Raw genomic sequence first — 72,089 nt, 5'->3', positions numbered from 1 at the left:
CCTCTCCTTTGATGAAAGGACTTCTTCCGGTTGATTAATCTACGGAATTTTCTTACAAGAAGAGCCTCATCATCATCTCCCTCATTGTCTTCCTCTTCACTGCTACTGCTGCAAGATAAATCTTTGTTAGTAGAAACAGATTTTAGTGCTATTACCTTTTTCTTGTGAGAGGACTCTTCTTCATTGTGTTGTCTCATTGTTAGCTCATGCGTCATGAGGGATCCAAGTAGCTCCTCGAGAGGCAGCTTGTTTAAGTCCTTGGTGATGGGGACATCAGCTAGATCCCCATTTTATTTGCATATTTGCTTATTGTTATTTCTGGGTTTATTTGTGTTTAGGAATTTATTTGTGGGCTTATTTGCATTTTAGGGCTTATTTGTGGGGAATTATTTTATGTAAGGGGTTTATTTTAATTGTTCTTATGGGGCCCTATTTAAAGGGAACTTGTAAGCTGATTAGGGTTTTAATGCAGAATTAAAGAACTCTTTTCCCCACGTCTCCTCTTCTTCTCTTCTCCTCCCTTCTCCTTCTTCTCTTCTTCTTCCTCCTTCTCTTCCCCTCTTCTCCTGCCTCCGTTTAAAAGTTAGTCCGGCATCAACTTGGTATCAGAGCAAGAGGCTTTGCCCCTGCTGCCAAAGCCCGATCCAGATCGTCCGAGTCTTCCTGTGAAATAGAGAAGACTGTGTTGGGCACTTCCATCTCCCGGCTACTCTTCCAAACCGAGAGCCAAAAAAAAAAAAAAAATCTCTCGCTCTCTCGGGTCTCACAAGAAGAGACAGAGGGGAACAACCCCTGGTTCACCGGGCTTCTCTCGGTACCTTCTTCTTTCCCTCTGTCAGTGTTCAAAAAAAAAAAAGGGAAGCTTCCCCGTGGCCGAGCAGTCCACTGTGCCCCTCCCTGCCGCAACCACCTCTTTCCATCAGATCCTCCGTAGCCCTCCCTGCAGCGCCGCCTCTGGCCCTCCACCGGAGCCAGCAACCGACGCCACCACCACCTCTGCCGCGTCTTCACCGTCGTGCCACCACCGGTGTATGGCCGAGCGTCCCCGGATTTCTGGATTTCTGTGGCCGCACGAGTATTACGCCGTACGTCGACCACGGACACCGGAGCGCGTTGAAGGACCGCGTGTGACTCCCGCTGCCGGAAAGAGGAAGAGCGTCGCCGATCTGTTTGCCACCTTGTCCCTCGGCACTGTCGACGCAACCGCCGACCACCGCGCGCAAGATTCCGGCCGCCACCACGACCAGCCGCCGCCTGTCGCCGCCGACAACGGAGCCACCGTCACCTTGCCGTTCGGCCGTTCCGCAACCACCGCCGAAGCGGCCGGAGCGCCCTCCCGAATCGTTCGGGAGGTTGAAGACGGAGACGGGTGGTAACGGGTAAGTTCTAAACCCGTTACCCCAACCCGTTAACCCGGGTCTTCAAAAAAAAAAAAAAAAAATCACGTGATCTGCACGTGCTTTTTTTTAAGTTATCGGAGCGGGTTTCATTCGAAACCCGAAACCGATAACCCGAACCCGTTAAGGTTCAAAAAAAAAAAAAAAAATCTCGTAGGATCACGTGACCTGCACGTGTTTCTAAAAAAAAAAAAAAAAAAACTAACCTCTGTTTCAGTCGAACGGAAACCCTAGGGTTTCCGCCGCCGACGCCGTTGCCGCCGCCCCTGCCGTGCCATCTCTGCCGCCGACGCCTTCTCCTCCGTCCACCGAGCCGCGCCGCCTCGCCGTCGCCGTCCCCGCCGCTCCCGCGACCGCCCGATTGCCACCACCCATCCTCGGCTGCCTCCTTCTCGCGGGGACCACAGCGCCATCGCCCGAGACCTCCGCCGCCTCCTTCTCCTCCGTCAACCGAGCCGCGCCGCCTCGCCGTCGCCGTTCTCGCCGCTCCCGCGACCGCCCGATTGCCACCGCTACATCCTCGGCCGCCTCCTTCTCGCAGTCGACCACAGTGCCATCGCCCAAGACCTCCGCCACCTTTCGCCGCCTTCTGTTTCATCTCGCCACCGCCGCCAGAGCTCCACCACCCGCGCCCCTCCGTCATTCACCACCGACTCCTCTCACGAGCTCAATTCAGCAGTCCGGCCGCCCCTGCAGAGCCCCTTTCAACGGGTCTATTTTTTTCCAAGAAGCCACAGCACCCCTCCGCTTTTCCTCTCTCCTAGCCGAGCCGGTGCCATCAGACCCCACTCGAGCTCGGCCAGCCTGACCCCCAGTTCGTGTTCAGCAGGCCGCAAGCCCAGTTCCATCACCCGGCCCGCGCACCAAACTCTCTTGAGTGTGGCCCAGGTCCAGGCGGTCTCAAAACAAGCTTGGCCTGTAGTGCGGCCCAAGGCCACTTGGCCGTAGGCCCTGTTTCAGGCCCGATCCAGAGTCTTCTTCAGTCCATTTCAGAAGCCCAGGAGCCCTTGTGCTGTAGAGCTAGGTCCACAGCTCTAGCTAGCTCTGTCCGGCGCCAACTTCGTGTTCGAGACTCCACGAGTAGACGATTCTGGTCAACTGCATTCACCTCAGGTAATAGGTTCTTTCTCCTTTGGGCTTGCTTATCTAAATATGTTCTAGTTCTCTTGCATGACAGCCCTATTTTGAAACTTATTTTCTTGTCAAACTGCAAAACCTAGACATTTTCCACCACACCCATCCTACCTACCAATTAAATCTAAATATTAAATTAGTACACCTTAGTGTCAGGACACCATCAACATCCATAGATCAGATTACTTTCAGACTTTGAATGACTGTAAAACGTGTTTGCAACCTAACTTCTTATAGTGACTAATTTTCTACTTTAATTCTGAAATAACCAAAGTACAAATTAGTAACATTTAATTTTAAGTTATTTTTGTGAAAAGTTGCTGATTTCCGAATTCATAGTAGGTTGCATTAGTGGGTTGCATCAGTAGGTTGTCCTGCATTACCTTTGGACAATTAGGGTTCATTAGTAGTATTGCATATCATATCACCAATTAGAGTAGCTCCTGTATGCCCACCCGTAGTGGTAGAGAGTACCTCCTCACTGACTCTCAGACCCCTTCATCCACCATGGACCCCAGAGTCATACAAGATATTCTGAAACAATTAGCTGCAATACGAGCTGATAACGACGAATTCAAACGTGAGATCCGTGCTCAAATACAACACCTTAGGACTCCGGAACCATCATCCCCAATCGCAGCTTACCCCGAGTTTGGTTTGACCACACCGCCTGCAGCTTTTCCCCATCCCCCTAGGAACCAACATCATCCTGATCACCAGCGCGATCTTGACGAGAGACTACTTCGTACCGTGCGAGTAGAAGCTCCCACATTTGCTGGTCAATTAGAGCCGAGCGTGTACCTTGATTGGAGAGCAGCCATGGATAATTATTTTGAGTGGTACGATATGACTGAAGATAGAAAAGTACGGTTTGCCAAAATGAAGCTTATTGGGCAAGCTCACTAGTACTGGCATAACGTTGAACATCGGCGTGAGACCCAGAGGCTTCCACGCATCACCACTTGGGAGGATATGAAAGAGAAACTAAATGAGAAGTATCTGCCATTCTCTTACCGACAACGCCTCATGGATAGGTGGCAGAAACTAACTCAAGGAACTTCAACTGTTGCCGATTACATTGCACAATTTGAGGAGTTTCACATGAGGTGTGGTGTAATCGAAGAGGAGACTGTTACTCTTTCTAGGTTTCGAGCAGGACTCCGTGAGGAGATCCAGAAAGAATTGATCATCCGAGAGATTACTACCCTTGGCCAGGCATACCAATTGGCTCAAGACGTGGATAGTTTTTTACGAGTCCCTGTGGTGAGACGTACCGATTCTCGATTTTTGCCCCCAGGAGCCCGACCTAATCAAAGCCATCTCCCACAACCCAGACCACTCTCCAACCATCCTTTCCAGCCCGGTTCTAGCCAAACACCGACTAGGACATTCCCGGTGCCTGCTCAAAGTACATCAACTGATAAAGGAAAAGGCATATTAGGGTCCAACCCGCCCTTAAGAAACCAAACCCAGTGTTTCAGGTGCCAAAAGTTTGGCCATATTGCGTCCCAATGTAATGCCAAGACTTATTTAATGACTGAACTGGAAGCAGAAACCCAGGATACTGAATGTGTCGAAGAAGTCTATGAACCAAACATCGAGGATTTTGTAGATGACTTTGGAGACGAAAAGACCGGGTTAGAATTTGTTCAGACTGAATACCAAAACGAGCCCACTGATAGAAATGACCAAAACCATAGGCTCCATGTGGTTAGGTGCACACTAGCCCAAACAAAGACCGAACAAGACTGGCGAAGAACCTCCCTATTTTATACACTTATTAAGATCAATGGTAAAACATGCAAAATCTTATTTGATAGTGGGAGTTGCATCAATGCCATTGCGTCTGGAGTTGTTTCTCGCCTTGGCCTGAAATCTACCCCTCATCCTAATCCATATAAAGTAGCCTGGGTAGATAAGACGTCCATTTCGGTTTCAGAAAGATGCCTTGTCCCGATTCAATTCCTATCTTATAAAGACGAGATTTGGTGCGACTGCCTTCCGATGGACGTAGGTCAAGTCATTCTAGGAAGACCTTGGTTATACGATAGGGACGTCACACTTCATGGTCGATCAAATTCGTGTAGTTTTATGTTCCAGGGTCGGAAAATTATACTGAATTCATTACCTCCTAGAGAACCCGGCCCTGAGAAGAAAGGTGCTACACCACAAAAAGATGAGTCACTTCACATCATTACTTCGAAAGAGGTAATGAAAGATATCGAAAGCCATTCACCTGTATTCGCTCTTGTGGCTAGAGTTATCAATGTGGAGTCAAATGCCGAACATCCGGCCGCCGTAGTTCCTCTGTTGGAGGAGTTTCACTCTGTCTTCCCCACTGATCTTCCAGAGGCACTCCCTCCAATGCGTGATATCCAGCACGTAATTGATCTCATTCCTGGAGCGTCACTGCCAAATCTTCCCCACCATAGACTCAATCCAAACGAGCATACTGAACTGAAACGCCAAGTTGACGAACTCGTCACTCGAGGGTATATTCGTGAGAGTTTGAGTCCCTGTGCTGTACCTGCACTCCTCACTCCCAAGAAAGATGGCTCTTGGAGGATGTGCGTCGATAGCCGTGCTATCAATAAAATCACGGTAAAGTATCGTTTTCCCATTCCTAGGCTGGACGACCTTTTAGACTATATGTCTGGTGCTACAGTTTTTTCCAAGATCGACCTAAAGAGTGGGTACCACCAGATTCGGATTCGTCCTGGGGATGAATGGAAAACAGCATTCAAAACCAAAGATGGACTCTACGAATGGTTAGTAATGCCTTTTGGATTAACAAATGCTCCAAGTACTTTTATGAGGGTGATGACACAGATCTTTCGACCTTTCTTGAACAAATTTGTCGTTGTATACTTTGATGACATCCTCATTTATAGTCAAACTCAAGAGCTCCATCTCTCACACCTAAGGCAGGTTTGTGAAGTCCTGCGGAGAGAAAGCTTCTTTGCAAACCCTAAGAAGTGTGCCTTCCTAACTGATCACGTCACTTTCTTAGGATTCATAGTATCTTCCAAGGGTGTCTCCGCTGATCCAGAAAAAGTAAGCGCGATAGTCGACTGGCCTGAGCCCAAGACCTTAGCCGAAGTACGCAGTTTTCATGGTCTGGCTACTTTCTATCGTCGCTTCATTAGGAATTTTAGTTCAATAATGTCTCCCATCACAGATTGCATGAAGAAAGGAGACTTTATCTGGACTAAGTCGGCATCCCAAGCATTTAAAGATATTAAGCATAGGATGACCGAAGCACCTGTCTTGCGCCTCCCTGATTTCACTAAGGTATTCGAGGTCGCATGTGATGCCTCTAGCGTTGGCATAGGTGGTGTGTTAAGCCAAGAAGGTCACCCTGTCGCGTTCTTTAGCGAAAAGTTAAGTGACGGCAGGTTGCGTTATTCCACCTATGATAAGGAATTCTATGCGGTAGTGCAAACTTTGCGACATTGGCGACACTATTTGCTACCGCAAGAATTTGTCCTGTATTCAGACCATGAGGCTTTAAAGTATCTCAATTCTCAAAAGAAATTAAACCTTCGACATGGCCGATGGATTGAGTTTCTACAAGCCTATACTTTTGTGCTGAAACATAAAGCTGGAGTTGAGAATAAGGCTGCTGATGCGCTCAGTCGACGGATCTTCCTCCTATCCATGATGAGCACTGAAGTAATTGGGTTTGAAAGGATCAGGGAACAATATACCACCTGTCCCGATTTTAGTAATGTATACCTGACCCTACGAGATGGAGTAGAGAGAGAGCACGATGATTTCTTTTTACACGATGATTATCTCTTTCGCTCCGACCGTTTGTGTATTCCTCGAACTTCTTTGAGAGATTTTCTAGTATGGGAAGTACACGCTGGAGGACTGTCTGGGCATTTCGGGAGAGACAAAACCATTGAGATGGTGGAAAGACGTTTCTTCTGGCCGAGTCTCAAGAGAGACGTGGCCAAGATCGTCGCTCAGTGCCGCACATGTCAATTAGCCAAACAACGTAAACAGAACACTGGGCTTTACACTCCACTACCTGTTCCTGATTGTCCGTGGCAAGATGTTAGCATGGATTTTGTGTTAGGGCTTCCACGTACCTCGACCAAACACGATTCCGTTTTTGTAGTAGTGGACCGATTCTCTAAAATGGCTCATTTTCTCCCATGTTCTAAGACTTCTGATGCTTCTAGGATTGCGAAACTCTATTTTGACGAAGTCGTTAGACTCCATGGTCTTCCTAAATCTATTGTGTCCGATAGAGATGTTAAATTTATGAGCTATTTTTGGAAAACTCTTTGGCACATGATGGGTACCAAATTAAAATTTTCCTCTGCCTATCACCCCCAAACTGATGGCCAGACCGAAGTTGTCAACCGAAGTCTAGGGAGTCTTCTCAGATGTCTGGTAGGTGAGCATACTAGGACTTGGGATCTCGTGTTACCAACTGCCAAGTTTGCATATAATAGTTCGGTCAATAGGACCATAGGCATGAGTCCTTTTGAAGTGGTTAATGGCTATAAACCTAGGCAACCCATAGACTTGATTCCCATGTCTCATCAACATAGAGTCTCTGAGTCTGCACAATCATTTGCTTCACACCTGCATTCATTGCATCAGGAGATCAGCAAACTTATTCACTCTAATAACTTAAAATATAAATCCTTTGCTGATTTGCACCGACGTTATAAAGAATTAAATGTAGGTGATTCAGTCATGGTAAGAATTAGACCTGAACGACTTCCTTCGGGGACGTTCAAAAAGCTGCAATCTCGTAGTGCGGGACCGTTCAAAGTCCTAAAGAAAATCAGTTCGAATGCGTATGTTGTAGATCTTCCTGAAGACTATGGGATTAGTGCGACATTTAATACTGAAGATTTAGTCCCATACAAGAAATCAACATTCATTCCTTCTGACCCTTTTGTTGATACATCCACTGTTGTTGATCACCCTGCTCTAGCACCTGCTAGTGAGCCTCCACCTCCACAGTTTCATGCACGCAGAGAACACATAGAACATATATTAGATGAGCAGGTTATATCTACCAGGAGAGGAAGCTACCAACGTTACCTTGTTCGGTGGAAAGGTCGACCCGAATCAGATGTGTCGTGGATTTCGCGAGCTGAGTTGCAGCGCCTTGATCCGGATCTTCTGGAGCAGTACGACAGCCGACCCGATTTACACTCGACGGGGTCGAGTTTTTCTCACCCGGGAGGAGTTGATGGGGACATCAGCTAGGTCCCCATTTTATTTGCATATTTGCTTATTGTTATTTCTGGGTTTATTTGTGTTTAGGGATTTATTTGTGGGCTTATTTGCATTTTAGGGCTTATTTGTGGGGAATTATTTTATGTAAGGGGTTTATTTTAATTGTTCTTATGGGGCCCTATTTAAAGGGAACTTGTAAGCTGATTAGGGTTTTAATGTAGAATTAAAGAACTCTTTTCCCCACGTCTCCTCTTCTTCTCTTCTCCTCCCTTCTCCTTCTTCTCTTCTTCTTCCTCCTTCTCTTCCCCTCTTCTCCTGCCTCCGTTTAAAAGTTAGTCCGGCATCACTTGGCTTCTTGGATTGCCGTTACCTTGGCTTCCCATGACCTTGGTAGACAACGAAGAATCTTCCTGACAAGTTCGCTGTTAGTATAATTTTTGCCAAGGCTTTTTAGGCCATTGACAATGTCACTAAATCTAGTAAACATGCAAGTGATTGTTTCATTAGAATCCATCTTAAATAATTCATACTTATGAACTAATATATTTATTTTAGATTCTTTTACTTGATTTGTGCCCTCGTGGGTCACTTCAAGTCTATCCCAAATCTCTTTTGCAGAACTGCAAGTAGAGACTCTATTGAATTCATTTCTATCTAAAGCACAATAAAGCACATTCATTGCTTTGGCATTTAGTTGTGCCTTCCTTATGTCATTGTCATCCTAATCCTTTTCAAGTTTGGGTACAGTGACACCCTCTACATAAATGGATGGGATATATGGTCCATTTAGTATGGTGGTCCACATCTCATAGTCTTGGGCTTGGATAAATATTCTCATCCTAGCCTTCCAATATGAGTAGTCGGATCCATTAAAGAATGGAGGTCTATGGGTGGACTGGTCCTCAATATGAGAAGATCCAAATGGGGTTGTCATTTTGATCTTTTTCTCTTTGGGTAAAAGAGTTCCGGCTCTGATACCACTTGTTGCCCAGATAGACAACCCAAGAGGGGGGGTGAATTGGGTTTTAAAATAATTATTGCAATTAAAAGGTTCGTGAATAACTAATTAATACTTTTTGCAAGTGGATTAATTAGATGCTATGTGCAGTGAATGAAATGAAAGTAAGAGACTACAAGGCAATCACAAACACAAGGAAATTTATAGTGGTTCGGAGCTAACCCTTGCTCCTACGTCCACTCCCCAAGCCTCACTTGGGAATTCACTATAACTCCTCGGATTATAGCCGGTTGTTTTACAAGCTCACAACCTAACTTGTTGTTTTACGAGATCACAACGAACTCGGTCGGTTTTTCCAGGCTCACCGACTAGAACCACTCGATTGTTTTTCCGGGATCACAATCAAACCCTTACACCGTTGGTTTCAACCTAGGCTCACCAACAAACCTTTACACCCTTGATTCAATCCCCTGATTGAATCAAGTAAGGAACAAATGGTTTGAACAAAGACACACAGAAAAATAAAGCTTCTAAACAAGCAGATATTCAGCGATATAAATAACAGAGAAGTTAAGAGCCCTCAAACGAATTTATGAAGATGTAGAGGAGGGCTTCTCGAACTCGGGGTCTCCTCTTGAATGTCTTGAAGACTTGAAGACTGAAGGAGACTTCTTTAATGCTGGGAAGAGTTGGTTGAATGGAGTTAATGGCTCTCTTCCTTCTTTTTCTTTGAAATCCTTTTGTAGATGAAGATTTCTTGTTTTCTTTGAATGGAATGTCGCTTCTCTACCTTGCTACAGTTCTCTGTGGCTATTTAAGCCATTCCCCACGGAAACTAGCCGTTAGACACAATCTTCTAGCCGTTCTGCACATTCTGCACATCCTGACAATATTTCCGTTGGGATCGGAGTCGACTCGCGCGATCTGGAGTCGACTCGGCTGCAGCAGGAGTCGACTCATGCTTTTCTGGAGTCGGCTCGGCAACTGTTCCGGATTTGAATTAAAGTGCTCTTCTCGACTGGGAGTCGACTCGACTTAACCCGGAGTCGACTCCCCAAAGTCTGGAGCTAACCTGGCACTTCTGGAGTTGACTCATTCCAAGGAGTCCATAGATGTATTCTTCAACTTTGCTCACTCGAGTCGACTCGGAAATTCTGGGAGTCGACTCGGCGCTCAGAGTCCGAACTCCCGATCTTCTGTCTTTTGACTCGTGCCGTCTTGGAGTCGACTCAAACTGTTTCGGAGTCGACTCGGCTCTCAGTATCCGAAAAACAGTCTTCTGTCTTTTTGGGGTAGCGCTGCCTTGGAGTCGACTCGAACTGTCTTGGAGTCGACTCGCCTCTCAGAGACGAAAATACTGTCTTCTGTCTTTTTGGAGTCGCGCTGTCTTGGAGTCGACTCGGACTTTGCGGGAGTCGACTCGGCTCTCAGTGTCCGAAAGTTGCTCTCTGACTTTTGCCTTGTATTACACTGGGAGTCGACTCTCGCTTCCTTTGGAGTCGACCTGCCAGCCATCGGAGTCGACTCGAGTTCTTCAGGAGTCGACTCGGCTCTCAGAGTCCAAAATAACTTCTCTGTCTTTCTGTCTGTAACTCCCTGGAGTCGACTCGTACTATCCTGGAGTCGACTCGGCAGTATCGGAGTCGACTCGCGCTCTTCAGGAGTCGACTCGTTGACAGGTTCTGAGATGGATCTTTCTGTCTGTCTGTCTGTTCTCAGTCGGAGTCGACTCGTAATGTACAGGAGTCGACTCGAGCCTGTGCCAGTGCTTCTGATACGCTTGGAGTCGACTCGTAATCTCCCGGAGTCGACTCGAGTCTCAGACTTTGGTTCAAATTGACTTCTTAACTTATCCAAAATGTCTTGAACCAAATCTAGAGACACTTAACCATAAATTTACAAGAATTTCACTGAAACACTAGATTGAATTCATTAGTAAACATAAGATATACTCAAATGCTTTGAGCTCATCAAAATCAAATAGGGTTATAATCAATCACTCCACAGAACTTAATCCCAAAATCAGAACTTAAGAATAATAACAAATGTGAGATATGTGTAGAGGCCAAATTACCTAAAAGACCATTCCACTCTATAAGTAGAGATTCTAATCTCCTTAAATTCATATATAGTGATGTATGTGACCCAGAGAGAACCTCAAAGGATAGAAACAAATATTTTGTAACTTTCATAAATGACCTTTCTAGATACTATCAACTTTATCTTATCAAAGCTAAAAATGAGATCTTAAATAAATTCAAGTATATAAAGTAGAAGCTGAAAACCAACTAGATAAAAAGATTAAAATCTTAAGGTCTCATAGAGAAGGTGAATATACCTCATTTGAGCTGACCCAGTTCTGTGAAGAACATGGGATAATTCATGAAGTGATAGCTTCTTATTCACCCTAATCTAATGGAGTAGCTGAAAGAAAGAATAGAACCTTGATGGATATGGTTAACTCTATGTTAATTAGTTCAGGTGCACCAAAAAATCTTTGGAGGGAAGCACTAATAACTGCATCTTATATCTTGAATAGAATTTCATTCAAACATAATGATAAAACCCCATATGAAATCTGGAAACATAAAAAATCTAACTTAAAATACTTAAAAGTGTGGGGGTGCTTAGCTAAAGTAAAAATTTTAAAAAATAAAAAAAAGAAAATTGGACCCAAAATAGTAGATACAATATTTATAGGATATGCAATTGAGAGTAATGCTAATAGATTTTTAGTGTTTAACTCTCACATAAATAAAATTAATAATAACACCATAATAGAAGCCAGAGATGCAATCTACTTTGAAAGCATATTTTTCTTTAAAACAAGGATAAATGATCAAATAAATACTAATAATAATTTAGGGACTAGTTCAAATAGAACCAGATTTAGAGAGGAACAAAAAGAAGAAACTGAACCTAGAAGAAGTAAAAGAACTAGAGTTGAAAAGAACTTTGGAGAAGACTACTACACATTCCTAATAGAAGACACTCCTACTTCTTTAGAGGATGCCTTGAAATCTTTAGATGCCTTCTTCTGAAAAGAAGCAATAAATAATGAAATGCAATCCATAGTTCAAAACCACACTTAGGGATTGGTAGACCTACCCATAGAAAGTAAACCCATAGGGTATAAATGGATCTTTAAGAAGAAACTTAAGCCAAATAGAACTGTAGACAAATACAAGGTTAGACTAGTAGCCAAAGGTTTTACTCAAAAATCTGGGATTGACTTCTTTGATGTTTATGCCCCTGTAGCTAGAATCACTACCATTAGGATCCTTGTTGCCTTGGTTTCTATTTATAAGCTAGTTATACATTAAATGGATGTTAAAACTGCTTTCTTGAATGGAGACCTAGATGAAGAGATCTACATGGACCAACTCGAAGGTTTCATTGTTCCAAGTCAAAAGAAAAAGGTATGTAGGTTGATTAGATCTTTTTATGGTCTAAAACAAGCTCCCAAACAATGACACCTTAAATTTGACGAAATAATCCTAACTAATGGATTTAAAATTAATAACACAGATGAATGTGTATATTATAAAAAGAAGAATAACAAAATTATAATTTTATGTCTATATGTAGATGATATCCTAATTTTTGGAACAGACTTAGAAATTATTAATGAAGTAAAACAATTTTTATCTCTAAAATTTGACATGAAAGATTTAGGAGAAGCAGACCTAACCCTAAATATTAAAATCGTAAGGAATGAAGATGGAATAACTTTGTTCCAAAGCCGCTATGTGGAGAAGATTCTTAAAAAGTTTCACTACTCTGATTGTCATTCTGTATCTACTCCTCATAATCCATTTCTTCATCTAAAGAAGAACTTAGGTGATTCAGTCAATCAAAGCTTGTATCCCCAGATCATTGGTTCTCTAAGATTTCTTGCAAATTACCAGACCTGATATTACATACTCTGTGAACCGACTGAGTAGATATACTCACAATCCTAATAATGATCATTGAACTACTCTAGAAAGAATTCTTCAGTACCTTAAAGGTATCATATCTTTGGGATTATACTATTGTGGTTATCCTGCTGTTCTGTAAGGTTATAGTGATGCCAACTGGATCAATGATACAGTTGACACGAAATCCATCACTGGTTTTATCTTTTTTTAGGAGGTGCAGCTGTATCATGAAAGTCTACCAAACAAACTGTAGTGGCTAGGAGCATCATGGAATCTGAAATGATTGCCCTAGATACCACTAGAATTAAGGCCGAGTAGCTTAGAGATCTACTGGTAGATTTATCTCCATGACTTCATCATTACCTTCCATATCTATTCATTATGACTGTAAATCTGCTATAGATAAATGCAATCGAGAAAATACAAATGTGAAAATGAATAGGCACTTAAAAGTACGTCATAAATTATTGAGATACAAATTAAAGAATAACTTGATTACACTAAATTTTGTAAGATCCGAAAAAAATCTAGCTGATCAGCTTACTAAAGGATTGTCTAGAATAGTGGTTCTAGAGTTGTCGAGGGGGATGGGGCTAAGCCCATAAGTAAAGTCACCATGGTGGTAACCCAACCTGAAAAGGTTCAATGGGTAGAAACAAGCTAGATAGGTAACTAATGAGGAGTACTATTTATTTTTCCCATCCCTAGGGCAACAGTGCTCATAAAAAGCAAGGGTTAGGTTGAGTTTTTACTCTTAATGAATCGGAGACCCATGAGGCAGGATTCCTACTTGCTTGTACTCTTTTGAGGATTCACCGATATGCATGTAGTCGTGAGGCCATGACTGTGGAAAGTGGGTTGTTTCCTAATAACACACATGAAGAGATACCTGCACATGGCCGTAAAGCGCAAACCCACCTCGAGTATTGTTCACGCTATATTATATGTGCTGTTAATGAAATCTAAGCCATGGACCAAGGTTCAAGGCATAGTCTACCTTGGCTTCACAGAGGTAATCAATTGTCAGTAAGTGAAGGTTCAAACCGAAAGGTACCTGCACCTATTACATAATATAAGATACTCAGCACTTTATTTTGATTTTTAAATTTATTTTGATTTTAATTTTTTTAAATATTTAATTTATGTGGGGGATTGTTGAATTAAATCAAATATTTTAAAATTTGAAAACCAAACATTTGACTTGGTCAACGGCCAAGTGGCAAGGATCCGCTGATAGTCAATTTTAAAGACCACGCAATAGCACGTATCTTGTAGGATAGTAATTGCAGATATCGATCCACAGGAATTGGAGTACAGTTGTTTTCTTAAAAATATTTGAAAATGAGAGTTTGTGAAGAAAATTAAACTAAACAATTTAACAAGAAATGCAATTGAAAATGATATAAGTAGAAGAACTTAGGATAAGAAATTCACCACTAACATAGCAATAAGGGTTATTTGTAATTTATTTCATTCTTGGATTATTATGCAAATTGGCTACAAGCTTAACAAGCATTCGAATAAAACTTTACAAAAGTAATTTAGGCATAGTCCTGTTAGATGTATGCCCTAGAAGCCAATCTAGCTGACACATTATTAATTCTAGGACTTAATTTTGTACTTGATTATTTATTATTGAATAAATAAAAGGCATCTTTTTCATTCATATTGTTTATGTGTCTATGAATCGTCCAAGAATTAATAAGATGATGATACATATTCTTAAGAGTTAAGAATTTGAGCCATGCATCATTGGTGATTAATTTCTGAATGTTCCTGATCAATGGATCATCACAAGGACGGTGATCGATCCGATCAGTGCACACATTGCTTTCCTTATGGATGGACGAGACTCGAGTCTGCGGTGTGGCGACACTGAAGTAATAGTGCAGGTGCTTGTTAAGAACAAGGGTACTGAGCATGACCAAGATAAGAAGTCACTTGGATATCTATCCACTCGTCAGTGACTTGCTTGATGTTGCAGTAGTGTGACTAGTCCTTTGACCTGCGGTGCTTCGGCTACTCACAGTGAGGTTATTGTAGTTTGACTGCACGTATACATGGTCTCTAGACATACGGGTCCATGCAGTGTAGATTGGCTATAATAGGTTCACTGTAGGAGTAGGATATGCACCTATATGGAATCTATCAACCTTGGTAGATAAGGAGAGATCCTATGTGATTTATAAGACTGAGTTCGTAAGACCTCGGCCGGGGCAGTATGCATAGTGGAGAAAGAGTTTTCCACTCTCGAACTTAAGTCGAATAAATATTGACATTTGACAGACGATGGGGTTTGACGAGTTGTCCATGACCTCCGTCCTGTAGGGATCCACGATAGTAGGACTGTATCACACGATAACTACACCTAGAGGTTCATCATTCTATTCTGCTGGGTAGCCACTACATACTGCTAGGTGTCACTGGTGGATGGTGGGACTCACAAGGATTATCTTGATGATCGATAAACCCTAATGAGTAGAGTTGGAATCGTTCCGACCCATTGAAAGGAGTTTTTCAATGATATTGTGATAGAGATCATAATATATCTCACTACCAGTCAGAATAGAACCTATGGGGTCACACACACTAGAGGCATTGACCAATCCGATGGTTGAATCGTGATTAGGAATCACAAGTAATCAATTCGATTGATAATCAGTTGAAGAAGGAACAATGGAATTAATTAATTGGACTTAAACACAAATCCTACTTTGAGTAGGATTTCTAGAGTCCTAATTGGATTAGGACTGGGAATCCTATTTGAAGTAGGATTGGGATTCCTACTTGGAGTAGGATTCCTACAATCCTAATTAAATTAGGAGTTTTGAATTAAAATTGGATTCCTACTTGGAGTAGGATTTCCAGAGTCCTAATCGGATTAGGACTTCGGATTCAAATTAGAGTCCTAAATGGATTAGGACTAAAATTAAATAAGTCCTAATTGGATTAGGGTTTCTTAAGTCCTAGTTAATTATTAATCTAATGAATTATGATGACTCCTAATTTGATTAGGATTGAAGGATTCAATTGAGTCATGGTTCAATCAAATCCTAATTAGATTAGGATTTGAAGGGAAAGCAAATAGGTGCACCTAATCCTTTTTGGAAGAGGACTAGACCACCTTACATTAGACCCCACGCCCTAGTTGATTGGATCAACTAGGGCATGCGTGATGAGGAGAACCCCCTCCCTTGGCCGAAATCAAAGAGAAGAGAAGAGGGGCGTGCGCCCCTTTTCATGGCTCCAAAAGGAAAAACATGAAGCTCCTAAAATGTAGGAGCTCCATGTGTCTTTATAAGGAGGTAAAGGGCCAACCCCTAGGGTATTCTTTTTCCTCCTCTTCCAACCGTGAGCCACCTCTTTCTCTTGGGTTTTTCAGCCGCTATCAGCAAAGGGAAAAGAAGAGGAGGCGTGCACCTCTTCTTGGCCTCCTTCCTTGGTTCCAACGTAGGGAAGAAAAAGAAGGCTGCAGGGGCTTCGTTCCTCTTCCTCTATCCCTCCTTCTTCTTCCTCCTCTCAAGCACATTCAAGAGTTAAAAGAAAGAGAGGAGATCAGCCATTAAAGTTGTCTCTGCAAGGGAGCTAGCATCCGGGGAGACAAAGAAGCTAGGATCGGTTTTTGCTTCGTGTGGATACCCGTAGAGGCCGGACACGTGAACGGCTTCAAGCGAACCTTCATCCTAAATCACGAACTTCAGTTTGCGGTGATCATCTACCCGCACAAGGTGAAGATCTGATCTTCATAATTAGTTTAAAAGTTTTTAATTCTAATCTATCTACGAACGGTTATTGAACAACGTTCATAGGATGAACGATTGATCCCGCTTATGCCTCTTCCGCTGCATCTGAAATTTTTTTAAAAAAATTTTTTGTGGCATGGGCGGGTCCCCAACAAGTCATCTTCAGTTAACATGAAATGTCTACCCTAATCTAAGGTGGCAGCACACCGCATCTTTCTTACGCATGAACTATCTTTTTTTTACTTTAATGATCATAAAAAATATTTGTATAGACATCATACTTAAAATCACAGAATTTAAGCATGAGATAAAAGGATATTTATTAAGAGCAAGAATGTCTATACAATTCCAGGAACATAAAATTAAATAAACAAAACCCGTGTCTCTTTGTTAGGGCTGCATCCAGCCCCAGTGAAGAGCTTAGCCTTCCATACAGACGCGAACAACTGCACTGCAAAGGGACTTCATGACGATTGGCTCTCCCTCCTTTCTCCCGTCGTCTCTCTCTTCCTCTTCAAGTAATATATTCCAAAGAGTTTCCCCAGAAGGAAGCGGATCCGAAGAGAAGTGTCTTCCCCTGTTTCACGCTTGGGCCTTTTATAGGCTGCAACCTCTCTCTCCTCTTCCCTATTTCACGTCGAGATAAGGATGGATCGAAGCGGGATGAAGCTGAGAGATTATTGCTTGATCTTCGAACGCGTCGTAGATGCTGGCTGGGAGGAAGTGATCTTGAAGCAGGGGAATTCATCCACCGATCCATGAAGTTCGGGGTGCATGCGGAAATGATACTTGATCTGATCCATGGATGCAGGGGACGATGCTCACGGCTGAAGGAGTTGCTTGGGATGCTCATCCGGTTGTTGGGAAAGATACGCGGAGCAAGGCAGAGAAGACTCGGTTCCGAAATGCAGGGGATTCATCCATGGATGTGGAGTTAATCCGAATGGGAGGAAATCTGGAAGAAAATCTTGGATCCGTGGGTGATAACTGGACCCAGGAGGATGTGGACGATGCGAGATGTACACGTGAGCTTCGTCCGTGGAGCGGGATGGCTGGGAGATGATCCGGAAGGGGCCTTGAATCGCGGACGGTTGCTAGCTTCTAGACGCGAGGAAGACTGGTTGCTTTGTTCGTTGCTGTGAGAGCTAGATCAACGCATGGGTCTAATCCGCACGCGGCTGGGAGGAAGCTAGGATGCGGGATGAACGGCTGAAGCTGGGAGGAACTCACGGACGGCTAGGAGGAAGGCTACCGCGAATGAGAAGAATCTGAAAGAAGAGGATCACGAAGAGGTGGAAACGAATCGCGTGTGGGTTAGCCTGCAGATGCTTGGATTTGCTAGGAAAATCCGGGCTCTGTTCTGAAGCAGGGGGAGACCGTGGATGTTGAGAGATGATGTGTGAACAAGAGGAAGGGCAGACGGCTGGATTGGTTTGAGAAAATCCGGGAGGTGGGTTGAACGGCTAGGGGTGTGAAGCAGAGGAGTCTATTTGTGGACGTGGGATCCAACACGGAGCTGGGGAGAAAATGCTTGAATTCGGGATAGCCATGTTGAACCGAATGTTAAGAAAGAAATAGGGGAGTTGGGATGAATGGCCGAATCAGAATATGAGAGGATCTGATTTGCGGGGTGTATATGACTTGGGTTCAGGGATCATCCTAAATGAATTTGACTTGACTGGCATACATTAGACTCGACCAATAAAAATAAAAATAATAATAATAATAAAAAGAATCAAACTTGAATTACTTTTAACATTTTATTAAAATGCAATGATGAAAGGGAACATATTTTCTCATGTTTAAATATAAAATATGTGCATTAAAATGATAATAAGTATTATGAGAAAGAAGTTAATTTATGCATTATTTAGCACTTATCATCCGCGCACAAGCAAGGGAGCAAACATAGAAAGATCCCCAAAAGAAGCAGACCATGACAAGTATCATGCATCCATGCGCAAGAACAAGCATGGAAAGGCCCCCCGAAGAAGAAAGAAAGCATGAGCGGCCAAGATGCAACAAACTGCAGGATCAAAGGAGCACAAGAAGACACATCATCAATCCGCGAAAGGAGAGTCTGCTTCTTTTGACGCGTTTTTAACCTATATAAAGGGCTCTAGGAATCATTTCAAATTCAATAAAAAATTTCTCCTCTCTATTCCAAGAGTCTATATAAAAAGGGCTCTAGGATACATTGGGGAGAAAAGAAATAAATTTTTTTTTCTTCTCCTCAAAATTTTTCTAAGTTTCTATTGAACTATCTGCAAACGTGAACGTGCTCTTCTTTCTTCCCTGGAGGTGCACTGACGGAAAAGACGTGGTTCTGTATTGGGTCATCGTATCTTTAAAAGATCTGTGCCAGATCAATAAAGACCCGTGCGCGGGGGGATAAGCTTTCCTGAGACAACTTGTCAGCGTGCTTCGATCAACAGGCCATCTTCTCTCTCTTTCTTTATTTTATTATTCTATTGTCAAATTAATTATTTGCTAGTTTATTCTTCTTATTTATTGTTTTTAAATATTAAAAATATTTAATTATTGATTTATCAATTATATTTGTGCACATAGGCTAACAATAACATCTTCATAAAAGTCAAAGATATGCTTCGCTTTGATTTGCTCGCTGTTTCATGTCGTACGCACCTTGGGCTTAAAATATCAGATCTCACTGTAACCCAACTTAAAGCGAACCTATATAACCAAATCTAAAATCCTATGAAGATAAAAGATGAACTAGCTAGAATAACATGACGTATCCAATTGTTTATATGGGTTGAAGTTTTTGATGGCAAATTAACTAGTTTTGAACTTGGACCATTGATTGAGCAACAAATATTAATATTTTGATAGGCATGTGTATAAACTATATTATTGTTATTATATACTTTAATACTCTATAATATTGATAATATTAATTATTATTAGAAGTATGTAATATTTTTAAGATAATTTGATTATGATATTGGGATTTTAAAAATGTATAAAGCCAGATGAAAAGAATAATTTCATTACTTTCTAAAATTTTAAAGAGATTGCTGCATATTACGAGAAAAAAAAAGGAGGCATTGTTTTTTTTTATGACTCCATCGAGATGAAAGAAGCATTTTACCTACAACTTACTGTTGAACATGCATGCCTGGGATGAAATGACAAAATGTGGTCCCCTGATATTTTGTCGGCACTAAATCCAAACTCCAAAACCGCACGAAAGACTACCGAATAGTTAAACTCTTCGAATAACACGTGGTTCAAACGCAAGCGTACCTAAGCCTCATGCTCCTCCAACCCTCCCCACCTTCCCTCTCTCTCCTCCGTGTTCACCTTCCTCAACCATCGTCCCTTGCCTCTTTCTCGCTTCAAAGATTGGTCATACATGTGTAGGAAAAGCGGTTATCTATTAGAAAATGAGAAAAAACACTTAAGAAAAAAGTGGTAGAAATTCCAACAATTCGAAGAGTAATGCCCAAACTTATTGCAATTATCATTGAATATTAGATCTATCATATCATCTTCTTTCATATGGCCTTCCTCTACTACATTCTCTTTCTCTTATAGGATTTAAATCTTGCTCCTTCTCTTCATTGCTTGATGAGCCACGATCGATTATTTCCCTTCCTCATCCTCGGCCACGGCCTCGGTCTCGTGCTCGAGCTCTTTCTTGAGTTCTTCCATGATCTTCTTTTGTAGTAAGCTTCGTTTGCAGAACTTGCTCCAATAGCTTTTCTTCCTTTTTTTTGTTAAGCTTTTTCTCATGAACTTGCAAATGATTTCTTCAATTGTCACTTCCTCCAAATCAATGGATTCTTCAATGGTTGCAACAACAAAATCAAATTTTGAGTCCAAAGACTGCAACACTTTTTCCACCACTCGAACATTGGTTAGAGTTTCACCATTCCTCTTTAATTGATTAACAATCAACATAACTCTTGTAAAATAATCAGCAATAGATTATAAATCGTTCATCTGTAAGCACTCAAAATTACTTCTAAGACCTTGAAGATGAATCTTCTTTACCTTATCTATAGCCTTGTATGCTTTTTGAAGAAATTCTCAAGGTTGTCTTGATGTTGTAGCAGCTGCAACAATCTCAAAGGTGGCTTTATCTAATCCTTGATAAATTAAGAAAAGAGATTTCTTGTCCTTATTCATAATTGACTCCCTTAGCGATTGCCTTTAATTCTCCATCAAATTCACCTCATTTTCAGAATCCACAGTCTTTTTCTATCATCTCTTACACATCTTGAAAGCTGAGCAACGCCTTCATTTGGATGCACCAATTCTCGTAGTTGCCTTTGGTGAGATGAGGAATAGAAAATGTCATCGTATTATTGGCCATTGGATCAATCTAGCTCTGATACCACTTAATTTGTTAGAAAATGAGGAAGAACACTTAACAAGAAGGTGGTAGAAACTCTCGAGAATAAAGTTTGGAAGAAGCATAATTTTTATTCAACTCACATCTTACAAATGGATGTTTACAACCCTTTATATAGCCTTCATATAACTATTACATGTAATTCATAGCACTTAACTCTTAATATTTCTGACTCATGACTCTTGATATACGCATGACTCATGACTCTTAAATCTTATGACTCTTCACATTTTAGAAGTTATGACTCTTAACCTTCTATAACTCATGATACTCTTGCGATATTTGGCCTTTCACCTTATTGATCTTGACTTGACTTTCACTCTCCAACTAGGATGCTAGTTGGAGGCCACGTCATCTTATCAGTCGGAGATTTTTTAAAATTAATTAAATGAGAAGGGATATGCTTCGATTGCCTTGCTTTCGATTCCAGAACGCATAATGGATTGAGACTATTTTGAAATATTATAATAGAATCAAAAATGATTTTTTATAAATGAATGATAGTCTATGAAAGATCTTTCCGAGAAGGACAAGAAACTCTTGGGTGGCGTAAGAGGTTTGGCAAAAGAAAAGTACTTCTGAACGGAGGAAAGTTTTCTCGTCAAGGTGATATAACATCTTCATAAAAGTCGAAGATATGCTTAGCTTTGATTTGCTTGGCTGTTTAATATCGTACGTACGTAACTATAACCCTGCTTAAAGCGACCCTACATAACCAAACCTAAAATCCTATGAAGATAAAAGACGAAGTAGCTAGAATAACATGACGTATCCAATTTTTTATATGGGTTGAAGTTTTTTATAGCAAATCAACTAGTTTTGAGCTTGGATCATTAATTGAGCAACAAATATTAATATTTTGCACTACAGGAAAAAGGGTAAAAGCCGACTCTTGATTGCCGACGCTATGTAAAAGCGTCGGCAAATTTGGCTGCCTGTAGAACTTTTTCCGACGCTTATTAGAAGCGTCGGCAAATTAAAGGAATCCATGACGCTTAAAAGCGTCGTCAAAGTCCTCAATTCCAACTGATGCTCGATAGCGTGGGAACTGGTTATAGGGCGACGCTATTACGCGTCATTGTTCTTCCAGACCTACAACGACGGTTAAATTCGTCGGAATAATACGACGCTTATAAGCGTCGATATTAGACGATGCGTATAACCATCGTCGAATGCGAGCACACCACCCCAACCCAGCGACCGACCCCGATCGAGCCCTTATTTCTCCTCTTCGGCGCTGCTCGAGCTTCCGTACTCCTCTCCGATGCTGCCCTAGGTTCCGTCTTGCTCCGCTCCAGCGCTATCGTCACTTCCGTTTTGCTCCTCTCCGGTACCGGCCGTCCGACTCCAACCCCTTCTCCTCCTCCCTCCTCTCTGGCGCCGACCGACCGACCCCAACCCCTCCGCCCGAGGTATTTTTCTCCTCCTCCCTCCGCTCCCTCCTTCTCGCTTGTTCTCCTCCTTCTCCGCCTCCTCTTGTTCGTGTGTTGGTTGGTGTTTCTTCCAAATTTTACTAATTCTCTTGCTTGGCCTCCGCCCGAGGATCTCCTCCTCCTCCCTCCTCTCCGGCGCCATCCGAGCAGCCCTCAAGCCTCGATCGAGCGGTATCCCTCCTGTCCGGAGACCGGCGTCGACCGACCGGCTTGAAGCAACAAGGTACTGTTCTTTTTATTTGATTTTTATTTAAGCCATGATGTTGTTTTAAGCCATGATGTTGTTTCAGATGAAAATTTTGTTAAATTGAAGGGCATTTCAATATTTTTGTGAAGCTTTGCTGTTGTGCTTCTTTTAAGATGCTAAACTAAAGTATGGCTTCCCTCCTTTCAGGGTAAATAGTGACAGGGAAGCCGCCATTTGAAGTAATTAGATTTTCAATTCTACAGTATTTTACTGACTTTCTGCCTTGGATTATATGTTGATAGACTGGTATTAGCAGGGGTGCAGTTCATGAATTGACATAGTTACTGGCTAGATATCCATCTTTGAGTTTTTTGTTTCTGTTGCTGGTGGTCCAAACCGAGAACGATTGGCACTGCGGTGTGAACGGGGTTCCGTCTGAGTTGTCTTGGTTGGTGTTGGTTGCGCTCCACCTTCCGCCAAGAAACCTGCAAACAAGCCTTGCACCACCACCAGGGTGGTGATGGCCCTCCGACGGTCAAGTCAGAGGAGATTGGAGGAGGAGGAGAGGTGATAATCGCAAGTAAGAGAGTGCTCTGGGAGATATTGCTCACCCCCCCCTTTCTCCCCCCAGCCGCATATATACCTGGCTGGGGGGTCTCTCAGGGGGGTTCGTTATCGTGGGGCACGATGGTGTGGCCACTGACATGGCCGTTACAGGGCGTCGTGGAGCAGCACCGGGTACGGCCACGTCAGGGCATAGTGGGGCTCCGCTTTGTACGGCTGATGCAGGAGATCGTGGAGCAGCATCGGATACAGCCGTTGCAGGGAGTAGTGGAGCAGGAGGCCGCGGCGTGCCTCTGGGGAATAGCCTGTCGTTATCAAGAGATCTCCGACTCGGGGTCGGAGCGCTGGATCAAGGGGCAGCCGACTCGGGGTCGGGCTGCGGAGCCGAGGATATCCGACTCGGGGTCGGATTGCTGGATCAAAGGGCAGCCGACTCGGGGTCGGGCTGCGGAGCCGAGGACGTCCGACTCGGGGTCGGAGCGCTGGATCAAAGGGCAGCCGACTCGGGGTCGGGCTGCGGAGCCGAGGACGTCCGACTCGGGGTCGGAGCGCTGGATCAAAGGGCAGCCGACTCGGGGTCGGGCTGCGGAGCCGAGGATGTCCGACTCGGGGTCGGATTGCTGGATCAAAGGGCAGCCGTAGTCTTCCTGGGCGCGCGTGCCGGTCACGTGGGGCATGGCGGCTTATTTCCCCCGTAACAGTAGCCCCCCACTTCCGAGCCTGGAACCAGAAGGGGAACAGGTGAAGGGAGTGATGTTTCGGGATTGCCGCCGTTCCTCGGAGAGGCGCGCGCGCTTCGAGCTCCCCGCCCTTTTTATGGCGTATGGCAGTTATTGCTGACCTGGCAGTCTGAGGATTTCGGCGGACATCCTTCCTTAATGGTGTCGATTCGCCTTTGGGGCGCGAGCGACCCTTCGGCAGCCAGGCGTCCTCTGGCGTCATCGAGGCGTCACTTGCCTTTCCGCCTATTTAATCGGGGGCCTTTCCCCGTCCGTCTTCTTCTTTACAGATATTTTCAAGTTTTTCCTTTCCGCAGCTGTTGCTGCCGTCGGACTGTTCACTTGTTTCTCCTTTGGCGCTCTCGGAGCCGTTCTTACCTCTTTTCCGGTGAGTTTTCCCCATTCTTCTACTTAGGGCTCTCCATACTTTCCCCTCTTATACTAGTGTACTCCAGTCGCTCCGGTCTTTCCCCCCTTCCTGTCCCCGTCCTGACCGTAGGTTTATTGGCCATTAGGAATGGGCGAAGTGAGAGCAGACCAAATTAAGTCGGAGCTGGTCGCCACAGACTTAGACAGACTCGTGGCTCGGTACCACCTTCCCGAGGCCTGCAACGCCACGCTCCCGGGGCCTGAGGAGAGGATGTCCCATCCTCCTCCAGGGAAGATCGCCATCAATGAGGGCATTCTCCAGGCCGGGTTCCGCTTTCCCCCTTCGGACTTGGTCATGCAGGTGCTACGGGGTTTAAGAGTGGCACCGACGCAACTGGTGCCGAACTCGTGGCGGGCCCTGACGGTCTTCCAGGTTCTCTGCCGTATGCACGAGATCCCCGCCACCCTGAATGTTTTTTGGGAGTTCTACAGCCTGAGCGGCCACCCCCAGGACAAAGGGTGGTGGTGCTTCGCAGCGCGGCGAGGATGCGGCCTTGTCAAGGAGGCTCCTACCTCCATTCACAAATGGAAGGAGCGCTTCTTTTTTGTTGATGCAGATCCCTCTTGGGAAATCAGGGCGACCTGGGAGACCCCGATGAAGTCTCCGATCGGCCTATCGAGACTGTCAAGGGAGGAGTCCGATGGCTTGGCCGCCTTGAAGGGGTTGGTTGCCGAGGGCCAGCTCCCCCCGGTGGCCCGCCTTATTTCCGAGGATACTTTGGTGAATGTCGGTCTGAGCTCGGTCCCCACCGACCGTGAGTCCGCCACCGATTCTTTCTTGACTTTTTCCCTTCTTTCGTCCCGTTCTTTCCTTTGGTTTCTCCGTCTCCGACTATCCCGTCCTTTTTGCAGAGATCGACGACGTCATGCGGTCGGTGAAGACAAAGGCTGTTGGTAGGGCGTCCCTGCTGGAAGCAGCCCAGAGGAGGAAACGAGCTCTTCCGAGCGGGGCCCCACCGGCGAAGAAGTCCCGTAAGGAGGTGCCTCCGACGCCGACCGACGAGTCCGGGCCCACCGATCAGGGAGACGTCGTGGGCACGGACCGGCAGCTGACGCTGTATCAGCCCTCCGGTGGTAAGATTGCCGCTACTCCGGAGGTATCATCCGAGCCTGCCCGAGACGGACGGGTCGGACGTGATCGGTCCCCGACCCGGCCTTCGACTCGGTCGGCTCCTGATGACTCGAGGAGGGACGCGCCGAGGCCCCGACCGAGCGGGACCCTATCAATTCCTGGGGTGACCCCCGCCCCGAGCGCGATCGGCCGGACTCTTCCCCAGGCGATGGATAGGGGTAAGGCTGCAGAACCACCGTCCGGCTCTGGGGAGAAATCGGGGTCTGCCTTCACTACCGATGGCGCCCGAAATCTCATCGAAACAGTGCTGCTGGAGAAGGACCGTCGGCGGGTCCGGGAGTTGGAGGTCTCTGACGTTGGGGCTGCCAGCTGTGTCTGTCTCATGTCGGTGAGTGTTCTTCTGGCCGCTTTGCACCATTTATTGGCTCTGTTGTTCTCCGCCTGACTCCCTTATTTTTCCTATTTCTTAGCTCGCCCAGTACATGATCCGTCTGGAGGAGTGCTACAAGGAACAGGCGGGGCTTCTGGCGAAGGCCGAGGACCGGCTGAAAGCAGTGGAAAAGGGAGGCCAGGCTGTGGCAGGCAGGACGACCGAGGACTTCGAGGCGAGGCTCCGGGAGGCCGAAGAGCGGGCACTCGGCTTTGCTGCCCTCGAGAAGCAACTGTTGGAGGCTCAGGAGCAGCTCAAGGTTGCCTCGGGTCTCGAGGGCGAGGTCAAGAAGGCGGATGAGCGGGCCGAGAAGCAGTCCCGGAAGGCTGCCGACTACCGGGAGAGGTGGGAGAAGGCCCAGCGGTCAGCCGACAACGCCCGCAACCGAACCCGGTCTCTTGAAGCTAAGCTGGGCGAATTGGAGTCGGCCTTGGAGAAGTCCCGTGCGAGCGATCAGGAGCTTCATTCGCGCCTGACGGAGGCTGAGGCTGCTCGCATTGCTGCCGAAGCGAAGCACAAGGAGGCTCGGGCTGAGCTGCTGAGGGTCTCCACCGAGGCGGAAGGCCGGATTGTGGCGAAGGTCTTGGAGGCGAAAGCCCAGATTATGGAGCGGGCAGAGGCGGCGCTGGCCGAGAGGAGTGCGGAAATCGGGCGTCAGGCGGTAGAGGCTTATCGCCAGTCCGCCGAGTTCGCTCATGATATGTCGGAGGCAGTACAGACCTATCGTCAGTCCGACGAGTTTGTCCGTGACGCGTCGGACGCGGGGGCCGAAGCCTTTGTCTTAGGCTTCGAGGAGGGCCTGGCAAGGGTGTCGGCTAAGTACCCCGAAGTTGACCTGAGCGAGATCTCCCTTCTCGACTCCTCTCCGGCGCCATTGCCTGTTGGTTCTCCTGCTGCTTCCCTACCTCCTGCGGACGAGCCCGACGTTCCCGACCCGGGAGTTCCTCCAAGCTGACCTCTTGTACCTTTCATTGTCTTCTTTTTTTCTTGTATACCGGCGTTTTGCCAAATTGTATGGGCCTCGGCCCTGAAACAATGAAAATTAATGCAAGTTGAATGTTTCTTCATCTCGCCTTCGTCCATCTTTTTCTTTTAACTCTCGGTAGCGTCTTGCTGACTCCTGGCTCCCGAAATTCTTCCGGCGCTAGGCCAGGCATCCGAGGGTTAGGCCTCAGGAAACTCTTCCGGCGCTAAGCCAGGCATCCGAGGGTTGGGCCTCAGGAAATTCTTCCGGCGCTAAGCCAGGCATCCGAGGGTTAGGCCTCGGGAAATTCTTCCGGCGCTAAGCCAGGCATCCGAGGGTTAGGCCTCAGGAAACTCTTCCGGCGCTAAGCCAGGCATCCGAGGGTTAGGCCTCAGGAAATTCTTTCGGCGCTAAGCCAGGCATCCGAGGGTTAGGCCCCAGGAAATTCTTCCGGCGCTAAGCCAGGCATCCGAGGGTTAGGCCTCAGGAAACTCTTCCGGCGCTAAGCCAGGCATCCGAGGGTTAGGCCTCAGGAAATTCATCCGGCGCTAAGCCAGGCATCCGAGGGTTAGGCCCCAGGAAATTCTTCCGGCGCTAAGCCAGGCATCCGAGGGTTAGGCCTCAGGAAATTCTTCCGGCGCTAAGCCAGGCATCCGAGGGTTAGGCCTCAGGAAATTCTTCCGGCGCTAAGCCAGGCATCCGAGGGTTAGGCCTCAGGAAACTCTTCCGGCGCTAAGCCAGGCATCCGAGGGTTAGGCCTCAGGAAATTCTTCCGGCGCTAAGCCAGGCATCCGAGGGTTAGGCCTCAGGAAATTCTTCCGGCGCTAAGCCAGGCATCCGAGGGTTAGGCCTCAGGAAATTCTTCCGGCGCTAAGCCGGGCATCCGAGGGTTAGGCCTCAGGAAATTCCACTCGTTGGTCGACCAAGGCTGGCGCATGCCGAGGCAACTGGTCGGGGCTTCAGGCTAGTCTGCTCCCGGGATGGTCATCGGGTTAGCCTGGCATCCGAGGGCCGAGCCTCGGGACCTTCCACTCGTTGGTCGGCCAAGGCTGGCGCAAGCCGAGGCGACCGGTCGGGGCTTCCGGCTAGTCTGCTCCCGGGATGATCATCGGGCTAGCCAGGCATCCGAGGGCCGTCAAGCCTCAGGAAATTCCGCTCGTTGGTCGGCCAAGGCTGGCGCAAGCCGAGGCGACCGGTCGGGGCTTCAGGCTAGTCTGCTCCCGGGATGATCGTCGGGTTAGCCTGGCATCCGAGGGTTGTCAAGCCTCAGGAAATTCCACTCGTTGGTCGGCCAAGGCTGGCGCGAGCCGAGGCGACCGGTCGGGGCTTCAGGCTAGTCTGCTCCCGGGATGATCGTCGGGTTAGCCTGGCATCCGAGGGCCAAGCCTCGGGACATTCCGCTCGTTGGTCGGCCAAGGCTGGCGCAAGCCGAGGCGACCGGTCGGGGCTTCAGGCTAGTCTGCTCCCGGGATGATCGTCGGGTTAGCCTGGCATCCGAGGGCCGAGCCTCGGGACATTCCGCTCGTTGGTCGGCCAAGGCTGGCGCAAGCCGAGGCGACCGGTCGGGGCTTCAGGCTAGTCTGCTCCCGGGATGATCGTCGGGTTAGCCTGGCATCCGAGGGTCGAGCCTCGGGACATTCCACTCGTTGGTCGGCCAAGGCTGGCGCAAGCCGAGGCGACCGGTCGGGGCTTCCGGCTAGTCTGCTCCCGGGATGATCATCGGGCTAGCCAAACATCCGAGGGCCGAGCCTCGGGACATTCCACTCGTTGGTCGGCCAAGGCTGGCGCAAGCCGAGGCGACCGGTCGGGGCTTCCGGCTAGTCTGCTCCCGGGATGATCATCGGGCTAGCCAGGCATCCGAGGGTCGAGCCCCGGGAAATTCCGCTCGCTGGTCGTGCGCTTGTCGCTCGCTGCCCGACGGGGTTTCTCCGTGGCCAGCCGCGATCATGTTTCTCCTTTTCTCTAAGCGTTGCCTGGGGGAACACGAGAAGGGCATTAAACGCTAATTAATGCGTTACCTGGGAAATCGGATCGCCAGCTGCTGCTTGCGAGGAGTGTTAGTTGAGCGGCCGCGATACGCGGGTTCTTCGAGGAGGATACGGCCTGGGCGCGAGCGGAGATATGTGGACCTAGGGGTACATGACACCCGGATTGTCCTGCACAAAGAATGCGGTTTAAGGAGAATGACGCTTAGGAAATCGCGGGGAGATACGCCTCGGGAGCCGGAACGGCTCCGGTTTCAATGCGCCTGCATTTATTGGAGCCACCCGCATCGGAACGACCAGGGGGCCGCAGTTTGGCTATAAATACAGGTGCAGGTACGATGGAGTTTGCCAAGCCGGAGCTGTTCAGGTTGCCATGGATCGCGGACCTCCTCCTTGGCATATGACTGAGAGACTCCTGTTGAAGGAAAGGGGAGGCGCTCCCCTTGCGACTTCAGCCAACTAGCCGTTTCATCTGGGATCAACAAGGAGGGTCTTCCCGGCGGAACTCCGCTCTAGGCGTTTCATCCGAGATCACATCTCCCCTCCTTGAAGTTCAGCCTCCCGATTGAGCTCTGCACCAGACGCTCAGTCCGGGACCGCGCCTCCATATGCTCTTCCCCCTCGAATTCCTTCTCTTTCCTACCACTGGGGAGGATGGGAATATCCTTTGGAGGCGGCGTTCCCCTGGGGGCAGCGGGAGCTTCTTCTGCGGCGGCTCCTCGTCTTTTTGGTGAGGTGCTGGATGGCGCCTCCGGTTAGAAGCACCCACTTCCGGTGGGATTGCAGCTGCTTTGGGTTGAGGGTTTGGGATCCTCGGTCCTCAGCTCCACAGATTCTCCACCTCTTCTTTGCTTTCTTTACTCCCTAATTCCCCTCTGGGAATTCCTTGTAATCACACGAGCACGCCATTGTAACCAGAAATTATTGAAATGAAAAGTGTTGCACCTTTTCAAATTGTCTTTCTGGCCTTGTTGTTCTACTGGTAATACATCCGCAGGTTAGCGGAATTCCAGCCCCTTGGAATTTCTCGGCCATCTAGGGCTTCCAACTGGTAGGAGCCAGGTCGGTTTACCCAACGAACTTTATACGGGCCTTCCCAATTCGGCGCTAGCTTCCCACCTTCCGTAGGTTGAGATGCCTTAGCTCGCCTCAGCACCAGATCTCCAATTCTGAAAAGCTTCGGTCGGACTTTGGAGTTGTAATATCGGGCTACCCTCCGCTGATACATTGCCATCCGAACCTGCGCCATTTCCCTTGCTTCTTCCAAGAGATCCAGGTTCCCTCGGAGTTGCTCCGAGTTGGCCTCGGGTCGGTGTGCGGCTACCCGAGGTGAGGGAAGTCCGAGCTCTACGGGGACAACGGCTTCCGTGCCATAGGTTAGGCTGAAAGGCGTCTCCCCGGTAGGAGTCCGATGCGTGGTCCGATACGCCCAAAGGACATTCTCGAGTTTCTCGACCCAAGCTTGCCCCGTCCGTCCGATCCGCGCTTTGATACCTTGGAGGATTGTCCGATTTGTGACCTCGGCCTCGCCGTTGGTTTGGGGATGCGACACGGACGTGAACCGATGTTCGATCCCGAACTCCTCGCAGAAGTCTCGGAAATGCTTGTTATCAAACTGTCGACCGTTATCCGAGATGAGGACCCGAGGTACCCCAAATCGGACAATGATGTTCTTCTTTACGAACTTCCGGACTTGCGCCTCCGTGATGGTGGCCAGTGGCTCTGCCTCCACCCACTTGGTGAAGTAGTCGATGGCGACAATCAAAAATTTCCGCTGGGCCGAAGCGATGGGGAATGGTCCGAGGATATCCATTCCCCACTGTGCAAAGGGCCAGGGGGCGGTGATTGGCGCCAAGGGAACAGAGGGGACTCTCTGGATGTTGGCGTGGCGCTGGCAGGCGTCGCATTTCCGTACGTGATCCTTTGAGTCTTCCAATAAGGTCGGCCAATAGTAGCCTTGCCTCATGATCTTATGTGCCAGGGACCTAGCCCCCAGGTGCGATCCGCAGATGCCTTCGTGGACTTCGCTGAGGGCGTAAGCCGCTTCCGAAGGGCGGAGGCACCTTAAGAGGGGGGCGGTGAACGAGGTCCGATACAGCCTCCCTTCGTAGAGTACGTAGTGGGCGGACTTCATAACAAGTCGCCGAGCTTGATCTTCATCTTCGGGGAGGATCCCTTCGGCGAGGTAAGCTACAAGCGGGTCCATCCAAGATGGTTCCGGATCAATTGCCATTACCGCTTCAGCCTCGCCGATGCTCGGGGCATCTAGGGTCTCCAGGTATATCGCCCTTGACAAGTTGTGTGCCTCAGCGCCCACCAAGCGGGACAACCTGTCGGCCCTAGCATTTTCGCTCCTTGGGACCTGCTGAATGTCAATACTGCCGAGGTCGGGAATGAGTGCTTGCACCTTCCGGACGTAGCTCTGCATGGTCGGGCTCCGTGCCTCGAACTCCCCTCGAACCTGCCCGACCACCAGCTGGGAGTCGGTGAAGACCTTCAGACGCCGGATGCCGAGCTCCTTGGCGAGTTTGAGTCCCGTGACTAGGGCCTCGTACTCCGCCTCATTGTTGGTCACTGGAAATCCGAACCTCAAGGCATACTCGGCTATCACTCCATCGGGATTGGTAAGGACCAGCCCAGCCCCTCCACCTTCAGGGTTCGACGACCCGTCAATGTGGAGCGTCCAGATCGGGAGATCGAGGCTGGGTGTTTCCGGCGGCCTAGGTTCCGCCTCCTGCACAGTGCACTCAGCGAGAAAGTCCGCGAGCACCTGGGCCTTGATGGCGGGCCGGGGCTGGTAGCGGATGTCGAACTCACCAAGTTCTACTGCCCACTTCACCAGCCGTCTCGCATTCTCAGGATTGCTGAGGATCTGCCGCAGTGGTTGATCGGTCAAAAGGGTGACAGAATGAGCCTGGAAATAGGGGCGAAGCCTCCTGGTCGCAGTCAGCAGCGCGAAGGCGATCTTTTCAGCCTTCGTGTACCGCGTCTCGGCATCCCGGAGGACTCGGCTGGTGTAGTACACGGGCTTCTGAAGTTTTGCCTCTTCCCGAACCAGTACTGCGCTGACTGCGGTTGGGGAGACCGCCAGGTAAAGGTAGAGCATCTCCCCCTCTTGCGGCTTGGACAGCAGGGGAGGAGACGCCATGTACTCCTTGAGCTGGTCGAACGCCACTTGACATTCAGCCGTCCAGAGGAAGTCTTTCGGGCGCTTCAACACCTTGAAGAACGGTTGGCAGCGTTCGGCCGATTTTGCCACAAATCGTCCGAGCGCGGCGACCCTCCTAGCGAGCTCCTGAACCTCCTTCACTTTGGTCGGAGGGGACATATCTTGGATGGCCTTGATTTTGTCCGGGTTGGCCTCGATCCCCCGCTGGTTGACAATGAAGCCGAGGAACCTCCCGGCCGAAGCACCAAAGGCGCACTTCGCTGGGTTTAGCTTCATACGAAACTTCCGCAAGGTGGCGAAGGTCTCCTCCAGATCCGCAATGTGCTGATCCGCATGGCGGCTCTTTACCAGCATATCGTCCACGTACACCTCCATGTTCCGGCCGATCTGCTCCTTGAAGATTTTATTGACGAGGCGCTGGTAAGTAGCGCCAGCGTTCTTCAGACCGAAGGGCATTACCTTGTAACAGTACAGCCCCCTGTCTGTTATGAAGGCCGTTTTCTCCTCGTCCTGTGGAGCCATCATTATTTGGTTGTAGCCGGAGAAGGCGTCCATGAAAGACAGCAGCTGATATCCGGAAGTCGCGTCGACCAGTTGGTCTATTCGCGGAAGCGGAAAGCTATCCTTGGGGCACGCCTTGTTCAGGTCGGTGTAGTCGACGCACATCCTCCACTTCCCGCTCGCCTTCCGGACAAGTACGACGTTTGCCAGCCACTCGGGGTAGCTCACTTCCCTTATGAAACCTGCCTCCAAGAGTTTGTCTACCTCCTGGTCGACCACCCGGATCCGATCCGGGGCACAGTGTCTCTTCTTTTGCTTTACTGGTCGGTGGGTCGGGTCGACGTTGAGGGCGTGAGAAATGACCTCCGGGTCGATCCCAGGTACATCGGCCGCCGACCAGGCAAACACATCAGCATTGGCTCGGAGGAATTCCACTAACCGGAGCCGAGCTTCCAAGTCGAGGTTGGCACCGACCCGGACCGTGCGGTCCGGGCGGCCTTCTTCGAGGGGAACTTCGATTACGCCCTCGGCCGGCTCCCCGTGCCGCAAGGCCACTTCGTCTCTGGCGTCAAGGGACTCGACGCTTAGGGCCTCCATGGGCTTCTTCCCTTTGAGAGTTGCTAGGAAACACTGCCGTGCGGTTGGTTGGTCACCCCGGACCTCTCCAATCCCGGCCGCCGTGGGGAACCGCATGAGCAAATGGTAGGTAGAAACCACCGCGCGAAGGGCGTTCAGTCCGGGTCGTCCGAGGATAGCGTTGTAGGCCGAGGGGACACGGACGATCAAGAACCCGAGTCGCACCGTGGCTTCTGCGGGTGCAACGCCCGCAGTCACAGGCAGCTCAATGACACCTTCGGCCGAGATAGCGTCTCCAGTGAATCCTATGAGGGGGGTGGATGTTTTGTGCAACAATTGTCGGGACAAGCTCATCTTTTGGAAGGCCTCGTAATACAAAATATCAGCTGAGCTTCCACTATCCACAAGAACACGCCTTACATCATAGTTCGCCATAGTGAGAGAGATCACCATGGCGTCATCGTGGGGAGTCTGAACCCCCTTTACATCTTCATCACAAAAAGCGATTACATTTCCGACCCGCTGCCTCTTCGCGACGGCCACTCTTGATGCTTCCGCCGAGCCCCCTGCGTTCCTCATGGGCCGAGAGCAGCCCCCAGTGATGGTGTGGATCACTCCCGCAACGGGTCGATTCTGCTCCCGAGGCTCCTGAGGGGCCGGGTCGGCCGGACGCGGGTCTGCCGGGGGACGTCGGTCGTTTACATATCGACCGAGACGCCCTCGGCGAATGAGAGCCTCGATCTCGTCCCGAAGCTGGAAGCAGTCTTCGGTATCGTGGCCGTGGTCTCGGTGGTACTCACAGTACGCCCGAGAAGGCCTCCTCCCAGGGATCTTCTTCATCTGCCTCGGGACCGGGAGGTCCTCCCGCCCCTTGACCTCCATGAGGATCTGGGCCCGGGGGGCCAGGAGTGGGGTGTACCGGTTGAAGCGTCGGTGCGGAGAACGAGGGCGTGTGGCGCCGTGGTTCCTTGCTGGTGACGGGCTTCTGCGCCGGCGTTGAGGCGTCGGGCTCCTCCTCTGGGGTGCCTCTTTTCGCCTTTTCTTCCCGGGCTTTAGAGGGGCCTCGGCGGCCTCCTTGTTCCGGTGGGAGGCTGCCTCCTCGGCGTCTGCATACTGGTTTGCCCGAGATAACAGCTCCGGGAAGCTCCGCGGCAGGCGTTTGTCCAGGGAGAAGGTGAGTCTGCCCTTCCGGAAGCCACGCTTCAGGGCTGAGAGAGCCACTTCCTGGCTCAGGTTCCGGACCTCCAGTGTAGCCTTGTTGAAGCGGGTGAGATAATCCCGCAGGCTTTCTCCCTCGTTTTGCCGGACATCAAAGAGGGAGTCGGAGACCAGTCGCCGCCTGCTACTGACGGCGAAATGGCTGATGAAGAAGCGGGTGAACTGGTCGAAGGACTGGATGGAGTTAGCCTCCAGGCCGGCGAACCATGCCCTTGCCGGGCCACGGAGGGTCGCCGGGAAGGCCTTGCAGAGGAGCGGATCCGATGCTCCATGGAGGAGCATAAGAGTCCTGAAACTCTCCACGTGGTCCCGCGGGTCCGCCGCCCCGTCGTAGGGTTCGATCGCCGGCATTTTGAACCCCGGCGGGTTCGGGGTCCGCAGGATCCTCGAGGCAAGCGCCGGCTGGGAGGAGATCTCCAAGTCAGCGAAGGGATCTTTGGAGTGGCCCTTCAGGACCTGGAGTTGTCTGTGGAGATCGTCCATCCGCCGGTCCAGGGAGCGCGACCGGTGGGTGGGGGACAAGGAGCGGCGCGAGGGGGACCGACTGGAGTGCGGGCCCCTCGAGGACTGGGGTGTCTGAGAACGCGCCCGGGTCCGCCTCTCGTACCCCGCACAGCTCCGATGAGAAGGTCCTGGCAGAATGGACCGCACTCGAGAATCCTCCTCGCGTCGGCGCTCCTCTCCATGGGAGAGGAAGGAGCGCGGGTTGTGAGGAAGAGGCGAGTGCTCGGGGGGCAGCGGCTCCTGAGCCCGTTGCGGCACCCGAGAGATCACACCCTGCAGATTCTGCACTGCCTCCGCGAGGGTGCGAACCTGCTGGGCTAGCTGGTCGAACTGAGCAGCTTCGACCGTCTGAATGGGAGAAGGGGCGGTGGAGTGCTGCTGAGAGTGCGTTGGGGACGCAGCAGCCTCTCGGCCGGAGGCGCGAGAGGCTCCGCGACCGGAAGCATTGGAAGCTCCACGACCACCTCGCCGTGCCATTACGATCGTTCTAAGATTCGACCCTTCCTCTAGCGCCAACGGTTGCTGGTGGTCCAAACCGAGAACGATTGGCACTGCGGTGTGAACGGGGTTCCGTCTGAGTTGTCTTGGTTGGTGTTGGTTGCGCTCCACCTTCCGCCAAGAAACCTGCAAACAAGCCTTGCACCACCACCAGGGTGGTGATGGCCCTCCGACGGTCAAGTCAGAGGAGATTGGAGGAGGAGGAGAGGTGATAATCGCAAGTAAGAGAGTGCTCTGGGAGATATTGCTCACCCCCCTCCCTTTCTCCCCCCAGCCGCATATATACCTGGCTGGGGGGTCTCTCAGGGGGGTTCGTTATCGTGGGGCACGATGGTGTGGCCACTGACATGGCCGTTACAGGGCGTCGTGGAGCAGCACCGGGTACGGCCACGTCAGGGCATAGTGGGGCTCCGCTTTGTACGGCTGATGCAGGAGATCGTGGAGCAGCATCGGATACAGCCGTTGCAGGGAGTAGTGGAGCAGGAGGCCGCGGCGTGCCTCTGGGGAATAGCCTGTCGTTATCAAGAGATCTCCGACTCGGGGTCGGAGCGCTGGATCAAGGGGCAGCCGACTCGGGGTCGGGCTGCGGAGCCGAGGATATCCGACTCGGGGTCGGATTGCTGGATCAAAGGGCAGCCGACTCGGGGTCGGGCTGCGGAGCCGAGGACGTCCGACTCGGGGTCGGAGCGCTGGATCAAAGGGCAGCCGACTCGGGGTCGGGCTGCGGAGCCGAGGACGTCCGACTCGGGGTCGGAGCGCTGGATCAAAGGGCAGCCGACTCGGGGTCGGGCTGCGGAGCCGAGGATGTCCGACTCGGGGTCGGATTGCTGGATCAAAGGGCAGCCGTAGTCTTCCTTGGCGCGCGTGCCGGTCACGTGGGGCATGGCGGCTTATTTCCCCCGTAACAGTTTCTTTTTGAAAAAAACAAATCATTACAATCTATTAGTTGTTTGATATTCTGATCTGGTAGTTTGGAATTTAATTAGCAATGTCCAATCTCATATTAAGTATAAGTTAAATCGTAGGCAAGTTTGCATGTTAGTTATTTATTTGTTTGAAGAATGTTAATTATTTAATTAAAGTGAGGTCTTTATCATCTTTCTTGCCTTCATAGAAGTTATCTCCCAGCTTCTTACTCTGTTTTGAGGCCCCTGTGGCCAGTTAAAGCTTGAAAGCCCGTTCACCAGCACATACGCATTGCTTAGGTTGTGCTTCGCTCACATTTGGTCCTTGCATTGTTGAAGACCACAATTTGTGAATCAAAATCCAATAGCATCCGGTTTTGGTTTGCTTCAATCGTCAAAACTTATGTTTGCCATTGCCTTTTTATGGTTTATTGCTACGCTGTTGGTGGTCATGTACGACAGAAATCGTCATGAACTTGAATTGTTGCATTGAAGCACCGAGCTTGACAGCCTTAAGATGAGTTCTGGTTGCTTTGGATTGCAAAATAGCACCTTTTGTGGAGAAATGACAAAATAGCATTATAAGATAGCATCTTTTGTTTCAATCATCTGAAGAGATGACTTTAAATTGCCCTTTATGAAGGCTGGAGGGTTGCATCTAAAGGATGAGGAAGGATGCTGCATGTGAAACTGGCATAGTGAATGAGCTTCTTAGCTATAAGATGGCTGGATTTGTATTTGTTGGGGGCATATGGCAGGAACAAATCTTTAGCTAGAAGAGCTTCTTAGCATGTCCGCCAGCCCTTGTACTGTTGAATTTGTGCATACCATGTATAAACCTGACTAGGCTGAACTTGATTGGACTTTGTCCTGCCAGCATAATTTACGGATTTGGCACTTGGAAATTGTATCTGGCAATGGAATGATTATAATTCAGAAATCTTGCCAATGTCTACCAGTGAGTTGGATAAAATTGCATATGGATATCAATCTCTCACTATAAAGTTTGAGATAATTTTGAAGTTATCATAACTGTAGGTTACTGAAAATTGTACCTTTGGTTGTTAATGATTAGTTAACTATTGAAAATTTAGCCTGTTATGCCCATACTGATAAGATCTTGGTATAGCATGCGCATTGATCTCACTAACAGAAAACATATACAAGATTATCAATAGATGTCTAACATGATTATATTTGCTTAAGACATGCTGTATATATAACTTATACAGTGCCGAATATGTATTTATTATATATATAAAATAAAGTAACCCCTGTTTCTTTCCTGTCTATTTTACTATTTGAGAGACATGAATATGTTCACTTTCCCATTGTATAAAGGAATGAATTCTTGTATTCTGTTGAAACTTATCCCTTTATTAGCCCTTTATTTAGTATAAATTTATCATTTAATGAAATATTGATTCTTTTTTGTGCATACCAAGTAACAATATGCCCCCGAGGGAGACGATTTAGAGATGTGGAGTTCCAGCATTCTCAGGTGGAATCTACTTCTGAGCAGTCCCTGCAGTCCCAGCAGCCATGTGAGCACCAATAGCACGAGTCAGGATCCAGCGCGAGCCTCCTGCTGATTGTCCGGAGGACGAGCTCCGGATCCAGGGTAATTCGATTTAAAGTTCATATTTTATGTTCATATTTGTCTTCAACTTTTTAAGACATTTTATTTAATTTGAATAGATGGACAAGGGACAGTGAGGACGAGACGGGGACCCACTGAAGCAAAGGATGTGTGGAAGCTTCCTCCGGGTGAGAAGATCATCATCCGATGCAACGAATTGGGGCAGCCCATCAATAGAGCTGGAAGTCTTCTATCAAGCTTTTTAGGATCGGTTGCACGCAAGGGTCAGCTGTGTCCGCTCAACTATACGAAGTGGAATGACATGCTTCCTTCGTATAAGGTTGAGCTTCTTAGACTCATACAGGTAATGAATTAAATTTGTTCTTTTTAATTTGACACCTTCTGTATGTTAATTTGCTTACTACCATAATTTTACTTTTGAGGTTTAATATTATTATAACATTCTGTATCTTGTTGTAGGGTAAGTTTGTACTCCCTCCAGAGAGCCATGATTGGGTACTAAAGTCCCTCAACCGCAAATGGAAAGAATATAAAGCAAAATTGAAGACGGACTTCAAGCGCGAGGGTATGACAGAGGAGGAGGTTGCTCGTGTGACTCCTCCTGATGTATACCCTCAGCAGTGGAGGGAGCTTGTTCACTACTAGTTTTCTGAAAAAGGACAGGTCACGTATATTGTTTCAATATCTTATATTATCTTTATTATTAATATAGATTGCAAATATATACATTGAATCATATTATATTGTGTGCTTTTATTTTGGCAGACATATTCTAATATTGGTAGAGCTGCACGAGCATCTCAAGCAGTTCCTCATACTTCAGGCTCAAAGAGTTATGCGAGACGTAGAAATGAATTGTAAGTTCTTTTAAAACTATTTAAAACTCTACTAACATATAGCACGTATCATGATATATAGTTTGCCAATATACTTTCCGTATGTGTAGATAGTAGAGCATGGAAGGGAGCCTGGTGAGGTAGAGTTTTATAAGATGACCCACACTCACCGAGATGGCAGTTTTGTCCGGAACGAGTCGAGAGATATAGTTGTATGTATTCATTTTTTTATTTGATCATAATTTTTTTATTAATTTTATTTCTTTTAAAATATTAATGTGACTGTTTTTTTTTAGAGAGATATAGGAAAGAGCTACAAATCTTATTTCAGAGCGCGTCGGGGAGTCATCATCATCCGACGCGGCCAGTCGCGTCGAGGCTCAGGTCTATGCCAAATTGATGGGCCCAGAACGTTATGGTCGCATGAGGGGTTACGGTGTCGGAGTTACCCCCACTCAGCTATCTGCAGTGAGCCGATATACCCAAGATGCCAGACAAGGTACTAGCACTGCAGAGGTTTGTAGTTTGAAGACAGAGATGGCACAGATAAAGCAGTCATATGAGACAAGGATAGAGGAGATGAGGTCTGGTCATATGACTGATATGGCGGAGTTGAAGCAGAGCCAAGAGTTGAAGATACAATCTTTGCAGGATCAGTTTGACCATATTTCATCCTTTTTACAGAGATTTGCTCCTCCGGTACATAACTAAATCTATTTGAATATTTTATGTAATTATAATGTATTCTTGTATGAGCGTGATGACTTTCGTATTTTTAGTTTCTAAAATATTTTTTTTCTTGTAGGTTGATGATATTTCATCTACTCGTAGAGATGATAATGCCGCCGATCCTTGATACATATCGTAGATTGTGTACTTAGGAATTTGAGATATATGTTTTTAGAATGTTTTTGAAGTACAATGTAATCAAATATGATAATATGAATGTAATCAAAGTTCTTGTTTGTGACGTGTATTTTGTTATATATGTGATTTAATATATTTGTTTTGTTAGAATTTAATGTATACAGAGTATTAAAAATTACTTTTACAAAAAAAAAAAATTCTATTGCCGACGCTTTTAAGCATCGGAAAAAACAAGTGGTACGAAAACTGGCACGGCTTTAACGACGCTTTATAGCGTCGGCCTAGACCAACAGGCACTAACGTCGGTCCAAGTTCGCCGACGCTTTTAAGCATCGGTTAGCTCGATGATGAACGACGCTTAAAAGCGTCGGCATAGATCGTCGACGCTTTCTTGATGCGTCGGCCTAAACCGAGCCCACGCCCACCTGCCTAACGTCTTACCCACGCTTGGGGGGCGTGGGCTGGAAATCTACCGATGCTTAAAAGCGTCGGTAAAGACCAAGAAAAGTGTCGGAAGATATCTTTTTTTTGTAGTGTTGATACGCATGTGTATAAACTATATTATTATTATTATATAATTTAATACTCTATAATCATGATTATATTAATTATTATAAGTATGTAATATTTTTGAGACGATTGATTATGATATTGGGATTTTAAAAATGCATAAAGCCAAATGAAAAGAATAATTTCATTACTTTCCAAAATTTTAAAGAGAATGCGGCATATTACGAGAAAAAAAAAGGAGGCATTATTTTTTTTGACTCCGTCCGGTGAAAGAAGCATTTTACCTGCGGTTGAACATGCATGCTTGGGATGAAATGACAGAAAGTGATCCTCCGATATTTTGTCGACAATAAATCCAAACTCCAAAACCGCACGAAAGACTACAGAATAGTCAAACTCTTCAAATAACACGCGGTTCAAATGCAATCCTGCCTAAACCTGATGCTCCTCCTACCCTCCCCGACTTCCCTCTCTCTCCTCGGTGTTCACGTTCGACAATCATTGTCCCTCACCTCCTTCTCCTTGAAAGATTGGTCATACGTGTGAAATACGTGTGAAGGAAGAGTGGTTATCCATGAGCTGGGGATTTTTTAAGATTATTTAAATAAAAAGGGATTGCTTTGGATTCGAGAACGCATCTTGGATTGAGACTATTTTGAAATATTATAATAGAATCAAAAATAATTTTTTATAAATGAATGATAGTCTACAAGAGATCTTTCCGAGAAGGACAAAAATCCAAAAGTATTTCTGAATGGATGAAAGTTTTCTCGTTATTCGTGCAAGGTGATATAACAATTCAGAAAAGTCAAAGACATGCTTCCCTTTGATGTGCTTCGCTGTTTAATGTCGTAGGTATTTTGAGCTTAAAATATCAGATCTCACTGTAACCCAACTTAAAGCGAACCTATATGACCAAACCTAAAATTTTGATTTGCTCATAGTGCAAATTTATGAACAAAATCCTATGAAGATAAAAGGTGAACTAGCTAAAATAACATGACGTATCCAATTTTTTTATACGGGTTGAAATTTTTTATGGCAAATTAACTAGTTTTGAGCTTGGATCATTGATTGAACAACAAATATTAATATTTTTATACATATGTGTATACACTATATTATTATTATTATTATATAATTTAATACTCTACAACCATGATAATATTAATTATTATTAGAAGTATGTAATATTTTTGAGATAATTGAATCATGATATTGGGATCTTAAAAATGTATAAAGCTAACTTATCACCAACCTTATGCTTGATAATTTCTTAATATCATATTTGACGGAGAGTTTTCACATTCTTGTATTCTATTCATAAAATTACTAATTTATTGGAAAAATAATATTTATTATAAAATATGCTATGCAAATGCCATGTGATGACCAAAATTTTAGTTTCTTTCTACATGTTCTAGAAGAAGTTAGGAATAGCTTATCATGTTCCATCAAAATTCATGACCTAACTCCACAAACTTTACCAATTCTCAACCTCTTGGTACCCATTTCGAGGATAATTAATCTAATTTATATTTGTCACAATATAAGGAATGGATATTAAAGCATTGTGACTCCTCATGAACATTTTGATTAGTTCTTATGTTCTCTAACCATGAAAAGTTTTCACATGAGATATATAACTTGCACCAAATGAAGTTAAATATTATCTAAGAAATGAAATGCTTGAATGCTTCGCTATTTTCACACGAGAAAACATAACTGACCATATGCTTCAATGGCTGGGATATGAAGCGAGATAGTTAAACCTTGTAAGGCACCAAGCGAGATGAGAAAACCAGAGGGGATGAGATCTATTCCTAGCACACATACGAGATTTACATTATGGGTTTCTTTGGTAGATCTTCCTATTCAACTTTTTGATATTTTATTTTCTGATTTCCATAGATGTATTTATACTCGATTAATTTAAATCATCTAATTTACCAAAAAAAGGGGGGATTAGCGATGCTGTTGCAATAATTGGCTGAACTGGTAGACTCTTAAATTTCTTTTTTTTTTTGCTGAATACGGGTGCTTCATACAGTATGGGTACGAATACATCCAATAAGATCAAAATACAATAACTCACGGAGTGTCAATGGCAACTCCCCCTCCCCCGACCAGAGGGCATACCCCAAGTGGTGGGCTGCGTAGGTAGCCACCCAATCGGCTGCCCCATTGGCCTCTCTGAATACATGCTTGGCCTGGATAGCCCTCCCATCTCTCATCATCATCATAATGTCGCGAATCAAGGGGTGGTCTGTGCCCTCACCCCCCAATCCCCTCTGGATCCACTCGACGACAGTGGCCGAGTCACCCTCCAAAATAATCGAGCTGGCCCGCAATACTACCCGCGCATGTCGAAGACCCGCCCAGGCTGCACGCAGCTCTGCTCCGGGAACCGATGTATCAAACAACTGGCAGCCTCCTGCGGCCACTGCCCTAGAATGCGGGCCCTGTATAACAAAGCCTGCACCACCCCGCGTGCCGCCATCCAAAATCGACCCATCGAAGTTGACCTTGAGGAAGCTCGGGGGTGGAGGCTCCCAGGTGAAAAACACCATCTGAGGAACTGCCGGAGCAAGGGTGATGACCCAAAGATTGATTCATAGATTGATTTTGATGATCACAAAACCTTGAAGTATAGATACTAATGTTTATGTTGCAAGGAGAAAGATATTTATTTTGCAAGGAACATAGCAAGTTGGAAGAACACAAGAAGGCCTCCAAAGCTCTCAAGTTGGAAGAAAACTACAATTTATTGGCCCAAGTTTAAAGTTCAAAGGATTCAAATTGGAGGAGTAAAATCAAAAGAAAAATTCAAAAGAACAGTCTTCGAGTCGACTCCAGTGGAATTCGAGTCGACTCCGGAGAAGTATGAGTCGACTCCGGAGAGTATGAGTCGACTCCTAGGAGTCACAGGCAGAAAGGTCAGAGAGTAGTTTTCGAGTCTGAGATTCGAGTCGACTCCAGTGGCACGCGAGTCGACTCCAATGGTTGGCAAGTCGACTCCAAAGAAAGCATGAGTCGACTCTAAGCGGAACACAAAGAAAAAGTCAGAGAGCATTTTTGGGACTCTGAGATTCGAGTCGACTCCCGCGTTGCACGAGTCGACTCCGAGACTCCGCGACCATCAACAGACAGAAGACCAAGTTACTGCCTCTGAGATTCGAGTCGACTCCCAGACAGCTCGAGTCGACTCCAAGACAGCTTCACATCAAAAGGCAGAAGACCAAGTTTCGAAAACTGAGAGCCGAGTCGACTCCGAGGAAGTTCGAGTCGACTCCAAGACTGGACGAGCCAAAAGACAGAGGATCGGGAGTTCGGGCTCTGAGATTCGAGTCGACTCCCAGGACAGTCGAGTCGACTCGAGTGGATCAAATTCAAAATTGGATCCACGGACTTCAGTGGATGAGCCGACTCCGAAATTGCCAAGTCAGCTCCAGAAGTTGGCGAGTCGACTCCAGGTTAAGACGAGTCGACTCCCAGTCAAGGCATGCATTTTAATTCAAATTTGGAACAGTGGCCGAGTCGTCTCCAGTAAAGCACGAGCCGACTCCTGCAACAGGCGAGTCGACTCCTGATCGCGCGAGTCGACTCCGATCCCAACGGTAATATTGTCAGGAGGTGCAGACTGTGTCCAACGGCTCTATTTTTGTCTCTAACGGCTATATTCTTGTTTCCACGCCATCTAAAGCTATAAAAACAAGAAGAGAGCTAGGGGAGAACTTATGGAAGTGGGAGAGATCATCTAGGAAAGAGATCTCAAAGAGATTACAAAGGAAATCTCCCATAAGCACAAAAGGGCCATCCAAAGCGAAATAGAGAGAAGAAGAGCATCCAAGAGAATCCCAAAGCTTCCTCTCCATCCGTGTGCTGCCTCAGTGATCCTCTACCTCGTGCCAAATCAGAAGAGGGTCAAGTAAAGAAGAAGCCGAGCTCCTCCATCTTCAAAACTCATTTGAGGGCTTCTCTTTACTCTATTTGTTTATATTGTTATATTTGCTTGCTTAAGAAGCTTTGTTTTGCTTTATACTTTATTTTCAATATCTTGTAACTTGATTCAATCAAGGGATTGAATCAAGGGGTTAAGGTTTGTTGGTGAGCCAAAGGGAAAACCAACAGTGATAGGTTTGTTGGTGAGCCGAGGGTAAAACCAACGTGTAAGGGTTCGATTGTGATCCCGGAAAAACAATCGGGGTTGGTTCTAGTCGGTGAGCCTGGGAAAACCGACCGAGTTCGTTGTGCGCTCGTAAAACAACAAGTTGGGTTGTGAGCTTGAACCACTATATGTCCTTTGTGTTTGTAATGCCTCTTATTATAGTCTAACTAACACACTTACTTACTTAGATAAATTGCTTGCTTAATTCTTATCTGCACATCCTTTAGTTGCAAGAATATTTAATCAAGTCGAAGTTTATTCATCATACCCTTGCTAAGTTTAACTTTCACTGTGCATCTATACAACTTAGCATAGTTAATCAAAAAGTTTTAGAAGTAGCATAAAAGTTTTAAAAGACCCAATTCACCCCCCCCTCTTGGGTTGTATCTACTGGGCAACAAGTGGTATCAGAGCAGGTGCTCAAATATTATTTGTAGTCTTAACCGACTAGAGCCAAAGATCATGACAACTCAAATAGATAGTTTTCTAGGAGAAGGACAGTCAATTGATACACCTCCACTGTTTAATGGTATAAACTACCCACATTGGAAAATACGCATGCGCATTTTTATTCAATCACAAAACTATTATTTAAGAAAAATCATAATAAATGACCTTCACACACTCTCTCATATTAATGAAAAGGACTTAGCACAATTAAATGCTAATGCTATGAACATATTATATTGTGCTATTCAAGAAACAAAGTTTAATGAAATTTCTGCATGCTTATCTGCTAAGGAGATCTGGGACACTTTAGAAAATATTTATGATAAATCTCAGATTAGCTCGCATGTGCTTCAATTACATACTAACAATGAGACTGCAGAAAAAGGTGTTGAATCTCCCACCTCAGTCGAGTCGACTCCAAGTATTTCAGAGTCGACCCTCAAGTTGACCGAGTCGACTCCAATAAGGTCCGAGTCGACTCCGAGGCAAATCAGCTTCCTAAAGACAAAGAAGAAGAGGAAGCAAGAAGAAAGGAAGAAAGAGATAAAAAGGAAGAGAGCCTTGACCAAGAAAGAGTCTAGCAAGAAAATAAACGTTAGGAGCAACAATGATGATATTAGCTCCAAGAAACTACAAGAGGTAACTAACTTGTGCTTTATGGCACAAGAAGACAAGGTAAAAACTGAATCTACTCTTACATCAAATAATTTTCAGGAAAAATTTTCTTATGATGAATTATTAAATGCTTTCCATGATTTATATGGTGAATGTAGAAAATTAGCTGTTAAGAATAAAAATCTTAAGAAACTAAATCTGAAAATTTCAAAAGAAAGAAATTCTAATGATGAAATACAAGAGAAACTAAATTCTGAAAATGAAAGCTTAAGGTCATTTTCAGAAGAATTGATTCAGAAAAATCATAGCTTAATTAGAGAAAATCAAAACTTAAGTAAAGAAATTAATCAATTAAAATCTTTTATTAACAAATTCACCGTAAGCTCAGAACGATTGAAAATGATGTTTGAAAGCCAATATGTTGCTTATGATAAATCAAAACTTAGCTTGACTTCTTTACTTAATAATAAATCTCTAGAGAAAAAGGTTATCAATTCACCAAGCAAACCATTAAATAAGATAACATATTTCAAACATGAAAAGAATGAACATAACAACTTTACCTATCGTTCTAACATAATTAAATCAAGTGGTAAAGTTATTATAATTAAACAAATTTGGGTTCCAAAAGGAACCATATGTCCTAACTCTCAAGGACCCAAGCAAGCTTGGGTACCCAAAATGAAAATATGAGGATGTAGACATAGGTGTGCCAAGATACCCATGGAACAAATAGAACTTTCATACAAATGGGTGTTCTAGACACACGTCAAAAATGAAACTTAAAACATACTTATGAAAAGTAATTTTAAATAATAAAAAAAAATAATAATAATAATGAAATCAGTAAACCTTGCATTTCATCATTATTTTTGCTTTAGTATTTGATTGAAATATGAATTGCAAGTATTGACCAATTTTGTGATATAGAAAATACTTTTGAAAATATAATCAAATCACTTCATTTTATAGTATACTTTATTCACTATTGGATAAGTTACTAAAAGATTAATCAATTTATTAAGAATAACTCTATGAATTCTCTATATGCTTGATTGAGAGTTTTTATCCATGGCATTATTATTTATTGATCATAGATATGATAATGTGTACTTGGTATGCTTTTGAATATATGCACTATGAATACCAAGATTAAAGAAACCATCTTTGGCATATAAAATCAACTCATGCTAGTATGTACTTAATCTCAAAAGACCTTGCCATTGCCTTACTTAGATTATCTTCTGAAAGGTCAAAATTTGCTATGCATGTTAACTAAGGAAACAAACAAGAATCAATTTCTAAATCTAAAGATGTTGTTTCCATCACTAAGTTTTCAAAAGCTTACATTAGATTTGTTCTTGGCAAATAAAATTGAAATATTTTCTGTATTTGCTAAATCTTGTAAAAGTATTTCAAATGATAAAGGTTTCCAAACTGTGAAGATAAAGAGTATCATGGCACAGTGTTGAAAACCAAAATCCTGATAAAGTTTATACAGAAATTAATTATTTCAGCACCAAGGACACCTTAAGTAAAATAGGGTTAATAGAATTTTTGAAGAAATGAAAAAGACAATTGTGTATGATAGTCATCTACTTAAATGATTTTTTTTTTAGGGTATCATCACTGCTTGTCTTACATATGACTTCTATTAGATCTATTTTTGATGAAAACTTCTTTTGATCTTCTGAAAAATAGAAAATGAACCATTGCATATCTTTCATATTTTTCAGTCATACACGTTATGCTTGATATGATCTTATGAAAATAATGCCAAATCTGATAAAGATACTTCTATCCTTGGATATCATTCATCAAGCAATGCATATAGAACATTCAATGAAAAGATTCGAGTTGTAGAAATATCAATTCATTTTATTCCTTATGAGACTAATGATTTATTATGAAGATACTAAAATCAAATTATACATGTATATCGTTAATCTTTTACATATAACAATCTGAAAACTTGTTAATAATTAGAATCAAAATTGGATTTTTCAGATATGCACTTAATGAAGAAAAATTGATGACTACTAAAAGACTAAATCAAGAAAAGAGAAAATAGATCTTGATAAAGATTCTTGCATGATTAGAAGCAAAGATCATCATTATCATGTGCTTGCTTCATGAGCTTTATATTCTGTCAAATGAATGTGTAGAATTCACTCCTATGTGGTTACTTCATTAAAAAGGAGATCTATGAAAAATAACCACCATATTTAAAAATACACATTACATATATGATAAAGCAATATGTGATTTAAAACAAGCATCAAAAGCATGATATATAAAAGCTTAAGTAACCTTTTTGATAGAAAGTAATAGTGATAAATCTATGCATCAAAAAGAAGAATCTATGATATCTTGCTTACTCATAGCACACATTGATGGCATCATTTTTGTTCTACCAATGAAAATTTATATGAAGAGTTATATTGCAAGGTGAGTTTGAAATATGATGAATGAATTAACATCTTCTCTCAAACTCCAAATTAAGACAAACAGGAAAGGGGATCTTCATTGACCAACGTTAGTCCACAAGAAAACTCTTATAGAAGATTGGCATGAAGAAGGTATATCTATGACCCCATCTTGTAGAATTTGAAAAGGATGAGCAAAGTAGATCTATTATGTTAAAGCTGTATTGAAGCATGATAGAATAATTATTTTATCATACAGCTAGTAGACCAGATTGTATGCTCATTATGTGACCTTGTGCAAGACTTCAATCTAACTTTAATTAATCATATTGATAACAAATAAATCATAATCTGAATTTTGATAGAAACAAACGTTTAAGATAAATTGATTAAAACTTAGACAACATATCTTATTGATAATTATCTTAAGCAAGTAGAATCTAAACTAAATTGATCTTGGAAATAAGAAATTGAATTGACCTTGATAAATCTTTCTATTGCCTCACATGCTTGTCCTTGAACCATCTGATTTAATGAAACTATCTCTTTAGTTCAAGTGATATGTGCCTGCTTATATTTAGGGAATCTCTTGAGTAAAGTGACTCAACATGCTACTATTGTCATATCTTATATCGAGTCATCTAGTTAAAAAATATTTATGTTGGATGAATGCTTTGTATCTTAAAGAAACTAATGACCTTCCTTCAAGAAAGAAAAATGAGAGATTTCAACTTGAAGGATATCTTCATGTAAGATACAATAAACATTCACATGCAAACAAGAGAAAGGATCTTCTTCAGTCAAAAGTTCACACATAAGAAATCTAGTTTGGCCTGAAGAATATATAATGAATAGGTAATTTTGGATACCTTTCTCACAAATTAATTGAGCAAAGTCAATAACTTAAATCCTATTATGGCATGATTAAATTCTTTAATTATTAATTTTTGATATCATGTCTATATGTGTATTGACTGACTTATACTTTTAGAAATTGTTTCATGGTTTGCCCAAACTAAAATATATCTTTGCCTATGTCATAACCATGAAATACACAAGTATATGCTTAAAATTTTGATGTAAAATAACTTGTGAGAAGTTATGAATCCTTGAGCACAATGAAAATGTTGTTTGCATAATATACATCTATATGATACATAAGATCAATTCTTTATTCTGCTCTTTCATGTAAATTACTTGAGAATAACAAAAAGAGAGAGAGATAAAGAAAAGGAAGTGGACATTATTCAAGAGATGAAAAATCTAAGCAAGGCAAGTACTCCAATCTTAAGGAAAAGCAAAACAAACATAATATGTTCGGCACACTTATGAGACTTGGGTGAGCATTCTTTTGGAAGGGATAAAATCCATAATTAATTACACTTAAACAGGGAGAGTTTGAAGTAAACATTTTAAACTTTCTATATTGCTCATCATAGGGATGGTGCCAATGGGGAGGCTAGTGGTAGTACCCGGCACTATTTGACCCAACTATTCGGTGTAGGGCATATTAGGGACGGCACAAGAGGGAGGCTAGTGGTAGTACCTCGTGCCCCTTCCCAACTCCACCGGATAGGGAGCAAATAGAGTATAGAGCATAAGAAAGTAAAAATGAAAGACAAAGTAAATGAAAATATATAAGAAGAATCAATTCAATTTCTTTGTCACTTGGAAACACACCTTAAGGATGAAATCAATGCAAGATTATATTTAAATAGGGGGAGTTTATTTGAAAAGAATTGATTTTGATCCTTGACATGCTTGTTCTTAATATCTTAATGCATGACTTAACACATAATATATGTTGCATGTGGAATGATGTTTTGAATTATGGGTTCTCAATATTTTGTAATGCTCCATGCTTAGATAATTTGATTGAATGTTTGAAATACTGCATAAATTTTTGGGTATTATTGAAAAGAAATTTCAGATTTGTCGTTCACAATCATCTTTAAAATCTGAAAGTTAAATAAATTTGTAAAAAGGAGAAGAGAAAGATATCTCTATTTAGGCAGAATGAATTAATCTTGATCTATCTTTCTACTTGCCTAACTTTGATACATAATATCCTAATACTTGTTAAAAAATCCTCCATTCTGTATCAAAACCCAAAATTAAATACAAAGATTCTGAAAGTGCTCTAATGTTATTGAAATATGTGTTTTCAATCTTAATGATTTAAGATGAGCTATAATGTGGAAGATACATATCTCAAATTATAATTTTGAAAGCCTCAATTGAAAATCCTATGTAATTCAGAATCTGATTTTGTATAAAAGCTTAAACTAAATGTGATTTTTAAAATAAAGTCTTACTTTAAGAAAAACAGAATTAATTTTGATGCCTTTGGTAATTGCTCCGATACGCATCCGAAACATATCATTTCTTATCTTCAAAGTATACTAATATTGGTTCAAATGATGTGTCTTTCGATGATCTTGATTGCAAACAAAAATTTCTAAATATATGATTTTATTTTGATATTAAAAAGATTTATTGTGCTTCATGTATACATTGCTGAAAAACTATGATTAAGAAATTGAGTTCTAAAAATATATATATTTCAATAATCATCTATATGTTTTTCTCTCTTACATTATTAAAGACTTCCATCAATAGAGTGAATGATCTTAAAACTAGAAATATTTCAGTTCACTCAAATGACTCTAAAAGAAAGAAAATGTAAATGCTTTTGAAAGAAATTGAGCTTCAATTGAATCATTTTCTGATTAATACTTTTATACATTTTCTCTAAGATTAGGAGAAAGCATAACTTGTTCTTAAAGGATTAGAAAGAGTGATTACTATAAATTCTGAATAATTCTAGATCACTCTACATTCTTGATATTACAGAATTTCAGTGTTATTCACGTTTATCACCAAAAATCTGAAATTCAACAATTAAAATGATTAAAGAAGAATGCATCTTTTGAGGGGGAGCTTTAGATATTCAGTATCCTATCCCAAAGACACTTTATTTTGATGCATACTTTGAATTTTATGGATTGATTTTGATGAACCTCCTTATATTGCAAGACATGCTTTAATTTTCTTGAGATGAGTTCTATAAAGGTTGTCTTATCTCAAACCTTGAGTCTTATGAAAATAAGCTGAAATATATTTTTGAGATTGACAATCTTATTGAACATTATCTTAGGATTCTAAACTCTTAAATGGAACGATCAATTGAGGGGGAGAAAGAAAATTTCAGAAGGAGAGGTCTTATGGAACTTAATTACATAAATCTATAGGAGAGGGAAAGAATACTAAATGAAAAGTGATCCTAATACTCTCCAATATGTATCATCTGAAATTTAAATCTGAAAATCTTTATGATACACCTTGAGGCGTGTTATTTGGTTAGTATATCTTATGCATCACTCATGAACCAAATTACAAATCTTAAGAGCCTCTAATTTAATAAAACAGGGGGAGAACAATGTATTAAATTTTCTTGAGCATCTCTTAGAAAATCTATTTTGAACCTCACTAATGAGTTTTAATTGGCTTGCTCTTTAGAACTTCTATTTTGTGCCAATTCATTATTTTATATATCAAATTGTGCTTATTTTCTAAAGGAATAAAAGAAAGTCTTTAAAAGAGCTCAAAGATGTATCAAAAATTGCATAAACTCATATTTTGGTATTTGTGCCCCAATGCTCTTATTATCATAAAAGAACTTTGAAGTCATTAAGAATTAATGATCCAACATGATGATATGTTTTTCCAAATATATAAGTTTTGATCTTTTACTCTGAAAATTAATTAAATTGCTCTCATGTTGATAAAATACTTAATAGATTGGGCAAAAGGTCTTAAATGAACAAGCTTTCATACTTAGTGAAGAGAGGTTAGATTTCCACTCATATTTTTCCTTGAATATCATTTGTGGTACTTCTTGAATTAACCTAAGGAAGATTCCACCTACACTTGATTAGAAAACTATCTGTGGTATCAAATTAAAAAACCTCTTGAATTCACATTCGATGTGTTCTGCTCTGATCTTTGTACTTAATGTTTCACTATCTTTTTGATGTTGTCAAAAAGGGGGAGAAATATCTAAGTATATGCTATATACTCAGAATGCTTTATTACTTTGAATTGAATACAAATCAGCTTAAAATTTAAATATGTTGATTGTGTTAAGCTGATTAAATCTAAAGCATTATCATGAAGTATGTTTTTAAATATATATGTTTTCCACTTCATGCAACTTAGCTATGTATTACTTCTAGAAATCAATATCTTTTATATTGCATATACTCCAAGTTTTGTCATCATCAAAAAGGGGGAGATTGATGACCCAAAGATTGATTCATAGATTGATTTTGATGATCACAAAACCTTGAAGTATAGATACTAATGTTTATGTTGCAAGGAGAAAGATATTTATTTTGCAAGGAACATAGCAAGTTGGAAGAACACAAGAAGGCCTCCAAAGCTCTCAAGTTGGAAGAAAGCTACAATTTATTGGCCCAAGTTTAAAGTTCAAAGGATTCAAATTGGAGGAGTAAAATCAAAAGAAAAATTCAAAAGAACAGTCTTCGAGTCGACTCCAGTGGAATTCGAGTCGACTCCGGAGAAGTATGAGTCGACTCCGGAGAAGTATGAGTCGACTCCTAGGAGTCACAGGCAGAAAGGTCAGAGAGTAGTTTTCGGGTCTGAGATTCGAGTCGACTCCAGTGGCACGCGAGTCGACTCCAATGGTTGGCAAGTCGACTCCAAAGAAAGCATGAGTCGACTCTAAGCGGAACACAAAGAAAAAGTCAGAGAGCATTTTTGGGACTCTGAGATTCGAATCGACTCCCGCATTGCACGAGTCGACTCCGAGACTCCGCGACCATCAACAGACAGAAGACCAAGTTACTGCCTCTGAGATTCGAGTCGACTCCCAGACAGCTCGAGTCGACTCCAAGACAGCTTCACATCAAAAGGCAGAAGACCAAGTTTCGGAAACTGAGAGCCGAGTCGACTCCGAGGAAGTTCGAGTCGACTCCAAGACTGGACGAGCCAAAAGACAGAGGATCGGGAGTTCGGGCTCTGAGATTCGAGTCGACTCCCAGGACAGTCGAGTCGACTCGAGTGGATCAAATTCAAAATTGGATCCACGGACTTCAGTGGATGAGCCGACTCCGAAATTGCCAAGTCAGCTCCAGAAGTTGGCGAGTCGACTCCAGGTTAAGACGAGTCGACTCCCAGTCAAGGCATGCACTTTAATTCAAATTTGGAACAGTGGCCGAGTCGTCTCCAGTAAAGCACGAGCCGACTCCTGCAACAGGCGAGTCGACTCCTGATCGCGCGAGTCGACTCCGATCCCAACGGTAATATTGTCAGGAGGTGCAGACTGTGTCCAACGGCTCTATTTTTTTCTCTAACGGCTATATTCTTGTTTCCACGCCATCTAAAGCTATAAAAACAAGAAGAGAGCTAGGGGAGAACTTATGGAAGTGGGAGAGATCATCTAGGAAAGAGATCTCAAAGAGATTACAAAGGAAATCTCCCATAAGCACAAAAGGGCCATCCAAAGCGAAATAGAGAGAAGAAGAGCATCCAAGAGAATCCCAAAGCTTCCTCTCCATCCGTGTGCTGCCTCAGTGATCCTCTACCTCGTGCCAAATCAGAAGAGGGTCAAGTAAAGAAGAAGCCGAGCTCCTCCATCTTCAAAACTCATTTGAGGGCTTCTCTTTACTCTATTTGTTTATATTGTTATATTTGCTTGCTTAAGAAGCTTTGTTTTGCTTTATACTTTATTTTCAATATCTTGTAACTTGATTCAATCAAGGGATTGAATCAAGGGGTTAAGGTTTGTCGGTGAGCCAAAGGGAAAACCAATGGTGATAGGTTTGTTGGTGAGCCGAGGGTAAAACCAACGTGTAAGGGTTCGATTGTGATCCCGGGAAAACAATCGGGGTTGGTTCTAGTCGGTGAGCCTGGGAAAACCGACCGAGTTCGTTGTGCGCTCGTAAAACAACAAGTTGGGTTGTGAGCTTGTAAAACAACCGGCTGTAATCTGTAGGATTATAGTGAAATTTCCAAGAGGTCTTGGGGAGTGGATGTAGGTGCTGGGGTGCACCGAACCACTATATGTCCTTTGTGTTTGTAATGCCTCTTGTTATAGTCTAACTAACACACTTACTTACTTAGATAAATTGCTTGCTTAATTCTTATCTGCACATCCTTTAGTTGCAAGCATATTTAATCAAGTCGAAGTTTATTCATCATACCCTTGCTAAGTTTAACTTTCACTGTGCATCTATACAACTTAGCATAGTTAATCAAAAAGTTTTAGAAGTAGCATAAAAGTTTTAAAAGACCCAATTCACCCCCCCCCTCTTGGGTTGTATCTACTGGGCAACAAAGGGGGAACCCCAGGTGTCCCGAGCTATCAAAGGTCTGTCTGTATAAGAGGCGGGTCTGATCTCCGTGGCCTGTGCTCGAGCAAACTCTGCCACAAACCTCGGTGACACCCTGCGCTCGCCGAGAGTACGGGCGTTCCTGGCCAGCCAGATCTGAAGTGCTGTGCAAGTAGCTTTGATGCCCTCCTCGCGAGTCCGTGAACTGGCTAACCACTGCCGTATCACCCTAAGAAAATGTAGCCGTGCACTCCGGGCCCCCTGCGGGATCCCAGTCCACTGCCATGTCGACCTCGCCCCTGTACACTAGAAGAGCACGTGGTCCACTGACTCCTCAGCTCCACACGTCCCGCACTCAGCCGGGACCCTCCAGCCACGCCTGCTCAGCACTGCTCTCGTAGGAAGGCGGTCCCAGAATACCTTCCATAGGAAGAGAGCTACCCTCGGGTGAAGTCCGGACCTCCAAATCCAAGTGCAATCCGGCCCCGGCTCGTACTCCGGCTGAGTAACATGGGTGAGATCTCTCAGCCTAACACTGGCCCGGCTCGAGGTGCCCCACACCCTGACATCTGGCCCCCCGCATCCTGGTAACGGAAGGGACCGAATCCTCGCAGTTAGGTTACCCCGAACAATAGCCTGAGTCTGGCCTCATCCCACTCTGCCCCTCCTGGTGCTAGGAGGTCACACACCCGTAGCCCCTCCACTGCCACTGTGTCAACCATAGTCGGCCAACAGCTCAAGGACAGGGAGTCCACTCATGAATCGCTGGTCACATCAATACTCCGGCCATCGCCAATCAAACACATGATGTGTGCCGATACTGATGGCAGGTACCTTCCGATCTCACACCACATGAAAGAGACTCGACGACCCCTCTGTGCCACCCCTGAAGCCCCTCGACCATATCTGGCTTCAACCTGAACAAAATAGTCGGTTGAAATTTAGACATTGAATAATTAATATTTCAGGAAAAGAAGGTACTAAAGTAAATCTCTCATGTGATTGGATGTTCTATATACAATTTTTGCTTGCTGCCTTAGTATACAATCTCTTTTCCGACATCGGATCCCTGCAACCTATAGGACTTCAATTTGCTTAAACAACCATGTTGAAAAATGACCATAAACCTATAATAACGGACTTCAACTAAGAATTTTATTATTTTATATAATGACTACAATGAAAAATATGATTGAAATTCTATGAAAACAACATAATGATTACTATAGCATTTTTCATTTAACATTAAATCCAACAATAATCATTAGCAAAAGAAAAGTAAAGGTATAATTTTTCCAATACTAAATAAAATAATAAAATTCTTATTTGACATAGTCAAAAATGAGCCTGATAATATGGCATGCCCGAATTTGTTCAACTTAAGATGGATGTGGCACTCTATATGGTTAAGCTGGGTCTACCATGATCAATCTAAGAACATAATGAACAGACAAAAAGCATCCAACCTCTGAGGTCACACGCTATCTGACGTAAAGTCTTGTAGCTCGGATAGATAAACGCTCAGCTCAATATCCATCCCAAACTGATCTAAACATTTTTGCCTTGGGTGACAACTCTCTTCCTTATGTAGGAGCACTCCTCCTATCATGAAAGACTACCATAATAGCCCTAAGCAGTCATAGCGTATCTTAAGGTAGTTACAATACGATCTTGGACAGTTAAGCACGATTCTAGACTGGTATACCATTGCGACACTTTCTTCTTGTCTCTCTTCCCCCACACATTTTCATCTCCAACTTAAGCATTAGAGATCCCGGTCGGAGCCAATCCATTGAGTCCTCTAACTTGTTGTCTCGTAGACCGATGAAGGTAATCCACATTATCAACCTGAAGATCGGCAGCAAAAGATTGGTGCTATTTGTAGAAACAACTAAGGGCTTACCCACCACAATCAATCGGAGTCTAGTGGCTCCTGTTGCCCAGAGGTGCAGCCCAAGAGGGGGGGATGAATTAGGTCTCTTTAAAAAAACGTGTGAAGAATATGAGTTACTATTATCTTTCAGTAGCAGCGGAAATAAGATTGCACAAATAAAGCTGTAGCTAAGATGATGAAAGCAAACAGAAATATGCAGTGGAGGAAGAGATAAATCACATACATAAACACCAAGGTTTATAGTGGTTCGGTGCACTCCAGCACCTACGTCCACTCCCCAAGCAAGGCTTGAGATTTCACTATAACCCAGCAGATTATAGCCTGATTATTTTTCGGGCTCACAATCAAAAATTTAGTTGGTTTTCCCAGGCAACCAACCAAAAATCTATCCCCGTTTGTTTTTCGGGCTCACAAACAACCTAGTTAATTTTCAGACAAACCAACCAAAAACTTTACACCGTTTATTTTTCCGGGCTCACAAACAACCCAGTTGGTTTTCAGTCAAACCAACCAAAAACTATTTTTCCTGCTGAATACTCTCGATCAGCGACTTCCAATCAAGGCTTGGAAGAGCCTTTACACGTTTCAAATGAATGAAACTGTTACAACAATAGTTAATCCAAATAAATGAATGTTGTAACCAGAAAACTTAAAGCTTCAGAATATATAGAATGAAACAATAAAAATGGAAGCTGAAGCCGATAAAGAAGTTGGCTGTGGAAGAGTGTCCCAATGCTCGAACAGCAGCTCTTCTCGGTGCAATGAGAAGCTTCGACTGATTTCCTCACAGGAATGAGATTTAGATGAATGCCGGTGAGGATGATGAATTGTTAAGCATTTTCTTCTCTTTTTCTTGGTGAAAACTTTTCTTTCTTGACAGAATTTTTCTTTCTTCCTTGTTGTTTTCCTTTTTAAGGTTCCCTCAAATTTATAGATGAATTCCTCAGCAGGATTTGAATTTCTTTCTTTCCGTTCTGAAGGAAATTTTTTCTGTTACAAAAGAAGACAAAAGTTGTTGCAAGCTTTCCGTTGTGGTCCCAGCAGTATAGGGGTCGACTCATGCTTATTCTGGGTCGGCACTTTAAGATATTGAGATGGCTCTTGCTGTGTCAAGTTCAAAAGGTTGACTCTTCAATCTTAAGGGTCGGCTCATCTTCTTCAGGAGTCGCCTCTTTAAACACAAGAGTCGACTCATCATCTTCAGGAGTTGCCTCTTTAAACACAAGGGTCGACTCATACTATAATTTTTGGCTGACGCTGAGACTGAACTGGGGTCGACTCTTCAAACGTAAGGGTCGACTCTTCAATTTTGGCGGTCGACTCATTTTGAACAAGGGTCGACTCTTCAAACTTTGTCTTAGGCGGTAAAAGCTTTCTGTTTAATTTGAACTACACAAGGGTCGACTCATGTTTTGCGGAGGTCGATTCATTGACTGTGCTGCTTGAATAAAACATATCAGAATCAACTCAAACTTTGTCCTTCTTTGCTTAGGGGTTGGCTCAAGCTTTTCAAACAGAAACTTTAGACTTCATCTTTGATCTCCATGGATTAATTTAAGATCATCTTCCTTTTAGAACATATCCAATGAAGTGTTTGTGAAGAGCTAATGATTTTGCAGTGCTACATTTCTTCTAATTTTTCTTGACTTATAAAACTTCACAATTAAGCCAATCATCATTAGTACACAACATCATCTTAAGTGTTTTGTAATCATCAAAATTTATCCTTTAGGGTTGACATTGTCCCCCTTTTTGATGATGACAAAACCATTGAGTTTAAAAGAATTTCGCAATAAAGTTCATAGCAATTATAAGAATTTTGTAATGAAGTTCAGAGCAAATATGACATTCAGAAATACATGCATAATTTCAACAAATTAAGGAGAAAAATCTCTCCCTATCAGTTACAAACATATAAATTATGCAGAGTTCTTTATCTTCTTCTTTTCTTAAGCTTGTTAATAGTGCAGTACCATAGTACCATTTCCATTATAATATAAATCTCCCCCTATATATTATTTTTAGTGTAGAGATTGGAATTCTGAATTCTTTTCACATTTCTCATTTCTCATTCTTCAGATCAGAATTCTTTTTATATTTCTTATTTCTCATTTTTCAAATCAGAATTCTTTTCACATTTCTTCCCCTTTTTGTCATCAACAAAAGGAAGGAAAAGAAAAATTTGAATTTTCCTCTTTTCGTGAGCTTAAACATGAAGGATCAATTAACAGTTGTAATAAGAAGAGAGGGTATCAGACTTTTCAGCATATGTATCAGAGCAGCATTCAAACCAAGAAAACATATATTTCAAGAAAGGTGAGCATTCATTACAATTGATAAATGAAGTACACTTGAAAAAAAAAAATTGGTATCAGTCAGTGTACAAGTGTGCCAAACAGATATGAAACTCAGCTTAGTACAAGTTTATGTTTTAAAAAACATGGGTTTCAGTCTAAGCTCATGTTAGGTTCAATCTAAGGTCCGTCTAGGTTCAAGGTTTTGAAGATGAAGGTCCAGATTGATCTTCCTTTGGTTCTTCTATCAGCTTCTCAATCTTACTGTTTAGTGCAGAGATAGAGCCAGTAAGCTGAGTGTGTTCTTCTTTCAGTTCTTGTATAGAGCCTTGAACAGAAGTTTCTTGTGCTTTCAACTATTTTTCAATCTCAGTAATTCTCCTCTATTGGTTAGCTGTTAGTTGCCTCAATCCTTGCGGTTCAGATTTTACTTCTTTTACCAAGTTAATGAGGTCAACAATCGAATTCCAGCAGACTCCAAAATTGAACATTGCTTTTATAATATTATCTCCAATAAATTTTAATTGCCATTTCTCAAGTCTGAGTGGAGGATCTGATGGTCTTTGGATTGGAGGAGGTTGACTGACTGGAGGCTCTGTTGGAGGTGCTTGAGTAGGGATTCTTTTGCCTATAAGTGGTGTTGGAGTGTCTTGACCATTTTTATCTCGAATTCCTTTCTCCTTATGAATCCATTTGCCCTCAGTTTTGACAAATCCCATTCTCTTCAGTGATTTGTCATTGTAGATATCAGAAGATAGTAGTTCCTTCTTGGTCTCCCCTTCTAGATTTAGATTGAAGTAATGAAGACTTGAGTTAAGACCATACCATAAGGAAGTGAAGCTCCTTTTCTCTATCCTTGAGCTTCCATGTATCTGATCATCAAGCAAGATAGGTTTAGTGGGAGTTCTTGTATAATATGATGCATTATTAGTATATCCCTTTCTGAAACATGATCAAATTTTTCTGTCTTCGGGAAGAACATTTTATTGATCATGTGATACAGCAGACGCATCTCTGCATTCAGTTGATTGGCACTGATTTCAGTCCAATCTCCTATGACTTCTTTATTCAGAATGGTACTTATCCCTTCATTTCTATTCTCCAAATGATCTCCATTCTCTCCATCATTTGGAATTCGAAGAGCATCTCTTAGAATCTCTTCTGTAATGAAGATAGAGATATCTTTTACCTTGGACGAGATCTGTCCTTGTCCATATCTAGCATTGTTGTAGAACTCTCATACCAAGTCTGGGTAGGTCGGTACATTTAGTGAACATAGGTATTCCCAACCCATCTCCTTCAGATTTTGGCTTAATGGAAAATTTTTCTTCTCCAAAAACTCAAAATCCACTCTTCTTCCGGTGGAGACATTTCTTATGGAGAGGGAACCTTGCTTTGAAATTGAGGAAGGAGGTGACAGAGGGGCCGTAACGGGTTGAGGCGGTGGCGTTTCTTCCCTTTGTTGATTCATTTTCTTTTCTGCCCTAGCTTTCGTTCTCCTCTCTATGTGTGGAGTGATACTCTTCCTCTTTGGTCCGGATGTTACTTGGTTTATTCTCACCATTGGAAGATCAATCAAAACCTCGGAAAGGATTTCTAGGGTTTTGGAGGTTTTTGTTTGATGGAAAGTTTGAAGACAGAAAGGCGCTCTAAGGGGTATGAAACGTTTCAGGTTCAACGTTTCAGAGAGAGAGAGAGAGCTTTTAGAGTTCGTTTCAAATAGCTTCCACTTTAGTCGACTCATTTAACTAATGAGTTGTCTCCTGTAGATTAGGAATCGACTCTTTTAACTTAAGAGTCGTCTCTTGTAAGTTAGGGGTCGACTCTTTTAACTTAAGAGTCGTCCCTTACTACATGAGTTGACTTCTCATTCACATGAGTCGTCTCCTCAGACAGTTCAAGAGACAAAGTCTTTTTAAATATAATTTGAAAATCAATGGTAAACCATATAACAAATCAGCTAAAATTCAACCAACAATAGTCAATCAAAATATGCAATTTATCATTCATAATCAATCATCAAAAAGGATCACAAATGCATAATTCACCTCTAAATTTACAAAAGGTTTCTTCATTAAGAGGTTTAGTGAAAATATCTACAATTTGTTTATTAGTATTTATAAATTTTATTTTTATATCCCCATTTTGACCATTATCTCTTATGAAATGATGTTTGATTTCTATATGTTTAGATCTTGAGTGTTTTATGGGATTTTTAGTCAGATTTATGACACTAGTGTTGTCACACTTTATAGGAATTTTCTTTTATTTTATGACATAGTCCTCGAGTTGTTGCTTAATACATAGGATTTGGGCACAGCAACTTCCTGCAGCAATATATTCAGCCTCAGCTGTAGATAGTGCTACGGAATTTTGCTTCTTGCTAAACCAAGAAATTAAGTTTGTTCCAAAGAATTGACAAGTTCCACTTGTACTTTTTCTGTCTAATCTACAACCAGCAAAATCAGCATCTGAATATCCAATTAAGTCATTTGTAGTGTCTTAGAATACCATTAACCTAAATGTTATGTTCCTTTTAAGTATCTAATATCCTTTTAACAGCAATTAAGTGTGATTCTTTAGGATTTATTTGATATCTTGCACACATACAAACACTATGCATTATATCAGGTCTACTTGCTGTAAGATAAAATAAAAATCCAATCATTCCTCTATATAGCTTTGAATCAAAGAATTTACCATACTCATCTTTTTCTAATTTACAAGAGAAGCTTATAGGAGTACCTATTGATTTTGAATCTTTCATACCAAACTTATTTAAGATTTTCTTTATGTATTTGCTTTGGCAGATGAAGATTTCATCTCTTATTTGCTTGATTTGGAGTCCAAGGAAGAAGTTGAGTACACCCATCAAACTCATCTCGAACTCACTTTGTATGAGCTTAGCAAATTCTTCACATAAACTTTCATTAGTAGCACCAAATATAATATCATCAACATATATTTGAACAATCAAAATATCAGTATTTTTCTTTTTAATAAACAGAGTTTTATCAACATTTTCTCTTGAAAAATTACTCTTTATTAAAAAGTTGCTTAACCTATTATACTAAGCTCTAGGAGTTTACTTCAAGCCATAAAGTGTTTTGTTCAATTTAAAAACATGATTTGGAAGTTTATGATTTTCAAATTCAGGTGACTGTTCTACATAAACTTTTTCAGTTATGAAATCATTTAGAAATGTACTTTTGACATCCATATGAAATAATTTAAAATCCATAAAACATGCAAATACAAGTAACAACCTAATAGCTTCAAGTCTAGCTACAGGTGCAAAAGTTGTTAGATGTATGCCCTAGAAGCCAATTTGGCTGACACATTGTTGATTCTAGGGACATAATTTTGTACTTGACTATTTATTATTGGATAAATAAAAGGCATCTTTTCATTCATATTGTTTATGTGTCTATGAATCGTCCAAGAAATTAATAAGATGATGATACATATTCTCAAGAGTTGAGAATTTGAGCCATGTATCATTGGTGATTAATTTCTAAATGCTCCTGATCAAAGGATCATCACGAGGACGGTGATCGATCTGATCAGTGCACAGATCACTCTCCTTCTGGATGGACGAGACTTGAGTCCACAGTGTAGGGACACTGAAGTGATAGTGCAGGTGCTTGTTAGAGAACAAGGGTACTGAGCGTGACCAATACAAGAAGTCACTTGGATGTCTATCCACTCGTCAGTGACTTGCTTGATGTTGCAGTAGTGTGACTGGTCCTTTGACCTGCGGTGCTTCGGCTGCTCACAGTGGGGTTATTGTAGTTTGACTGCACACATACATGGTCCCTAGCCATATGGGTCCATGCAGTGTAGATTGGCTGCAGTAAGTTCACTGTAGGAGTAGGGTATGCACCTATATGGAATCTATCGACCTTGATAGATAAGGAGAGATCCTATGTGATTTATAAGACTGAGTTCGTAAGACCTCGGCCGGGGCAGTATACACAGTGGAGAAAGAGTTTTTCACTATCGAACTCGAGTCAAATAAATCTTGACATATGACAGACGATGGGGTTTGACGAGTTGTCCATGACCTCCGTCCTGTAGGGATCCACGATAGTAGGACTGTATCACATGTTAACTGCACCTAGAGGTTCATCATTCCATTCTGCTGGGTAGCCACTACATGCTGCTAGGTGTCACTGGTGGATGGTGGGACTTATAGGGATTATCTTGATGATCGATAAACCCTAATGAGTTGAGTTGGAATCGTTCCAACCCATTGAAAGGAGTTTTCAATGATATAGTGATAGAGATCACAATATATCTCACTACCAGTCAGAATAGAACCTATGGGGTCACACACACTAGAAGTATTGACCGATCCGATGGTTGAAATCGTGATTAGGAATCACAAGAAATCAATTTGATTGATAAGAAGTTGAAGAAGAACAAAGGGAATTAATTAATTGGACTTGAAACAAGAATCCTACTTCGGGTAGGATACCTAGAGTTCTAATTGGATTAGGACTGGGATTCCTACTTGGAATAGGATTCCTCAATCCTAATGAGATTAGGAGTTTTGAATTAAAATTGGATTCCTACTTGGAGTAGGATTCCTAGAAATCCTAATTGGATTAGGACTTCGGATTCAAATAGAGTCCTAATTAGATTAGGACTAAAATTAAACAAATCCTAATTGGATTAGGATTCCTTAAGTCTAAATTAATTATTAATCTAATGAATCAACATGACTCCTAATTGGATTAGGATTGAAGAGTTCAATTGAGTCATGGTTCATTCAAGTCCTAATTGGATTAGGACTAGTATAGATTGAACCCAATTTGGCCAATCCTAATTAGATTAGGACTAAACCATGAGAGAGGCACCTAATCCTCTTTGGAAGAGGATTAGGTTAACCAAGTAAGAGGGGCATCAGCCCCTCTCATCTTGGATGGTGCGGATTGAAGGAGAGAGAGGGGCCGGCGCACCCCCCTTTCTTTCTTTGGAAAACCATCTAGGGCTCCTACTTTGGAGGAGCCCTTGATGACTATAAGAAGCACCATGAGGCCGGCGCCCTAGGGATTGGAGCCCTCTTCCCTTGTGCCGTGGCCACCCTCTTCCTCCCTCCTAGTTGCAGCCGCAAGCAAGAAAGAAGGAACCTCCAAGTGTTGGCGGCCTCCTCCTCTTCCTTTTCTTCATCCTGCGCAAGCAACAGAAAGAAGGCTGTGCAGGGGTTCATCTACTTCCTCTTCTTCATCCTTCTTCTTCCTCTTCTCAAGCACTTTCAAGAGTTGAAAGAAAGAGAAGAGATCAGCCATCAAAGGAGTCTTTGCAAGGGAGCTAGCACCCCGGGAAGACAAGAAAGCTTTGATCGGTTCTCTACTTCGTGTGGATACCCGTAGAGGCCGGACGTTTGAACGGCTTCAAACGAACCCTCTTCCAAAACCACGAATTCAGATTCGCGGTGATCATCTACCCGCGCAAGGTGAAGATTTGATCTTCCTATTAGTTCTAAAAGTTTTAATTCTTACCTAATTACGAAAGGTCTCGAAACAAGCGTTCATGCGATGAACGTCGAACCCGTGCATGCCGATTCCGCTGCCATCTGAAAAATTTTTGAAATAACAGCGGCGTGGGCGGGTTCCCAACAGTGGTATCAGAGCCTAGGCTTCGTAGATTAAGGTAAGAATTAAATATCTAAAGGCATATTAGATCTGAAAATTAAATGATCATGCATGCTGAAAAATTCTGCATGCAGATTTTTTCAGGGGTGCTGATTTTTTACATGCTGATTTTTATGTGATAAAAAGATGATTCTAATTGCATTGTTAATGGGATTACAAAGTTTAGAATCATGATTAGCATGATCAGCGACCTATGTCATGATATAATCAGTTAGTTTTCAGATCTGAAATTATAATTGTAGCATACGGTGATGATCATAGGATTCAACCCCTTTTGGTATCAAATGTAATGACCTGCGATGTGATCTGCGATGTCATGTAATTTTTCAGATGCTTGCATGCATCTTATTTGATGTTTTGAGAGGCCTGCGTGCCTCCTAAAAGGAGATGTAAATTATTTTTATCTTTATTTTACATCTGGTTGTATTTCTGTGATGTGATGTACATCAACGATCAAGTCGAAGACGATGCATGAGATGAACAGGGGTCTAAGCGGTTGATGGCGATGGGATCAAGAGTTGATCAAGGATCGAATCAAGGAAGCTTGGATCCAATTCAAGAGTTGAAGACCACTTGATCGATTGATGTGCATGTGCTTGTAATACGACCTAATTAGAATCCATGATCATCACCTAGTTAAAGTTTAGCTTTAATTTGATGCCGCGATTATAACTGCCTGCAATGCGCCGTTTGCATGTGATGTGAATGAGAGTCGGGTAGATAGGTCTACATGTGATGTAGCAAACCCAATTGAGACCTAAATCAAAACCTCCTCAATCAAGTCGAGAGTGAACCGACATGAGCAAGTCATATTAGATTAATTGATCTAATTGGTGTCTAGGAAAGCATGAAAGGTGGTTACTTAATTAGGACCTTACTCTCTGAGTAAGGGGAGCCTCCCACCTGCTTACCTGGCCAATTGTTCGATTACCTCTTATGAAAGGCTCAAGTTGCAAACACTAAGACCTGATTAACCAACATTAAGTCAATAGGTCTTCCACTGTAGTAGAGCTGCTAAGGCCTTTCTGATGTTGACTTGTCTCGGCTGGATACAGTAGTCAAGTTGCATTGGGGGGCTGGACCTCTCTATAGACATGAGATGTTGTAGGGTAAAGGTGGGGTTGGGCACCAATAACTGTTAGGTGAGGACCCAATGACGACTTTATTCCTACGGTTATACGGTGGGTCTGACTTAACTAAGAAATGGGACCAATAACTGTTAGGTGAGGTCTTCATGGCTTAGAGACCAAGTTGCACTGCAACATGCTTGAGAAGCATTGTACAAGAGTTGTACACTCATCCATCTATGTGTCACCAATAACTGTTAGGTGAGGTGGCATGTGAATTGGTGGGACCGCAATACCCACTAGAAACCCTAGTCGTGTGGGATTTCCGTTTTCCTACCAGGGGAGTGTGAGGAATTCGAGAAAATAGTGGGAGTCACATTTGTTCTAAAAGACCTTAGGACAGATTAGGATCAAGTACAAAAGTCTAACTAGAATCTTTACTCTCTGCAGATACAATGTCGGCTTCAAACCCTTTGACCCGTATTCTTGAGACCAACCGACTGACCGGAACCAATTACAAGGACTGGCTTAGAAATCTCAAAATAGTTTTGGACTGTGAGAAGATAGGCTATATACTCGATTCAGATATCCCCACATTACCAGCACGTCCCACTGATGTTCAGCGTGAGATGCATAAAAAGTGGTTGGACGATGACATTAGAGTAAAATGCTATATGATGGCATCTATGTCTAATGAACTCCAATGCCAGCATGAAAATATAAAGACTGCTAGGGACATATTGGCACACCTACAAGAGTTGTATGGTGAGCAGAGTCGCACAGCTCGTTTTGAAGTGTCCAAGAGGCTTTTCAAAGCGAAGATGCGCGAAGGGCAGTCTGTCCATGATCACGGTCTGACCATGATTAAGGACCTAGAGGAGCTTGAGAAGCTCGGTATGGACATGCACAAGGAATTGCAAGTGGATTTGATCCTACAGTCACTTCCTGATTCATTTGGTCAGTTTATAGTAAACTACCACATGAATAAGATTGAATGCACTAAGACTGAACTAATCAACATGTTGGTAACTGCTGAGGGAGCCTTGAAAGGTTCAAGGGGCAATGTCCTCGCTGCTGAGTTGACTTCTGGTTCCAAGAGAAAGTCTACTTGGAAGAAAAAGAAGCCTGCAAAGAAGCAGAAGAAAGACAAGAAGCCAAAGAAGGAAGTTCAAAAGAAAAAGGCTAACGACAAAGGAAAATGTTTCCACTGCAATGTCGAAGGCCACTGGAAGAGAAACTGTCCTTCATACCTCGAGAGCCTAAAGAACAAGAAAGGTGACACACCTTCAGAAGGTATAGACTTGCTCATTATTGAAACTAATCTAACGGTTTCTTCTACTTCTAGTTGGGTTATAGATTCTGGTTCTAGTGCTCATTTGTGCACTACCATGCAGGGTCTAAAGGAAAGTAGAAGGCTGGCGGAAGGTGCGGTAACCCTTCGGGTTGGCAACGGGGCAAAAGTTGCTGCTGTGGCTGTGGGCACCTACCATCTGCGACTACCGTCTGGATTTAGTTTAATACTTAGAGACTGTTATTATGTACCTGTTGCTAGTAGAAATTTGATTTCTGTTTCATGTCTAGCACAGGAAGGTCATGTTTTTACATTTGACAAAGACTGCTGTTCTATTTATTTAAGAAATAAAATAGTCGCACGTGGTTTTATGATTGACAGTCTCTACCATTTACATATGGATGTATCTGTGAATGTTACCGAGCAAGATGTGAGTGCCAAAGGATCCAAAAGATCCAGAGATGAGATAAACCAAAAATATTTGTGGCACCTCAGACTTGGCCATATTGGAGAAGATAGAATGAACAAAATGGATAAAGATGGGCTTTTAGGTTCATTGACTTCCGAGTCATATCCAGTTTGCGAGTCCTGTCTTCAAGGAAAGATGGCTAGACTACCCTTTGTAGGACATGGGGAGAGGACCACTGAAATACTTACCCTAGTACATACAGATGTATGTGGCCCATTCGATGTGCTAGCCAGGGGACGTTATTCTTACTTCATTACCTTTACCGATGATTATTCACGGTATGGGTATGTGTATCTTATGAGACACAAGTCTGAATCCTTTGAAAAGTTCAAAGAGTTCAAGAATGAAGTAGAAAAACAAACTGGAAAACCTCTTAAGGCTCTTCGATCAGATCGGGGAGGAGAATACCTTAGTGGGGAATTCCGAGACTATCTCAAAGAAAACGGCATAGTCTCACAATGGACACCTCCGGGTACACCTCAACTCAACGGGGTGTCAGAGAGGAGGAATCGGACCCTATTGGATATGGTCAGGTCCATGATGAGCTTCACTGATTTACCTATGTTCCTTTGGGGAGATGCCTTACTCACAGCGATTTATTTATTGAATAGAGTTCCCTCTAAATCCGTTCCTACCACACCGTATGAGATATGGCATGGTAAGAAACCAAGTCTGGGTCATCTCAAGATTTGGGGGTGTCCGGCCCACGTCAAGCGACTACAGGCGGACAAGTTAGAGGCTAGGACCATAAGTGCTCGTTTTATAGGATATCCTAAAGAGTCATTAGGATACAATTTTTACGTCTCAGAGGATCACAATGTGTTTGTGAGCCGTCATGCCATCTTCTTGGAAAATCAGTTTATCCTTGATAGAGGCAGTGGGAGGAAAATTGAGCTTGAAGAGAAAGTCTCTGAAAAGCAACGAGTCATGGATCCTATAGAACCCATTCATACAGAGCCAGTACACGATGTCCCTCAACCACCTCGTAGATCTAGTAGGGTCTCCCATCCTCCCGATAGATACTTAGGTATACTTGAAGAGGATACTAAGGAAATGTTCCTAGTGGGAGATAGGGATCACATACAGGATCCCAAAACCTACAACGAGGCGATATCTGATATCGATTCCGAAAAATGGCTGGAAGCTATGAAGTCAGAGATAGACTCCATGCATTCCAACCAAGTCTGGACCTTAGTAGATCCACCAGAAGGTATTGTACCTATTGGATGCAAATGGATCTACAAAAGGAAGATAGGTTCGGATGGAGAGGTAGAGACCTATAAGGCAAGGCTTGTGGCGAAAGGGTATAGTCAGCGCGAAGGCATTGACTATCAGGAGACCTTTTCACCTGTAGCCATGCTAAAATCCATCCGAACATTGCTTGCCATTGCAGCATTTCATGATTATGAAATCTGGCAGATGGATGTGAAAACTGCTTTCCTGAATGGATATCTTGATGAAGATATCTATATGGAACAGCCTTTGGGTTTCACTTCCAGTGATAGAGATCACAAGGTCTGCAAGCTGCAAAGGTCCATCTATGGACTAAAGCAAGCATCTCGGAGTTGGAACACTCGTTTCGATGATACAATCAAAACGTTTGATTTCATCAAAAACGAGGAGGAACCATGTGTTTATAAAAAGGTTAGTGGGAGTGCTGTCGCTTTTCTCGTACTGTACGTAGATGACATTCTCCTGATTGGGAATGATATTCCCATGCTAACCTCGGTCAAGGTCTGGTTGTCAAAAGAATTCTCCATGAAAGACCTTGGGGAAGCATCCTATATTTTGGGAATAAAGGTCTATAGAGATAGATCTAAAAGGATGCTTGGCCTGTCACAGAAAATGTACATAGAGGAGGTGCTGAAGAGGTTCAGCATGGAAAACTCCAAGAGGGGTCTTTTACCCCTAAGGCATGGAATTCATCTCTCCAAGAAGATGTGCCCCGACACACCTGAGGAGATTCAACGCATGAGCAAGATTCCTTATGCATCGGCAATAGGAAGCCTCATGTATGCCATGCTATGTACACGACCTGATATAGCTCTTGCTGTAAGTGTCACAAGCAGATATCAGTCGAATCCAGGTGAAGAACACTGGACAGCTGTGAAGAATATTCTTAAGTACTTGAGAAGAACTAAAGATTTATTCTTGGTTTTTGGAGGATCATCAGAGTTAAAGGTAGAAGGGTACACAGATTCAGACTTCATGACTGATGTCGATGACAGGAAGTCAACATCTGGATACGTGTTCTTGTGCAATGGTGGTACGGTGAATTGGAAGAGTTCTAAACAACCGATCATTGCTGATTCGACTATGGAAGCCGAATACATCGCCGCCTCTGAAGCTGCTAAGGAAGGCTTCTGGTTCAAGAAATTCATTGCAGAGCTGGATGTGATGACATCAGATGCCATAACACTCTACTGCGATAACAATGGCGCCATAGCCCTTGCTAAGGAGCCAAGGTCTCATCAGAAGTCTAAGCATATAGAGCGGCGCTTTCACCTCATACGCGACTATGTGGAGAAGAAATATGTAGAGGTGCAGAGAGTAGACTCCGCGGATAACGTGGCAGACCCTTTCACTAAGCAGCTGAGTCAGCAAAAGACTGAAGCCCACCTTGAGAAGATGGGCCTAAAATATATGACCAATTGGCTTTAGTGCAAGTGGGAGATTGTTAGATGTATGCCCTAGAAGCCAATTTGGCTGACACATTGTTGATTCTAGGGACATAATTTTGTACTTGACTATTTATTATTGGATAAATAAAAGGCATCTTTTCATTCATATTGTTTATGTGTCTATGAATCGTCCAAGAAATTAATAAGATGATGATACATATTCTCAAGAGTTGAGAATTTGAGCCATGTATCATTGGTGATTAATTTCTAAATGCTCCTGATCAAAGGATCATCACGAGGACGGTGATCGATCTGATCAGTGCACAGATCACTCTCCTTCTGGATGGACGAGACTTGAGTCCACAGTGTAGGGACACTGAAGTGATAGTGCAGGTGCTTGTTAGAGAACAAGGGTACTGAGCGTGACCAATACAAGAAGTCACTTGGATGTCTATCCACTCGTCAGTGACTTGCTTGATGTTGCAGTAGTGTGACTGGTCCTTTGACCTGCGGTGCTTCGGCTGCTCACAGTGGGGTTATTGTAGTTTGACTGCACACATACATGGTCCCTAGCCATATGGGTCCATGCAGTGTAGATTGGCTGCAGTAAGTTCACTGTAGGAGTAGGGTATGCACCTATATGGAATCTATCGACCTTGATAGATAAGGAGAGATCCTATGTGATTTATAAGACTGAGTTCGTAAGACCTCGGCCGGGGCAGTATACACAGTGGAGAAAGAGTTTTTCACTATCGAACTCGAGTCAAATAAATCTTGACATATGACAGACGATGGGGTTTGACGAGTTGTCCATGACCTCCGTCCTGTAGGGATCCACGATAGTAGGACTGTATCACATGTTAACTGCACCTAGAGGTTCATCATTCCATTCTGCTGGGTAGCCACTACATGCTGCTAGGTGTCACTGGTGGATGGTGGGACTTATAGGGATTATCTTGATGATCGATAAACCCTAATGAGTTGAGTTGGAATCGTTCCAACCCATTGAAAGGAGTTTTCAATGATATAGTGATAGAGATCACAATATATCTCACTACCAGTCAGAATAGAACCTATGGGGTCACACACACTAGAAGTATTGACCGATCCGATGGTTGAAATCGTGATTAGGAATCACAAGAAATCAATTTGATTGATAAGAAGTTGAAGAAGAACAAAGGGAATTAATTAATTGGACTTGAAACAAGAATCCTACTTCGGGTAGGATACCTAGAGTTCTAATTGGATTAGGACTGGGATTCCTACTTGGAATAGGATTCCTCAATCCTAATGAGATTAGGAGTTTTGAATTAAAATTGGATTCCTACTTGGAGTAGGATTCCTAGAAATCCTAATTGGATTAGGACTTCGGATTCAAATAGAGTCCTAATTAGATTAGGACTAAAATTAAACAAATCCTAATTGGATTAGGATTCCTTAAGTCTAAATTAATTATTAATCTAATGAATCAACATGACTCCTAATTGGATTAGGATTGAAGAGTTCAATTGAGTCATGGTTCATTCAAGTCCTAATTGGATTAGGACTAGTATAGATTGAACCCAATTTGGCCAATCCTAATTAGATTAGGACTAAACCATGAGAGAGGCACCTAATCCTCTTTGGAAGAGGATTAGGTTAACCAAGTAAGAGGGGCATCAGCCCCTCTCATCTTGGATGGTGCGGATTGAAGGAGAGAGAGGGGCCGGCGCACCCCCCTTTCTTTCTTTGGAAAACCATCTAGGGCTCCTACTTTGGAGGAGCCCTTGATGACTATAAGAAGCACCATGAGGCCGGCGCCCTAGGGATTGGAGCCCTCTTCCCTTGTGCCGTGGCCACCCTCTTCCTCCCTCCTAGTTGCAGCCGCAAGCAAGAAAGAAGGAACCTCCAAGTGTTGGCGGCCTCCTCCTCTTCCTTTTCTTCATCCTGCGCAAGCAACAGAAAGAAGGCTGTGCAGGGGTTCATCTACTTCCTCTTCTTCATCCTTCTTCTTCCTCTTCTCAAGCACTTTCAAGAGTTGAAAGAAAGAGAAGAGATCAGCCATCAAAGGAGTCTTTGCAAGGGAGCTAGCACCCCGGGAAGACAAGAAAGCTTTGATCGGTTCTCTACTTCGTGTGGATACCCGTAGAGGCCGGACGTTTGAACGGCTTCAAACGAACCCTCTTCCAAAACCACGAATTCAGATTCGCGGTGATCATCTACCCGCGCAAGGTGAAGATTTGATCTTCCTATTAGTTCTAAAAGTTTTAATTCTTACCTAATTACGAAAGGTCTCGAAACAAGCGTTCATGCGATGAACGTCGAACCCGTGCATGCCGATTCCGCTGCCATCTGAAAAATTTTTGAAATAACAGCGGCGTGGGCGGGTTCCCAACAAAAGTTTCATCAAAATTAATTTCTTCTTCTTGATTATATCCTTTAGCAACTAATCTAGCCTTATTTCTAATTACAATTCCATCTTCATTTAATTTATTTCTGAAAACCCATTTTGTTTCAATTACAGAAATATTTTCAAGCCTTCTAACCAAATTCCAAACATTGTTTCTTTCAAATTGATTTAGTTCTTCTTGCATTGCCATTAACCAATTATTATCATTTTCAGCTTCTTCAAAAGATTTTGGTTCAATTTGAGAAACAAATGCAAGGTGATTACAAATATCTCTAATAGAAGATCTAGTCCTAATGCCTTGAGAAGGATCACCAATTATTAAGTCTTTAGGATGACTATGTGCATACCTCCATTCTCTTGGTAGACTAGTTCTATCTTTAAGCATTTGATCTTCTTCTCCTTGATTTTCATCATGTTCTGAATTTTCAGATGCAGAAACATCCTTTAGGGTTAACTCTTGGATTTGTTTGTTAAGTTCTTCTGCATCATCATCAAGATCTATATTCTTTCTTGAAGAGGGGTCATTAGATTCATCAAAGATAACACGTATTGACTCTTCTACGACTAGGGTTCTCTTGTTAAATATTCTATATGCTTTGCTTAATGAAGAATATCCAAGAAAAATAGCTTCATCTGATTTTGAATCAAATTTTCCCAAGTTGTCCTTACCATTATTTAGAACAAAACAATTGCAAC

The 72,089-nt window shown here is 43.5% G+C and overlaps 1 long non-coding RNA gene across 2 annotated transcripts; it reads left to right on the top strand.

Moving 5' to 3' along the window:
* Positions 1–37,100: 37,100 nt before the first annotated feature.
* On the top strand, positions 37,101–39,162 carry LOC148702694 (uncharacterized). 2 transcript variants are annotated; one of them, XR_016396079.1, is made up of 4 exons: positions 37,105–37,829; positions 37,946–38,149; positions 38,252–38,343; positions 38,433–39,162. It is a non-coding gene; the product is annotated as an uncharacterized LOC148702694 (long non-coding RNA). The 2 variants fall into 2 exon arrangements; XR_015967635.2 differs by having other exon boundaries at positions 37,101–37,829; positions 37,946–38,343.
* The last annotated feature ends 32,927 nt before the right edge of the window (positions 39,163–72,089 follow it).

The sequence above is a fragment of the Phoenix dactylifera genome, chromosome 8, assembly GCF_051530095.1.
Source record: "Phoenix dactylifera cultivar Ajwa chromosome 8, Ajwa_hap1_PhDact_Kaust_v1.1, whole genome shotgun sequence".
NCBI classification, from domain to species: Eukaryota; Viridiplantae; Streptophyta; class Magnoliopsida; order Arecales; family Arecaceae; genus Phoenix; species Phoenix dactylifera.
The sequence above is the reverse complement of the archived record's forward strand: the minus strand, read 5'-3'. Positions and strand labels throughout refer to the sequence as shown.